The following is a 72,089-nucleotide window of genomic DNA, read 5'->3' on the forward strand; positions in this document are numbered from 1 at the left end:
CGGTAAGCTTCGTCAAACGCATCGCAATCTTCGAGAAACCTTGAACAAATCATCAATAATATCTTGCCAGTCCTAAGAAACTTATCACCTCTGTTGGTGTTTTTGGCCTTTCCCAATTCATAACAGCTTCAATCTTCGCTAGATCCACTTTGATCCCTTCATGACTTACCACGTGTCCTAAGAATTGAACTTCTTGTAACCAAAATTCACACTTCGAAAACTTTGCATATAACTTCTTCCTTCTCAAAATTTCTAAAGTTGTCCTTAGATGCTCCGCGTGATCTTCCGTTGACTTTGAGTAAATCAAGATATCATCAATAAACACAATGGCAAACTTGTCCAGATTTTCCTCGAAAATTCTGTTCATCAAGTCCATAAATGCTGCGAGGGCATTGGTCAATCCAAAAGACATCACTAAGAATTCATAATGACCGTACCTTGTTCTGAAAGCTGTTTTTGGTATATCTTCAGGTTTGATCTTTAATTGGTGATATCCGGATCTCAAATCAATCTTAGAGAAGTACTTAGCTCCTTTCAGCTGATCAAACAAATCGTCAATTCAAGGTAATGGATACTTGTTCTTGATCGTAAGCTTATTAAGTTCCCGATAATCGATGCATAACCTCATGCTTCCGTCTTTCTTCTTAACAAATAGTACCGGTGCACCCCATGGGGATACACTGGGTCTAATCACTCCTTTCTCAAACAATTCTTGCAATTGCTTTTCCAATTCCTTCATTTTCACATGCGCCACTCGGTATGGGGCCTTAGACACTGGTTCCGTTCCAGGTGCCAAGTTGATTGCAAATTCAATTTCTCTATCTGGAGGAAGTCCTGGTAGTTCGTCTGGAAATACGTCTGGAAATTCATTTACCACTGGAATGTCTTTCAGCCTTGCTGGCTCCTGACTTCTATCTATCATATATGCAATGAAATACTCGCATCCTTGTCATAGCAATTTCCTGGCTTGGATCAGCGTCAAGAACTTCTTCACTTGTCTTTGGCCTCTAAACATCACCACTTTCTCGTCTGGCGTCTTCAATATTACTTTCTTATTACGACAGTCTATCTGAGCATCGTGCTTAGATAGCCAATCTATTCCTAAAATAACGTCAAACTCTCCTAACTTAAATGGTATCAAGTCAGCATCAAACTTATGGCCAAAAATTTCAATCTCACAGTTCTTACAAACTTGGTTAACAGATACATGCTCCTGATTTGCTAATTCTACCGTCATAATCTCACTTAACAATTTAACCGGACAATTCAACTTATCAATAAAACCTTGAGAAATAAATGATCGAGTTGCTCCCGAATCTACTAGCACTTTAGCACATAAGGACTTCACAATAAGCGTACCTGCCACAACATCAGTATCCATAATAGCATCCTTCACAGACATATCATAAACTCTAGATCTGGGAGGTTCATTCACAGTTAGAGTAGCTCCCATGATACGCAATGTGTTGTTGAATGGAATTGGTGCCTTGCAATCCCTTGCAATATGTTCTGGCTTCCCGCACTTGAAACAAGTAAATCCAATTGCCAGAACCTTTCCTGCCTGATTCTTGGTAGGCTGGTCCTTGTTGACTGGCTCTCTGGCTGGCTGATTAAGGTACTTCTTTGAATAATGCCCCTTCTGGTTGCATCTGTAGCAGACCACATTCAACTTGTTTCAAACTCCGCCATGTTTCTTCCCACAGACTTAACAGTCTGGTATAGCTGGTATCTGCTGGGTTGGCTGGTTCCCAATGGTTGGGCGGTTACCTTGGCCTCTATTGCATGTATTATATCTATTAAAAAAATTTTCGGGCTGGAACTTGCCCTTCCTCTGATTAAAATTTCGAAACTTCCCTGCTTGGGACTGTCCTTCACTTCCCTTCAACTTCCTCTTCTTACTTTCATTCTCCTTTTGAGATATTTCACTCTCCATCTCCGTAGTCATAGCCTTCTGCACAACTCCTGCATACGTATCCAACTCAAATATGGCCACCTTCCCTCGGATCCATGGCTCGACCCCTTGCTGAAACCTTTTAGCTTTCTTCCTATCAGTGTCCAAATATGATGGCACAAACCTGGACAACTCCTCAAACCTACTCTCATAATCCGCCACTGACATATTCCCCTGCTGTAGCTCCAAAAACTTTAACTCCATTTGATCCTGAACAAACTAAGGGAAATATTTTTCTAAAAATAACTCCTTGAATCTATCCCACGTAACATCATATGTACCTTCCAACATCTTAACAGTTTCCCACAAGTAGGTGGCTTCATTCTTCATGTAGTAACTTGCAAACTCATTCTTCTGCTCCTCTCTCACTTTAACTAAGACAAACACCTTTTCAATTTCCTTCAACCAGATTCTTACCTCAATAGGATCTACAGAACCCTTAAACTCTGGTGGATTCACCGCCTGAAAGGTCTTAAAGGTTACTTGAGGGTTGGTCTGCCTCTGCTGTTTTTGAGTTAGGTGAACTATTTGTTGAGCCAAGATCTAAAGAATCTGGGCTATAGTTGGGTCTATGGGACCTGGGTTAGCATTCTGGTCATTGCTATCTTGGGTGTTATTGTTGTTGTTGGTTTCTTCATTCTGGTTGGTGGAACGGGTATTTCTTCTGGGAGACATTTTCTGTAAAGAATCAAATAATTTATTTATCCTTTAAAACATAATCCTTTTTGTGAAAAGATTTCGTAAAACATAAATATCACTTTTTGAAAACATTTTCAATAGTTGACTAAGTAAATTGCATGCTTCTTTACAGAATGTAAACAGTTTAAGGGAAATAGGGTACATGTTATCACAAAAGTTTCATAACTGGTGCAGTAAGATAAAACAGGTATGGTAAAGTAAATGACAATGCTGGAAAGGAAGGGTACTGATATATATCAAAGTTTGGTGGTACAAGCGCAAAACATTTTATTAAAGGCAAAGGTACAACATGCATATTCCTTATTCAGCAGGTCTAGTTTATTCGCACTTCTACGAAAAGTCCGATAATACACACTATACACTATTATACATATATCACTTGTCACATCATTCCTGTCGTTTAGCGTTATGGAAACTCTGGTCCACCAAGTCTTTCAAAATTCTCCAATGCTTCTCTAGCCCTCTATCCATAAGAGCATCTGGGGCTGCATACTCACAAGTAACTCCATGAAGTCTAGCCTCAAGTATTTTACGAGTCACCTGAATCTCATTCCGAAGCGCCTTTACTTTCCTGTCAACATCTATAGTTCTTATGATATGCTATAATTCCTGAATCTGGGCCCACAAGGCCTCTCGCTCTAATAGAAAAGCCTCATACTTATAGTAGGGAACAGGGTGTGGAGTAAACTGAAAAGATGCACCCGCCACTGAAAGTGTGGTAGAGTCAGAATCAGCAGGTGGGGGTCCTCGAAATGGTGGTCTCACGCTAGGAAGTGGAATAGCTTGCAATGGTGCAACTGTCACAACTGGTCCTATAGCTGACACTGGTGGAAGAGCAGGGCGTGGATCAGCTGACGGTCCTCCAACAGACGGCTCCGAGTGATCAGATGATATCAAAATAAAGGAATCTACCATCGCCGCTTTCTAAATATTACGCTTCTAGATAAGAATCTCGAATCTCACCATGAATCATACTAAAGCCTACTATTTAGCCGCACTCAACCTCTCAACGTTCTATTTCTCTATTTCCTAATACTAATCTTAACCCTCTACTCATTCCCGACAATCTAGGCTTGTGACAGTGACTTTAAACCTTAGCTCTGATGTCAAACCTGTAACGCCCTCCAAACCTGGGTCAGAAGTTTGGGGCCCACAACACACACACACATACGATATTTAAACCTATTTATGAATATAATAATATATGCAATGACCCTACTTACCATAATTAAGGATCGCAACAGTTTAAAGTATGTCCACAAGCCACAATCTTATTTATTACAAACGTACCAAATCCCAAATTTATTTATCTTACATCTGAAGTCAAACTTTATTACAAACTTTTTAGCACACACCAAGTCACATAACTTCCGCTAGTTTAATAATTTCAACTAGAAAACCTAGCTGGCACACTCGACTGGGGATCCTCGCCATTACTAGTTTCCTTCTTAACTGGAAAAGAACATCAACAGATTCGCAAGAGTGAGCTAACTAGCTCAGCAAGTCATAATGACAATACTGATGTTAAATAATGATCAATTGAAGTGATATAGGGAATCAAGTTTCCTGATAAGCAATGATTATAATTGGATATTCGCTTTTATTTTAAAAACCAAGGTTAGGCTGCTGATCAGTCACGCACTAACCCCGAGCAAGGCTCCCAGCTTTGTTCTATATACTGGATCCAAGGCACACATTGGCCTAATACGACCACGAATCTGGTCCATATTTAAAAACAATCCAATTCTATAATAATAACATGATAAACAATGTAATTCAATAAACTGAATCATAAATAACATTTATCTTGAAGCATAAGATGATTCACAACACCAGGAAGGTATAACAAGGTAAACAAGAAGATTGACTTTCAATCCAGGCAAAGAATCAGAGTGCAGAAGACCAAGGGTGCAAAGGTTACAAGGAATGGTCTTCTGTTATACAACGCATAAAGGTTCGTCTGATAAGCAATCTCATATCAAGGATTAGTATGTGGTACATATGTATTTGTGGAGTAGTATCGGATATGTGTGGTTCGTATCCAAGAATTCAATAATCAATGGTTTACAAGAAATCAGGCTCACGGCTCTAAATCAATAAGAATCAGGGTTTATGGTTAAGTACTTCAAAGTACTTGCAATATAGGATAGGAATTACTGGGAATAATTGCAACATAATGAAAAAAGTTCAAAAGTGTTCACAAGTATATTACAAGAAAGTTCAGGGACACTTGCCTTATCAATTCTCTTTCACTTTACTAACACTCGTCAATTGGTTCCCACTCACTGACCACTTTCTTTCCTTTTCTACATCTCGCTTCCTCTGTTAGACATCACATATACTCATCAACACTACTTCTCAACTCATTCTATTCGATACAAGCTTCTATCTACCCTTCGTTTCACCCAAATCCGACGTACGGATTAAAAGCTACAGCAGAAACAGTCAAACAATGCACAAACAATCATTCTATACAGCAATCAGGTCGCATATAACACATAGCACGTAAGATATTCAATCCAAATAATTTTTCAAAGAAGATTCGGGGTCAAAATAATTTTCTAGGTATTAAATACGAATTTTTGAACATTTTTTAAAATTGGACTCCGAATCATTGTATAATTAAATAATAGGGTTCGAACACTCGAATCTGACTTTAAAATAATTTTTTAATAATTATCGAGCCTTGAAAATAATTTAATATAATATTTTAAAGCTCGAAACTATTTTTCAAAATTTTTAAATCAATTTTAAATAATTAAATCTAACTAAATAATGAATTAAAATTAATTAATAACTAATTAAATTAATTAATCAATTAATATTTAAATTAATTGACTAATTAAATAATAAAATTAATTAATTAAATAATTAAGATTTGTTTTAGAATAAAAATAATTGTCAGAATTGAAAATATTGATTTTTGGATTTTTAAATAAATAAAAACATTTTCTGAAAATAATTTGTAAAAAGAGAATATAACTTTTGTAAATTATGAAAACAGGAGTTTGATTTTGCAAGAATACAGAAACCTTGAGGGCTAAACTGCAAAAACAACATTTCAGAAATATTTTTGCAATCAAATGAATCAAAACCGGGTCAAACCCCCGGTCAAAATTGACCCGAATGGGTCACCCAATTCTAAAGAACATGGCAGCCGGAAAATAATCCGGCGATGCTAATTCAGGTAAATACGGAACCGTTTGATTCGATTCCATGTTCCATTCGATCCCTCAACACAGCAGCAACTCAGGGATGAGTTTAGTTCGGGTTTACAACCCCTGGACAGTGTTTTCCGGCGAAAACAAACAAAATTCCGGCGAGATCGATTAAAAACTGGCGAGCTCAATTACGGGTTATCCAGGAATCGTTTGTTGCATAAATATACATGAATCAATTCCAAATTAAGCAAAGAACATAATCCAATCATCTAAATCGACTAATAACCCTTAATGAAGAAACGCCTAATTTTCTACCAAGAACATTCAAGAACATAAACCCTAGTTTTTCAATCAGAGAATCAAACATCATTTTAAGCATGTTATTGAACTCGGTTTTTGACATATAATATACCAAAATAACCAGGAAGAAAAGATCTACACGATTATGCCATCAAATCATATCAAAAACATCAAGAACAAGAAGTCATAATTTAATCCATAATTAATTCGAATTAAAATAATTAAATCAGAAAAATACCTTGATTTCTGGGCAAAAACAGATGGTGGATTCAGAAAGAGGTATTCGAGAGCTTCGTTTTGATATATTGCACGCCCGAATTGGAGTTCGATAACGCCTTCGTTTGTATGATTGATTTTCAAGAATACGGTATTGTAATAGGGTGTTCTCTGGTTTTCAGGGATTTTCACTGTCTGATTATGATTTTACGCGTGAAAATGAAATAAGAAAGGGCTATTTATATTTACGAAATATTAGTACGTTCTGGATCGTGTTGGATCGATAAATACTTTCGTTTTGGATAAACACTATCCTGTTTTGGATAAGCACTATCTTGTTTTGGATAAGCACTATCCTGTTTTGGATAAGCATTATCCTATTTCGGATAATTATCAAAACCGGGCTTTTATGAAACAATTTGTACGAAGATAATGTTATCGAAAAGGTTAGCGTATCGAAAATATTGCAGCGGGTCGCGCATGGGTCAAACCGTAATCCGGACCGAAAAAGTCAAAACATGGATAATGTCCGGAATTACCAGATTAGGTTAGGAAGGAGTTTTCGGAAGAGTTTCAGGTTGTAAATGCGTAAAAGCGGTTGAGGTTGGACGATTCCCGACTTTATAAAATAATTTTGTAATTTCATAAAATAATTCATAAATTCATAAATCAATATAAAATCATATAATACTCCAAAAATTACTAGAAAAATACCTTAATTATCTATATTTTATTCTGGACATAATAAAATTAACATACCTAGGCTTTACCACATATAAACATCCACGTAACCACACCAGTCATCAAATAATTCACCAAAAATCACATAAAATCACATAAAAATTATTTATTGATAAAAAATAATTACACGTCATGTCCCGGATATTACAGGAAGTATAGGCAATCAAGTTACCATGTTGCATCAGTACACATCCCAGTCCTCTGTAAGAAGCGTCGCTGTAAATAACAAAGTTTCCTTGATCGTCTGGTAAAACCAATATATAGGTGCGGTTACCAATCGATTCTTCAATTCCTAAAAGTTGGCCTCGCATTTTTCATTCCATGTGAACTTTTCGTTCTTTCGAGTCAACTTTGTTAATGGCGTAGCTATCTTCACAAAATCTTTAACGAATCTTCGATAATAACCAGCGAATCCCATGAAACTCCTGATTTCCGTAGGTATCTTCGGTCTTTCCCAATTCAAAATAGATTCAATCTTTGCAGGATCAACTTTAATTCCTTCACTGCTGATTACATGGCCTAGAAATTGTAACTTTATTAGCCAAACTCGCATTTAGAAAATTTCACGTAAAGTCAATCATTTTTCAAGATTTCTAAAAAAATTCTCAAGTGCTTTGCATGTTCTGCTTCAGTCTTCGAGTAGATCAAGATGTCATTGATAAACACAATCAAAAACTTATCCAAGTTTTTCTTAAAAACTCTGTTCATTAGATCCATGAATGCAGCTGGTGCATTAGTCAACCCGAACGTCATTACTAGGAACTCATAATGACCATACCTGGTACGAAATGCAGTTTTAGGAATATGATCAGCCTTAATCTTCAGTTCATGATAACCTGATCTTAAGTCGATCTTTGAGAACTATGCTACTCCTTTCAGTTGATCAAATAAATCATCAATCCTCGGTAAAGGATATCTATTCGTAATGGTCAATTTGTTCAGCTCACGATAGTCGATACACAATCTCATACTACCGACCTTTTTCTTAACAAATAGTACCGGTGCACCCCATGGTGATACACTAAGTCTTATAATCCCTCTATTCAAAAGATCTTGTAACTGTGTATCCAACTCCTTCATTTCAACTGGTGACATTCGATATGGTGCTTTTGAAACTGGTTCTGTACCTGGCGCTAGATCGATAGTAAACTCAATTTCACGATCCGGAGGTAACCCTGGAAGTTCATCGGGAAATACTTCTAGAAATTCACATATAACCGAAATATCTTCAATTCCCGGACCTTCTTTGTTAACATCTAACATATTAGTTAGATAAGCTTTACATCCTTGACGTAGCAGTCGCTTAGTCTGCATCATCGTGAGGAATTTTTTCTTCGGTTTCTCTCCCCTAAATATTACCCTTGCGTCGTCTGCGGTTCGTAGATTCACCTTCTTATTCGCACAGTCAATTTGGGCATTATGACCGATAAACCAATCCATTCCTAATACAACATCAAATTCTCTAAACTTGAAAGATATCAAGTCAGCATAAAAATGATGTCCTGTTATTTTGATGTCACACTTTGGACAAACTTAAACAACGGGAACTTGATCATCGTTAGCTAACTTTATAATTAGTGTTTCATCCAACCATTGAACTTCACATCATAACTTATCAACAAATTCTTCAGAAATAAAAGATCTTGCAGCTCCAATATCAATTAGTACTTTCGCATTTACAGAGTTTACAGAAAGCATACCTGCAACTATGCTTGGATTCTGCACTTCCTCCTTCATTGTCATGTTAAAAGTTCGTGCCTTGGGCTGATTTTGTTGTGGTGGTGGTGGTTCCATAATCCTTGGAAAATTTGCAGTTACAGATGGCCCTTTACAATCCATGTAACATCTTTCTTCCCTATTGGGCATTCGTTGGAATAATGCCCCTTCTCTTGCATCTGAAACATGTAACATTCGGCTTATTACAGACCCTCGTATATTTTCGGCCACATATCTTACAATCCGGGAATGGTAGTCTTGCTGCCCTTTGCTGATTGGTAACTTGGAAATGATTACATGTTCCTCAATTTCCTTGGTCTGATCTTTTAAAGTTCATAGTTGTTCGGCCCTGAAATCCCGGCTTCCTTCTAAAACGATTCTGAAAATTTCCTTGTCCCCTTTGTAACACCCCCAAATCCGGGGTCGGGAATCCGGGTCGGCACGGTCTTTCTTTCCATAATATCACTTAACTTAATTAATAATAAATAACCTCATGTTGTGACCCCACACTAACACACACCACAACACGTTATAGTCTCAGAGATGAAATTGAAATAAGTACAAGCCCTTAACTCCACAAATTAAAAGTTATTACAACCCAAAATGATTACTTAATAAGTTTACAGTTAATTGTCATTATCTGCCACAAGTTATAATTATACATAATTGATTCCCAAAAGTAGAATGTCTGATCTACAGATAGATCTACCTCTGCAGCTATAGCAGCTATGATATCAACGGGAAGATGCGGGACGCTTCCCACGCTCTTGCGCTGGGTCTGCTTGAGTCTGGCCATCCTTTCTAACTGTTGTTATGTGATGAAGAAATGAAGCAAGAGTGAGCATTACAGCTCGCAAGATAATATATAGTTTAATTAATAATGCAAGTATCTAAATAGATAACTTACTGGAAACCTTTATCAAGTGTAAGATAATTACTTACTGGATATAAGCTAAAAGGGAGATGAAGTTACCAAATACTTCACTATACTTATATCATTTTAGAAAACTACTTGAACTACCACTGCTCAAAGTATAATAAGTTTTCGAAGTTCGTCACATAGATGAGACTACTAGATAAGACTTGAATAGATTCAGTCTTTGAAATATCAGTTGAAAGAATGAAGTTACAAGATACTTCATTAGTCCCAATATATATAGACATATATATATACATCTCATACACTCTTTTGCTATTAAAAGTATAAGCAGAGTTGTCATTCCCAAGAATTTTGGAAAGAAGATACTTTGGCATAAACCTGATATCTTGCTGATCAGGCAAAGATACCAATAAGTAACCTTTTCTACTAGTAGATGGACAAATTCCCCACTGATCATCACCCTGGCCGCATTAAGACCTATGTTGGACTGCCACTCAGCCACTTACGCATTGATTGACTCTCACTGAGCCACTTACACTTTCATGAACGCCCACTGAGCCCATGTTGCTTATGCTGACTCAAATAGATGGACTTACTTCCCGAACGTTGGGTAAGTAATCAAAATGTTTTCTCAAAACAGCAACCTCGTTGCGAATATAAAATACACCACAGAGTCGGATCCCTTAGGTTTTGAGCGAGTATTTAAATCCACTTCGAAAGGAAGATCTTAAATCTAAAAATGAGTTTTGGGATCCACTCTAACTTTTAAAATCATTTTGAAGACTCGAAAACATTTCAAAGAATGTTTAGAGTAATGATGATTTAATAAAATAAATCAATCCCGATATATTAGAAAATATCTGAATATTATTATTTAAATAATATTCCCATAAGGATAATCTTTATAAAAATATTTGAAGTAGAAGTTTTAAAACTCATACTTGAAATGAATAATAAATAACAAAAGATATACTTATACAAAAGTACGATCTTTATTGAATAATCGAAAATAAGTTTGATTATTATTCAAAACTATCGAATATACCTTATCCGATTAGTAGTTATAGAAAACTATATATAAATATATATATATATATATATACTATACTCGGGAACATCGACTCCCGGTTTAGAAAAATGTTCACCTTTGGGTCCCCTATACTAAGGGTATACGCAACTACTGCTTATCTCTAGCATAGGTATTATGCAGTTTATAAGCATTTGAATTGACAATAGAATATCAAGATTACGAAACAGGCATGCATATATATCATATCAACATGCTCCAATATATCGCAAGATTTGCTAATAACAATCATGTACTTATCACAAGATAATGCATATACACATATACATCACAACAACAATTATACGGGTAGAAAACTTGCCTGAGCGACTGAGGGTGGTAAAAGGCCTGGGGCGAGTCTGGTAACCTATAAACAACATATAAGTTGGAATTAAACCACGGTCGCTTAAGAAACTAGTCTTTAACCAATTAGACCTTAACGTTCGCTTTTGCGCTTAACGATTCACATAAGTTGCTCGAGTACCCTCGGTTCCACCATTTTTTAAAATTAGACGTTACGAATTTTAAGGCGACTCTTTCGCGAATACTCTACCAACTGACCTATTGACCTTACATAATTGTTTCATACTCCAAGTAGTCATATAAGGACCTTAACCAAGGTTTCAAAATAAGGCGAGGGGAAATGGTTCGTTCGCGAAACGCCGTTACTTAAAACGGTCGTTTCTCCTAAACCGTACATCGGATTTAAGCGAACCACATATCAAAACGAAGCTTACAACATAATCTAGCTAAAAATGGTAAAGTCACAGATTCAACAGTTAGCTCTCTGTCCCGAATACTAAGAACAAGCAGTTGTATGAAATTGGGCATTACGGCGGCTATGTTTACGCGATTACCAAGTTTTATACCACTCCAAACAACCACAATTCCATTCACAACCAATAATACAACCAACCCTCATCCAAACCTTACTACATCAGTCCCCAAATCTCAAGATTTTCCAATTCATTCAACTCCAAACATGAACTACTAACTATACTTAAGTTTCATTAACTATAAACAAGATTCCGACATCCAAATCACTACAAATCCAATTCAAACTCTAAACACACAAGCATCATGCTTCACATTTACTATAAAAATCAAAACCAAACCTAATACTCAAAGTAAAGTTAGGGTTTGGAGGTGTTATACCTTCCTTGGAGTGATTAGAGTAGCTAGGAAGCCTTAAGAAGCCTTGAGATAGCTTAGGAATGCTTGGATCTTAAAGGAAAATCAAAGAAAACAAAGTTAGTAACTTGAAAACACTATTCATCATCTTCTTCCTTGATTTATTAGAAGAGATTCATGAAGAATTGGAGGCTTAAACTTCTAGGATAGCCATAACTAATCATAAGGGACCTTGGATAATTACCTTGTAATTTAACAAAGCTTGGATCTTGATTTTTGGAAATTTTCTTCTTGAAAAATGAAGAAGGCTGAGAGCTTCTTCTTCTTGGGAGGGTTTTACTTTGATAAATGAGTTTATGGTGGAAAATGGAAGTGAATGGGATATTTGTGTGATAAATAGATTGATTAAAGTGAGTGGAGTGTGACTAAGCATGACATCACCTTGGCGACTTCATCATTTGCCACTTGTCATCACTTGGTGGTGGAAGCATCTTCTTATACTAATCCTTGCTTAAATGCTTGATTATCATCCTTAATCCTTGCACTAATCTCTCTTGCACTACTTGTCGTTTAATTATTTTACGACTTGTTTATCGTTCGTTCTTGCTAATCGTTTGAGGGATCATATCCGGGATCTTATTACTTGGGTTCCCGTAACCTTTCTCAATATATTATATTCCTTTTATGATACTTTCTTATAATCCTTGAATTTAAATTCGTTTAATCATGTTACCTTATACTCAATTCTTTCGGTATCTGGTGGATTTCGGGAAAAATCAAAGCGTTCGAATTTGGATTCTGACGATCTTTACATACACTTATATATCATATGGAGTACTAATAAGATCTTAGAATACCAATAAAATAACTCCTACATAGTGTGGCATGAAAATTTTTCTTAATCAGCAAAATCACTATTCATAAGGGTTACAAAAAGTCCAAAATTTTTGGGGTTATTACACCCTTTCTTTTTGGCACATCTCACTTTCACCTTCAATTATCATAGCTTTCTGAACGACTGTCGTATATGTTGTTAATTCAAAAACTGCTACTCCGCTCCGAATCCAATACTTAAACCCCTGTTGAAATCTCTTTGCTCGCTTTTCTTCCGTGTCTACCTGCTCCGACACAAACTCGACAACTCGGTAAACTTCGCCTCATACTCTTCCATTGACAGGTTTCCTTACTTCAACTCCAAAAACTTTAATTCCATCTGGTCCTTCATATAGCGTGAGAAATACTTTTTCAAAAATAACTCAGTAAACCTATCCCATGCCATAATCTCAGTACCTTTTAGAGCCCACTTTGACTCCCACCAATAATTAGCTTCTCCTTTAAGAAAGTAACTTGCAAATTCAGTCCTTTGATCTGCCTCAACTTTCACTAATGCAAACACTTTCTCAATTTCCTTTAACCATGCCCTGGATTTAGTGGGATCTGTGGAACCTTCGAACTCTGGTGGTTTTATTTCCTGAAACTGTTTGAAGGTAACATTGGGTACAACTTGTGGTGGTATTTGTGGTGGATTTTGAGGTTGTTGTTGATGCAACATCTGTTGTTGTTGAAATCTTTGTTGTTGTTGTTGTTGTATTTGTTGGTGCATCATGGCCATTTGTTGTTGCATCAAATTTAGCATCTGGTTCATGGTGTGATTAATCTATTCTTCAGGGTCATTGTTTGATGTTTCAGACCTGGTCTTTCGTTTGGGTGCCACTTTTCTGGTAATAAGACAAGAAATTTATTTAATAATCCACTAAACAGTTGATAATCAATAAATAAAGAAATAATTTAACTACTGGAACAAGGAATTTAAATAAATCAAACGTTTTTCCAATAGTCTTGTTCCCCCACAATATCATTATCAAATATTTTGCTTGTCCTTTCACAAGTTAAACACAATTTAAAAATATGGAAATGGACTATAGGTTAAATAAAGAAATGTAAATAATACAGAAACTGGAGTTTAAATAAATAAAATAAAAGAGGCTGCAAAAAGAATTTATTCTATATATATCCAGCACACCAGCATCAGGTGTGAGTGCTTGATACAAAACACTACCAACTACTAGCTGTCAACTACAAACCAAAACCGTGAGATATACACACTTAATCTCATTACTACAATCTACGCCTGCCTCTATGAACATATCATACATATCATACATTCAGTATCTATCAGTCTAGCCATGTCCTCAATAGCCTGACGGTGCTAGATCGACCTCCTGAAGAAGTGACGGTAGTATCACATCAATAAGTCTGACTGCACGTTGGTACTCTGAATAAGTATGGACTCCCTCATGCTCTAACTCCTCCAACTCCCGAGAGGCTTCTCTGTAAATTTGCTTATTCCTCTCTTATAAGAAGTGGCCTTGCTGTAATGTTATCAACGGTCCTGTCTCCCGACGATCTATCATCCCCAATATCTCTCTGCACTAGGCTATCCAAAAGTCATGGCCCTCACTCATGCTAGCATACTTTCTGTATGGGATGGTATGTGGCTCTCCAATATATCAAAATAATTAATCAATTTAAATAAATTAAAATTAATTAATTAAAATTTTGGATTTTAGAAAATATTTGAAAATTAATCAGAACTATTTATTAAATTAATTAATTACTTAATCTAAATTAATTAATCAATTTATTTAATTAAAAAAACTGATTTTATATTTATTTTTAAAATAAAAATCCAAAAACATAATCCAGAAAAGGGAATTGGGGTTTTTAAGATCAAAATCAGGTCACAAACCGGGTTGTAAACGGGTCAGGTGACCGGGTCGGGTCTCCAAGAACACGCCGAGAATTCTCCAGAATCCAGCGGTGTTCCAGAGTCAGGCGACTTCAAATCATGCCAAAGAGGTGCCGTTTGACGTCTCGTTTGCTGGGTTTCGATTCTATTCCACACAAACAACACAATCGTTTCATCCATATCAACATATAACCCTGGAGTACTCTTCTCTGGTGAAAACCCGAAAAAATTCCGATGATCTTGATTGAACTCCGGTGAACTCGGTTTTAGGTTAAATCTTGTCCATTTGGACTCCTTTTGCAGGGTTTTGATTGTAAACAACATCCATAACATAAATCAAGCAACAGACCATCACAATCATCCCGGGAATCCAATTTTCGGCCAAAACTAATCAATTTACGGCCAATTATTATTCTTATTCATTTGTACATGAAATCATGATTTTAATATATCAAAACAAAGCTTATAACTTGTATAATCAAACCCCTATCATCAAACAAATCTCAAATCATTGTATAATCATAAAGTATAATTCAAAAATATGTATAAACCCTATAAATCGAATTATCAATTACAACTACTATTTGATGAAATTGATGATGCAAATCAATTATAAATTATCAAATAAATCTATACTGATATGGACTTAAAATTAGCCTAAAAGTATAATTAATGTTGAATTGATTAGACCTGATACGGTCCAATAATAAAGCCCAATTAATAAGGCCCAAAGCCCTGATTATTTATTAATTTCGTAATCAATTAATAAGGGATAAGTCAGCTGATAAGACGAGTCCCAGAGGAGAAATAAATCCTTGTAGATTAGTCTCCAAGGAACCTGGTGAGATAGGGAATCAGCTTCCTACCTCTTAGGACTCCAAGGTCTATTCTAATTCAGAGACTTGCCCACCAAGTCTTCTAACCCAAGTTCAATTCAAGGACTCTCAACATCTATATAAAGGGATTCACCTCATCCATCAGAACTACGTTTTTTGACTTGATCCTTGGCACACAGCAAGGTACGTAGGCATCTTGTAAGGCAGATCGAGTCACGAAACACAAGAGCAGTCAAATCGAGCTTCGAAGCTTACGTTCCTTAGTGATAAATACATAAATTATTATACTTTAGTTTTTGATCCATAACATATACAAACAATCAATTTCATAAAATAACCCTAGAATAAAAAATTTCTAATTTTAGTTAAGAAGCCTATAAACTAAAATCGAAAATCCGTGAATCTATGCATGAAATTGATCACATAAACAGGTAGAACAGATTGAGAGCTTCAATTTGAGTACTTACATGATAGTATTTGGATCTCAGGATCACTAGAAATCACAGTTTGATTCTCCAAGTTGATCAAGAACCCTAACCCCCAATTTTCAGAGAAAATCTGATTTTTTCAGATTTTTTTTATAATTTTATTTAATGAATTAATAAAATAAGCCTATTTATAATTACAAAAAAAATAACCCTAATTATAATTTAGGCATTAATTATATCTTCTAATAAAATTAGTTAGCCCTTAATTAATAATTTATGGGGAATAATTTTTAAATTTTTAATTTCAAATCATAATAAAATATATGCCAAAATTTCTCAAAAAATGTGAATAATCCAAAAATGCGAAGATATGAAATATTTGAAAGTCCCATAATTTAGAAGCCCGGAAAAATCATTTTTCACGAAATGAGACATTTTCTAAATTAATTGGATGTTCGGAAAATCAATATGGTATACGCAATATGAGGCAAAATAAGGTTAATTACTCCATATGAAATAAAAAGTTATTAAAACGAAATATGGATAGTATATCTTTTAATATAAATCCCTTTAACACAAAATAAAATACCCGAAAAATACCCAGAACCACATGGAACACATACACCACATAACAGCTAACACTTTATGATTAATACTTATTTATGATATAATAAAACGTATAATACTCACTTAATGTTTTACAAAACAGTCATAATTTCTCGGTCATTACAAATCACTTTTAGGATTGAGAGAAGGGGGTGACATGAGTGAGAGGTTAGGTTGCTCCCAGACAAAAGAAGAGGAAGAGCGTTTATCAAAGCACACTACTTTTTCAAGTGTGGCAAAAGTGAGTGAGTGGAGTCCCGCCTTAGTAGGTGAAGATGAGGGTGTGAGTGGTGTGAGCCAAGGGAGCCCCTGATGCAAGAAAAGAGATATCAAGAGAGAAAAGCGGGTATAGGAGAAATAAGGGTGGCAATCATTGCTAGTGAGTCAATGAATGTCAGTGATGCTGAAGAGAAAAGACTATATCAGCCTTTACAGCCTATCAAACTTTGGTTGTTCAGGGCAATGAAGAGGCTGAAAGGAATTTAAATCTAGTGCACACAATTGCACCTATGCAAAGAGCTAAAGATGCAATTTCAACCTTGCCTCCTACAGCTGATGTTGACTCATATTTTGGAGCTGATAATGATGATGATTTTGATGAAGAAGCTGGCTTGAACATAGGGGGAGAAGCAGGTCCTAGTTCTACTACCGGAATTCCGGACTGGATGTTTAGCAAGGAGTGCAGCTTTCATCACTTCACCTCTACACTTTTCAAATTGATCAATCAAACTCAAACAGCTCTAGCAGCCACTCCAAGCACATTTAGAGTCCCTCCAACTTCACAGAATTTAAAATCTCAAGCAAGATCTAGAACTGGATGGTCTCAAACTATCAATTGATGGGGTGAAGAAGGATGTGTACACAAGATTGGATGAGAAGCTTCCTGAAACTACAATGAGAGAAATCCAGCTAAAGCTAAGGAAAGTGAAATATCTAGAAAAGTTGAGCCCTTGAGTGCAAGAATGTCCAATATTGAAGACTCAGTGGCCAAGATACTTCATAATCAAGAAACTCAAACTCAATTGCTTTAACAACTGGTGGATGCAAAGACTTCAACTCCTGCACTTCAACTTGATGATAACAAAAAGGGGGAGAAGGATGTGCATGTTCAAGTATCTAAAGTGATAGTTCCAACTATTACAATGCCAAAACCACTAGAAAAAGGGGAGCTGGACAACATAGATCTCATTAATCTAGCTGCAACTGAGTTGGAGCTCAAGGAAAAAAAGAAGAAAATTGATGAAAGAATTGCTCAAATTTTTGGCTCAAATGTCAACCTATCAAAATATATGAAGCACATCACATAGTTGAGGCCACTAACTCTAGGAAAAATGAAGGTGGGGAATGGTGCAAAGGGAGAAACTTTAATATCAAATGAACTCAAGCCCATTATGATGCTCAATCCAAAATCATCAATATTCAGGTTTACAACCAAACACTCAATGTTGTTGGATTATCCACCTCCCAGGCCAGATGAAGAGAAACTTCTTGGCAAAACAATTTCCAGCTACAAGACAACCATGGATGCCACTTTGAGAGACATAATAGCAAGAATCTACAGATATGGAGAAATGATATGTGTGATGAGTGGACATCCAAGGTTTGAAGAAGCTAAATAGGAATAAGCCAAGAGGGTAAGGCCAAGTAAAAAGCAGGATGTTAAGGATGCTAAAAAGAAAATTAAAAAGACTGTTACTGCACTGAACAGAAAATGGCTGAGAAGAAAGAATAAAAACCTGTATGGGAAACAGAAAAAAGGGTCAAAGTGAAAGCAAAGAGGCCAAGAAGTGCTACAGAAATGGAAAGTGAACCATCTCAATATATGCCTACAAGTCAACCAACTATAACCACTATGGAAGCAGCTGAAATCAAGGTCAATCCTGAGGTCAACTTTCATGGTGAACCTATAGTGCCAAAGGATGAGCCTATAGATTGGGATATTTTACCAATTCCTGATCTAAACATACCCTTTCCTACTAAGAAGAGAACTCAAAGAAAGAAGAACAAGCCAACTTTTTTATCAACCAAAGCCATATCAAAACCCAAACCTACTATCAACAAAGATGATCAAGTCTAAATTTGTGACATCAAGGAATTCTCAGACATTGAACTATTTTTGGAAGAACTGGATGAAGTAGGAGGAGTTGATGTTAATTACAAGCTTCTAGAAAGGTTGGTGTTCAGATAGAAAAGGGGTAATGAGATAACATGGCCTTTCTACATGATTCTCAATAAAAGCTACAATGTCTTGGTCAAAGTATTTTCTGCAATGAAGAAGCACCATGGATTCTCAAAAATTGCCAAGTACTCAAAAATATCAGTTAAATCAGACAAAGATGGAGAGATCCTAGTGCACTACCAAGAGTTTTAACTATTCCAAATACTGGGAATACAGTGCACATGGAGCCCTACTGAATTATGGAGTTTAGGGATGAAAAGTAAGTTAGAAGATTTTTTAGACTTAAAGACCAGCTTAAAATTTCAAGCAATGAAACTCTCAAGAAAATGCAGGAGATGTTGGATATCAATGAAGAAGATGAAGTTGAACTCTATAGACAACTCCAACTTCAGATAGAGGAAAACAATGAGAAATTAGCGACGAAAACAAGGGAATCGAGGAAAAAGAAATTACCTGCTCAGTCTAGAGGATCATCTTGAAATGGCATGTAAACTTCTATAAACTTTCTTTGTACAGTTCTATTTTAATGCAACACTTTGAGATTTATCTACCTTTTAATGTATTAGTTTCTATAGGGTGTTTTGTTATCATCAAGTCAACATGAATTTATGCCTATAATTCTAATAGAAATAAATTGGGGGAGATTGTTCGGAATATATTGTAGCCTTGATGATAATTTACCAAAACACCTAAAAAAATTATTTAGTGCCTTTTGCAGCCATCAACGGATAATCACAGTTATCTATCCGTTGAAGGAGTAGCTTATATCAATAAGTATGTAGCCCATTATGTATACTATAATAGCTAAGGAGTTTGGGAGTTTTAGTAATTTTTAAGTCATGTTGACTAATAGCAATATTTACAAAATAGGTGGGTTAATTGTAAATGTAAAATGCCTTGTAATTTTGTATAAGTGAAAGAGTATCAACTGCTATGGAAATATCTTCAACTGCTAAACTACAAGGTTCAAAGAACGACTCTACAAATTTCAAGGGATAACTCATTATGCTCTCAATGGATAAGACAGCCAAGCTACCAACGGATATCAGTTAAACCTATCAACGGATGTTATCAAGAAAGCTTCAACAGATGACACCAATATAGTGTCAATGGATAACAACTTAGAAGTTTTAACGGATAATCAACAAGATATCAGTTGATAGGGATTTGACAGAAGCTGACAGAGTCACATGGGTTGATAGTGCATAAAAGGAATGTGGCAGCCTGATTGCAAGTGTTATAAGAAAATGACGCATTTCCATTTTCATGCAAGACAAACTCGTTCAAAGATGTTGTATCTAACTTGGATTGCATTGGACAGAGAAATGAAGAAATATGTGAATGGACCTAGCTGATAGGAAATTTGTTTTATCTTATTATACAGTAACTTGGTGATATATAAACCAAGTGTAGCAAGTAATTTAGAACTAAGAAATCAACTAGAATAACAAGTACAAAGCAAGTTGTATCTCTAGAAATACTCTCAAATTCTAAGTTGTAACATTTACTTGTAAGCAGCTGTATGCATTCTTACATCACAAAGATTTTCTCAATATATATATCTCTGGTGGAAATACAAATCCACCAAAAAGTTTTTAAACTTGTGTTTATTTACTTTGTGTTTGTTGCATACTTTTCAAGTCTTATTTGCACTCCTGCATATTGAAAACACAGTTGTATATTTAAGTAAGAATCTTTTCAGAAAAGCAAAAAGAAGCCAGAATTCCATTCAACCCCCTTCTGTAATTCTGTTGTTATATTGTTAGGGAATAACAGCATTGTACAGGCGGTAAGCTCCGTGAGGGGCCTTGTACTCATCGTACATAGCATCTACCTTCGCCTTCAGCAACTCAGATCTATTATTGGTTGTGGGGAACGAAGCAACGGACCCGAATAATCTTCGCCCTGTCCGTTTGGGCTGAGAATTAGATGTCCCCGCCAGAGTATTCGTTCGGTCCATGTTCCTGTATTCAAAAATAAGGAGACAAGTTAGTCCATGTACTCGAACGAATAAACAAAAGAAAGTAAAACAAAGATACGGATCGAGTACATGTCCAGAACCAAACGAATGACTCTCAAAAGTGTCCAGTGTCGGCTCTCGAAGGATGTTCTTAGGCAAGATCCTTCAGAAGAAATTTCTTGCCCCAGACTACCTTGCATGCCATCTTTAAACCCACCGAACATAAAATGGGACACCAAGGGTCGGCTCCCGAAGAATGTTCTTCAGCAAGGATACCCCGGAGTTCTCGCTCAAGAACACCTCGCATGCCCTCTTTAAACACAGTTGGTGCCCCCCAAGAAAAAAAAGGGAAAAGAAAAGGCAACCTAGAAAGAGGGCACCAGACAAGCACCAAAAAGACCCAAAAAGAAGAACAACAAGCTTTAAGGAACGGAAATAAAGCATGCAAAACTCAAAGAAACAACATTTTAAGTCGAGTAGGAGAAAACTAAATACTTACTGATATCGAGATATTGTTGGAGAGGAATGGGATGGTCTGGGAAAGTAGAGTTAACGATGCCCGTCTCGACTAAATCCAAAAAGCCTTAAAGAAATGCTTTAACTGATGCTTGAGGGTGTTTTTTCAGAACTTAGGTAAAAAATTAAGGGAAAGAAACTAATCAGGCTTATATAGGCTCCCCAAAAAGGTTTGGGTGCCAAAAACGGTTGGGTGTCAAAAGGTCGGGTATAAGTGGTTTTTGAAAATCAAAGGCCACGATTGAAAAGGTTGAGATTCAAAGGCCACGATGAAATCACGAATCTCGATAGTGGAACATCTATCCTCCTTAATAACTTCACACTCCCCCACGATGTTGCCACGTGGACGGACGAACCCGTGGGAAGACAAAGAAAAGCACCCTAGAGTTTTCATCCCGAAAATGGTCGAGATTTGTGTTTATCGACCGACCGATAGATCGGACAAAAAACAAGGACATGTTAGCTATGGGCCCAATAAGGCTCATCGAAACAGGCCCATTAAGTTTTAAAACTTTTGGGCCGAAGTCTCGCTACAGCTCTTAAGGCCGAATCCCAACACTTCACTCTACCGTTGGAGATCAACAGAGGATCAAAACGTCTCCCCCTTTCTCGCCTCAACGGTCGTCCACACTACTAGCATAACGGACAATCATTTATTGCAGGTTTTGGGTATAAATACCTTTGGGAATGTAAGAAACAGACAATTCTACACATACTCTCTCAACCATCTCTATTTTCTTATATTACTAAAACCCATTCTACATCCAGATTACTTATTCTCACACTGGAGGTGAATCGGGGGACAATCCCTCGCATTGTCTTCCTTTTCAGGTCATAGCCGAAGGATCTATTAATTAAGCTTCATCTATCACTTAATTTTCTTATCTTCATCTTTTTTGAAGAAAATGAAGATAATTCAGTTATAAAAAGTCATACGACATCTTCAAAAATAATTGAGTCGAACAAATATAAAATAGATCAAATTATCGATCTTTATGCATAGACAATTAAACGATATATTGAAGATGTTATGTTTATAATTATCCGCTTTGTTAGAACCCGTTTGAGCTATCTTAATTGTAATTCCATGCGGGCCTTCATCAAATCAAACCAACTCCGACAATAAATTAGAGCAAACAAAATTGAAATTCTGGAAATTCAAATAAAACTCTTAGATCCAAAAAAACAAAATCACAATAACGCTTTGTTCTCGAGTTTTTTAAAAGAAGAAAAGAAAAAGGGGATTAAATATTGTATAAAAGAAAAGAAAAAATTTGGTACACAATTTTCTTTCTTATGTTCTTAAGTTTTTGAATAAAAGAAGCGAAAATAAAGATTTGTTAAAAGATTCAATATAATTATTATTATAATTATTCTTTCTCTCTCAATCATCTCAATTTTGTATAAAAATATTTGAAGTGAAATTAATTTATATTTAACCTCCATTTCTATTATTTTTTTTTCTCTTTGAAGATTTCCGAAACACGTTAGATAAAATATATGAGCACAAATCTTTTCCATCTTTCTTCAGATTTAAACTCGTGAACGCAGTGTAAGAAATAATCGACTTATCAAATCCAATAAACTCCGCTTGAATCAAAGAAGAAACAGTCGCCCTACTCGGCTTGTTGATAAAGGAAGTGGAGGCGATGAGAGCTGCAGAGGGCCTATAGGATTTTTTATTATTCTCATCTTTATTACACCAAATAAGATCGACAACGACAATACACCATCTTTTATCTCAAGCGTTAGTTAATATTGATATTATGTTTTTTATATGTGTCTAATCGCACATACATCTTCTTATATACCTTTAACATTTTTCAGTTACTGTGTTTTTTTATTGCTCTCTTTGCAAATTTATACAATTTCTTTTGTGTATTTTTTTATTTTAGTGAACCCGCAACCGCTATTTTTCGATTGTACACTGGGTACGGGCTCACGCAATATCCTGTATATCACGTGTACCAAGATAAATCGTACTTAAGTGACAAACACTAGTTCATGAGACATAATCATAAATTCTCCTCCCGTGGCATTCGAATCTGTGACTAAAAAGATAATTATGTCCTTTTTAACCAACCAAGCAAACTCTTGCGGGGTGTATTTTACTCTCCTTCCTCTAAACAATCAAATAAGATGAGAAAATAATTAAAAAAGAGGGTTTTTTTTTATAAAATACATCTTTTTGAAGATTTTTTTTTACGAAATATGACTTTTTTGAGTTTTAATCTGCAAATAAGATTTTTCAATTTAACAAAAAAACTTGTTTTTTGGTTGCAAATCATAATGTAACAATTATATCGAAAAATAATAAAGTCACAAATAAAATTACAAAAATTAGTATTTTAAACAATTTTCGTGAAACATACCTAACTCTATGAGTGTTCTAAAAATTTAAAATTCAACCGATTAATCCCTCCAAAATATCCGACTGATTCGATTTTTGAAATCTGATTAATCCTTACATATTTGACTTTATTGGAGTTTATATAATTATTTATTAAAATTAATATATTATATTAATTTAAATATGAATAATTATAGAAATTATGATATACTAAATATATATTTGTTAATAGATAACTAATATAATCATAATAATATATTAAATATAATTTAATATTATAATATATCTAATTTTAACTCTAATTAAATTATTTATTAATTTTCAATTTTCAATTAATTCTAAATTAATAACTCGACCGATATTTCGCGATTCCTGATTTTTACGGCCATTACGTAACTGGTGTGGGTACTAGCAATATTTACACGAGATCCCCTCTCCATCCGTGTAACAAACACAAACATATAAGAGTAATAAAATAAGCGTGTACACATATTTAGTGATTCACCAACTTTGTCCAAGTTGGCGTCCCGTGACTTCATCTTTCATTGTCGTGCGCTTCTTTGACACCCTCACTCTCTCAACCTCGTTGTCTCCGCCCCCTCCTTTTTTTAGCTCTTTTTCTAACCCACAAAAACACACACATTTATAAAACCCCATTTCATATTATTTACACCCCCTGTCTTTGTTTCTTCACAATCAAAAACCCCCCCATGGCTCTCAAATTCAATCAACCCACCTTCAATTGCCCAAAGATTTCATCTTTTGGCCCAAATCAATCAGCCCATTTCAGATCTCCAACATTTCTCAAGGCTTCTACTCTTGGCATCCCCCCTTTGTAAGTTCTTGATCTTTTTTATTATTTTTATTTTTTAGCTTATGGGTTGTTTTTTTAATTTTGTTATTTAGTTTTTGGTTGATCTGGGTTCTTGAATGGTGATTAATGTGAATGCATGGTGATGATTTTAGTGATTTTGGGGTTTTTTTTTATAGTTTTGATTTGGGTTTATGCATTTCCTATCAGTTGTTAGTTCTATTGTATGGATTACTGTGTGTATTGTTTGTATGTGTAACTTTGCATTTTTTACTGAGGTGTTTCGATATGAATTGGTGCATGCATAGATGTTTATCGGTTTGATTGAATATTAATTCGTGTGTTTTAGCTGGTGGATTAAACTTTAGTCTTGATTTTCGGCAAGGTTTGTTTATTTTCCAGTTGATTTGTTATCAAGTGTCTGGTATACCTGCTAAATTCTGCACGATATCGCATTTACTGATTTATCTTGTTAATCTCGTGATCAGATTTGATTTTTCCATCTTTTTGTACTAAATAATATGTATGCTCTATATATCGTTTGGATATATGTTTAAAGTAATTACAATGTTAAAATAATTTTCTAACACCAAATACTTGTTGATATATTTCTGTGGGCGTTATGGTGAATTCGTCAATGGAATAGGTGTTCCTTTGTTTCCGGCGCCCCTTGTTTTGCGCAAACAGAGTGAAGAACTTTCATCATAGCTTTGATGTTTTTAGTTTGTTTACGGATAGTGCTTCATCTTTATGACAGTATTATCGTTTAGCATCCTTAGATGGAATATGTAGATAAATTTTATATGACTTCCAAGTACTGTTTGCTTATGTGTAATATTATATTCATAATTTTATGTGAAAGCTTTTAATTAATAAACTATATAAATAGATGCAAATGATCTCAATATCCTAAAGTTGTCAAATTTTCAGTACTTGTAATTACTTTTCATATCTAAAGCTTTGCAATATGGAGAGGTGGAGTTTGTAGCCTGTTCCGCGCTTTCAAGTCATTCATCCCAAAACAGTATTTTCCATTATTTTGGCTTTTATTTTCTAAATTATTTTACTAACATAAACTTCTAAAGCTTATTTTTTATTCGTAATGGTTTTGTACTAAAGAAAAGAATCATGCGGCCATCTCACACCAGATGCCTGAACTTTTGATAAACCGGCATAAGTTTTATGAATTTTCCAAAAGAGTTATGTAGATACATGTACTCGATTCGATCTACTTCTTTATCACATTGACCGGATTGCATGTATCCTTCTTCTCCTTTTTTACAAGTTTATTCTTTTTTTGTGTTTATATGTCCTTATAATTAGTTCTGTCATCTGTGCAAGAGATATGTAACTGAATAATAGTAAAACTCACATTGTTATTGTCACATATTTGCCTGCGTCACCTGTTGGACTTACTTTATGCATGCTTCTTAGTACTTGAGTCTATTGTTTATGTAGGGAGGTTGAAAATAAAAAGAAGCCTTTCACTCCACCAAGAGAGATACATGTTCAAGTTACCCACTCTATGCCACCAGAGAAGATTGAGATCTTTAAATCTTTACATAAATGGGCGGATGAGGAACTCCTGGTGCACTTAAAGCCTGTTGAGAAATGTTGGCAGCCCAATGATTTTCTGCCAGACCCAGCCTCAGAAGGTTTCATGGAGCAAGTTAAAGAGCTAAGGGAGAGATCAAAGGAAATTCCTGATGAATATTATGTTGTGTTAGTGGGTGATATGATAACAGAAGAAGCTCTTCCAACCTATCAGACAATGCTTAACACTCTTGATGGTGTTCGAGATGAAACTGGTGCAAGCCTTAGTCCCTGGGCTATCTGGACCAGGGCATGGACTGCTGAAGAAAATAGGCATGGAGACCTTCTTAACAAGTATCTTTACCTTTCAGGCCGGGTTGATATGAGGCAAATTGAGAAGACAATTCAGTACCTGATTGGATCAGGAATGGTGAGACCTTTGATTTAATTTTTATTTTGTTAGTGTCAGCAGCAATATTTGGTTAAAATCCCCAATGATTTTTCTGGGAAGCGCTTATGTTTTAATTTAACATGTTTGTACGTTCATTTATTCTAACCGATGCAGGGTCATGCATTAAAACTTTGTCCATAATTCTCAATTATGCTTCCTTCACTGATTAAACTATGCCTTAGCTGCAACTTAATGGCAAATTAACTTCTCCCGGATAGACTCTTAGCACATTAAATTTTGATGATTAAACATGAAACTGAACATAAATATAATTTTAAATTGAATGTTTCACTTTGTTGCTACTCCCTATCTCTTGTAATTATCTTATTAAAGAATTACTTGCATTTTAAATTTTTTCAAGTACTTGTGATAGTTTGGCACCTAGTGAGCCTTGTTTCCTTGTATAAAGATGCTGAAGGGGTGGTGGTCGGATGAGTTTATGTTATTGTGAGGTCACTATATATACTTATACGTTAGGTTTCCGTTGTTTCAAATATTACATCGAGACAGACAGATGGTTGTTAGTCATGGAAAGGTAGATTGATCTCTTTTTATTCAGGGGGAATCATATATATAAACTATTAGGGTCTGTTAAGTTTATTTAAAATGTTTTTTATGGTGCACCTTTTTCGTGATTACTTTTTTAAACTTGTATAACCTTTATTTTACTTTGAATTTCTAGGATCCTCGAACAGAAAACAGCCCTTACCTTGGTTTCATTTACACATCATTTCAAGAGAGGGCAACCTTCATTTCCCATGGTAACACAGCTAGGCATGCCAAGGAATACGGGGATCTGAAGTTGGCACAAGTGTGCGGTATCATTGCAGCAGATGAGAAGCGCCATGAAACTGCCTACACAAAGATTGTGGAGAAGCTGTTAGAGATTGACCCTAGTGACACTGTTCTGGCTCTTGCTGACATGATGAGGAAGAAAATTTCAATGCCTGCTCACCTGATGTATGATGGGCAAGATGATGACCTATTCGAGAACTTTTCGTCTGTCGCTCAACGGCTTGGAGTTTACACTGCCAAGGACTATGCTGATATTCTTGAATTCTTGGTGGGAAGATGGAGTATTGAGAAATTGACGGGCCTTTCAAGTGAGGGGAATAAAGCGCAAGATTATGTATGTGGACTAGCTCCGAGAATAAGAAGATTGGAGGAGAGAGCAGCAGGTCGTGCCAAGAAGAAGGGAACTACTCCTTTCAGCTGGATTTTCGGGAAAGAAGTTCAGCTCTAATTGCCGCACAGAATGTATGTCAAATGTTTTATAATTATTCTACTTGGTGAAATGGAGGGCTAATGCTGCACCATGAATCTGAGCTCACTTTGATTTTTCTTTTTTCAGGATCTAGATTGCAGTTCCAACTGAAGCTTTGATATTGTACTACTATAGATAGCTGCTTGAGATTTGCTGGTAAAAAGATGGCAGCTGCAGTTTGTTGCTGTTTTATTGTGGTCTGTACACTTTAAATAAACGTGTTTTCTCTATAGAAGGGTACCTTGCAAAACTCCATATTAGTAGAATTTTGAACTTAGAAACAGCGTATAGCCTATCATGTGATTATGTTTTGAGCTGTGGTGTTTTTGTTTTATGTTCAATATTTCTTTCTAAACTTGAACCTTCACCCCAGGGTGGGGTGTCTACCAGGGAGTGGTTGACATTCTATGTTCAGATTTATTTACTGCATAAGTATTTATAAATGGTCAATAACTGTTCTCCACCACCTTTGTTTCTGTGTTGGGTTGGAAAGAATGGAATGGGGAATAATGAGATGAGATGAGATGAGTCTGAATGAAATTCAAAGGAAAGGAAGGATGCAAGAGGGAAGGGAGAACAAGTGCAAATTTTGTGCAAGTGGAGTTTGCAAGGATAGCGAGTACGATTGAGGATGGAGGCATGGCATTCTTGGGCAAATTGGTAGTTTTGATCTTCCGATTCCAAGAATTGAACTTATAAACATTTACCCAACATTTACATTGCGACTAATTTACTGCCCACCAAGGTTACTCACCTGATCGATCGATAATGGGTGCAACATCAGGCAGCACCAATATATGACTTGAAGCTTGATTCATCATTATTCGCATAATTCATACATTAACGTTCTGTATTAGTAGTAGAGCATTTCCTGTTCTCCGCCTCCGACCACTTTTAAAGGTGTCGATCTCTAAACTGAAAAAATCAGTATTTATGGCTTGCTTGTTATTTTTTTTTTTTGATGAAGATGAGAATGGAAATCATTTAAAGTCCTAGGTATATTATTCGTCTTCCAAAGGCTCAGATTTTAATTGGTAAGCACTTATCTATTTTTCGTCCCAGATACCTGGTTCAATTCACTTTGTAAGACATAAAAGCGTAATTATTCAAAAAAAAAACTAACTTTCTTTTTGGTGAATAATATACACCTGTATAAGAATTAGTTGGTTCCGTATTTCATGGAACTGGATGCAAACATGTATGATGAGAACCGGATGCAAACATGTACTGTATCTTACAGCCTTAAATGATGAGAACTATAGTTAAGGTTTCATCAAACTTGAAGTGCTTTATACAGACCAGTATTGATAACACTCAGATATAAAAACAGTCCTTTACAACATCAAATAGTAAATAACTAACTATTCATGAACCTGAGCAACACCCATCAAGATTCATGTATTAAAAAGACAATTAATTCTTACTAATTACATATATACAAATGCACATATCATCCCATATTACAGCACTACCTCCACAGTTACTCTAGTGGTATAAGACCGCTATACTGATTAAGTGTCCAATTAGCTCCAACAAAAACAACCAAAATACAAGGATTATAATGCTTAGAGTTGGACAAAGAATGGATTAGAACTATCATGTAATTTCAGTTAAACATCCGCAATACAGAGACATGCTTCTTCAGTGCAACTGAGCACAACTTGCCATGCAAAAGTCTACTTTAGTGAGCTCTGCTCGGGGTAATATATTAATGTTGTCATAAGGACTCAACTGTTCTACATGAATGTAGTCCTTCGTTTTCAAAACCTGATAAATAATCACGTGAGACATAAAGAGATGGTTAAAGTAACGTCCCAGTGAAACATGAAGAATGAGAAAAACATGACTAGTGAATTGAACGAGAAAGACACGACTTCGGTGAATTCATGATGAACAAAAATTCACATAAATAAGATTATTAAGTGACAAACATTTTGATCATCATGCATTACCTAATTCCGGTTGTTCAAAACTAGAAGTCTATAACGCAAGTAGAATTTAAAAACAAAACCGAAAACCGTCAAATGGGGTGATAAACTGATAATAGTGGCATGTCAGTTAATCTGATCCAGGACCTGTTTACTCTCTGAAATGTCAAGGAACTGTCTGCAAGGAGTTCAAAATTTTTAGTGAAAGGTTTCAGGTCTTCTCTTTAGTTCTTTCAAAAGAAAATATACGAAATTCAGACAGAACCGTTCAATTGGACAGATAGTGTGAGTGACCAGTTCAGACCACTGTTTAGGAAGGATAACTAAAAAAATATACAAACAGGCCAGCGACAATTTGTTTTGAGGGTATAAATGAAAGAAAGAAGTGAATCAATAACTACCAATGCACAATAAAATGGTGAAATATATACATGAGAAAAAAAACTATCCAAAGCAGTCTAGCAAGTTAATGCATTTTCTACGTCAAGTTAGAAGATTCCAGAACATACCAGTGTTTCAAAAAACATTCTTGACGCCTCCTTGCGACTTTTACCGACCAGTAGGTTATCAATAGGAAGAACATTCCTTTTGCATTCCGCTTCTTTGTCAAACAAGGTCTGGAGGTACTTGGCAACAGCTCTGCGAGAAACAGGATTTAGAAATTTGAGCTAAAGCAGATTAACAAATTAAATAAAGAAAGACCCTAACTCCAGATAGACCAAAGTTTAATCATGATAGTGGGGTAAATGAGATGTAAGGATGAATGTATATATCTCAAGTAATTGAAAGGGGTCTGGGATATAAAACTCTACATCAGGTTTGTAAAGCAACTGATTGGCCCGCGGGGCTTAACAAAATGTGAGCAATCACGGAACTTCTTTAATTTAAAGAGCGGAAATTGTACTACAGAAGAAGTGCAAGAATAAATAAAAAGAGCTTTTAAGTACCAACATGGTAGTTGCATACACTTTCAGAAAAAAACTTTTGACAATAATTTAATCGTGATTAGAAATGGAGTTTAAGTTATAACAATCTGATTGGTGACCTTATAAAAAAGGTATCACTACTCAAAAGGCATCTCGAAAAAAAAGCCTCAACTACAGGTACAAGATAATTTTTCAAATTTCTTGCAATTTTTGTTAGTGAAAACATCAATACAACTTATTGCTTTCCTTGCAAAAATACCAGGGGACTGATGAATGCAAAGGTTAACTACTCTACCTTGTGCGTGATGACCATCCAGTGTTATCAACAAGGAGTGCTCCAGCATTAGGTACCTCTTCATCATCTGCTTCAGCTCCCTCATCATCATCATAAATCAAAAACTCTGAAGCCAAAAAGAAAAAATACCAACCCAGTATCACAAACAAGTTCAAGAAGAGCAAGGCATGAAACCAAATGTTGCAGCAATTATATTTTTCCTACAGATGTTCACTGATTCTTGGTAGGATATTATTTATTTATAAAGTTGCGACAAAATTAGATGGCTAAATTAGTCATGTGCCTACTGCTACTGGGCCATGAGTTCATCACAAACTGGCACACCTAGAAAGCATATAGCTCCCCTTGGGTTTATAGACCTTACAAGTTGTAGAGACATTATACTTCACCAGTGCAGTGACAGATCACTCCAAAATTTAACTACGTATATGCATAAAAACACATCGCATGCGGTACACATTCAACCAAAAGTTACAATGAAGAAAATCAACGAAAAGTTACAATGAAGAGAACACAGACCTGTATCATTACCAGCTGTTGAATACTCAAAATTCTGCACAATGTAATAAAATATGTGAATTAAAGAAAGAATGCATTCTAGCCAAGATTTTGTACAAGGAAAATGCCATGCATGAGGCCTGCCTCCAGAAAATAGTCAGAAAGAATTAAGGGCATTAATGAAGCAAACCTCATGCCACAGCACACATATATATACACTAACAAGCTACTTTAAGAAAATAGTCACAACCACTATAAAAAAAATCATTAGGTTTTCATCTTATTTTACTCAAAACTTCTTGTGTGGTAAAGGAATTTAAACATTTACCAGTTTCTGTGAATATATTACTCAACATTGGCAAAGGCTGCTATTTGTACTTTAGGAACATATATCGAAGGATTGTATAGTGAATATTCGTTGCTGTCAAAGAAGTACTGAGAAATTAAACAGGCACACAAACAAAAACATACTTACATATATGCGAAAAGGAGAAATCTATATTTCACAGAGAAACTTTCTAGAAGTTCAGTTTGGTATATTTCTATTTAAATATAACAATAGTATCTATAAAGCAACATCTTATAGAATAATGAGAATGTAAAATCCTGTTGGTCAAACTTTATAAAGGCGTCCAGAATATGATAGAAGTTGGTTGTAAATTTCTTTATCAGTTTTGGGCTTCTAAAGGAGGGCACCTTTGTACTTTTCTCAAGGTCCATTTGCATATTATCCTGTGCTAAATCTTACACCTCCCATTCTTTTTTTTGAACTTTTTTAAATGACATGAAAACAATGTCGTTCAATTACTTTAATGATGAATTGGAGAATATTCTCAAGTGAGCTTAAAAATCAAAATGCCATACAGATACAGTTATATATTTATATATTACATTATTAAGTGAAACCCAGAGTATGAATACAAGATTATTTTCATAAATCCATCTAACTGTATTTTATTGGTTCGAGTGTACTCGTGTCGACCTTTCAAATATGCAAAAAAGATATGCTTACCTGCATTTTTTAGAGTATTCAGCTGGCTCTAGGAAGTTTGCCTCCTGTACAAGTTATACGCATATGAATATGTGTGCAAGTTTTTGCACATACTATTCCAACACAACAATCTCCAGAAAATTATATTAAAACAGTCTACTTCCACAGATGATCCATCTTTCCTCTTTTGGATAATCACATAACTTGAGGGAACATTGATGATGGATATGAAATAGTTATTGTTACATGCATCTAAAACTGGATCACAGATATTTTTACTTCAAAAAGTAGAACATGTTCCAGAATAGTTGTTAGTTTAAAAGATAATTAAGATGCATATCATATTGGTACAGGAAAGGTAATGCTAGTACTTTTCAGTTTTCACTCATGATTCTAGGAATATATTCACAGATCCTTCTTTTCTAACAGACCAAGATAACGATATTCAACCTTATCCAGATTAGACTTTCCTATCAGAAAGCTTTGTTTCTGGTCTATGTTTCAGTAGACGTATAAAATAGAAGATCCCATTTATTCCTGTAATACATCGTGTACGACTCTCTCCACCTAATGTGAACTTCTTATTCTTTTCAAGGTGAAATTTTTTATTCTGGACAAAGTGAAGATTGAAGTCCGGATAGGACAACATTTAAGAACAACGCCAGAACATAGTAAACCTGCAATCTCTACTAGACTGTTGATAAAAAATGTCATTAAGTGATGGACTTACATTGTGATCAACTTGATCAATATCAGCTTCTTTTGTGTTGACATTATATGTAGAACTTCTCAGATCCACATCGACCATAACTAAATCTGGGTTTATAATATTTTCAACGTCACAGAGATCCCTTTCCAAGTTCTCAGCATTATACTCAGCTTCTGCATATAGGAACATATCTTCTAATTGCGTTTGATCATTTTGTATTCTTTCATCCATAACATGCCCGTCACTGGAAGTATGGGTGCTGCATTCACCCATATCTAAAGGCAAGAGGGTAGCTGGTAAACTCTCAGTATGTGCAACACCATCTTTCGGAATATCTGTTTCACAAGCACAAGTTTCCATTTCATTCAATGGAATCTTCTGAGTCTTTTGAAGATCATGTACAACTGGTACGTCAACCTCGAGATCCTTTTTGTCAGCATCTACATTAGCATCAGTCTCAACAGAGACCACACTTTTATCTTGATCTGTCTTCTCAACTGGTGGCTTCACCTGCAAAGAAGCATCTACCTCATTGGTAATGTCAGCAAAGTGGACGACACTGGCTGTCTGGTTACCCACATCATTTCCAATAACATCAACCGTGGACAAAGAATTAAGTAAAACAGTTTCACTAAGATTTTCTGCATCAACATTCATTTGAATTGTCTCTGAACAAAATTCTTGTAACTCTCTGGCTTCCGCTACATCGACAGTCAGATCCAAGCTTACTACATTCCCATCACCCAGCCGATTCTCCAGTGGCACAGGTGTCTGAGCAGTTTGAGCTTTATTGTTGTCTTTAACTCCCATAATGTTGCTGCTCCCACCCATTTCAGCTACTCTGGAATCGAACTCATCATAGAGATCTATATTATTTGCTGCTTCAATGGAAGTAAGAGCCTTGTCCTTCAGAGAAACCGTGGTTCGGTTTATTCCAAATTCAGAAGCATCGTTAGTACTTGCATCATCCAAGGAGATCTTGGCTTCTTTGAGATCATATGTTTCATTGTGCATTGAGGCCATCTCCAGCGACACACCTAATACATATCATATCATTACATTAATCTATGTTCTTAGTGGTGTAATATAAACACCAGCAGCACCATGCATTTATGAGCATAAATATTTAAACAGGGTGATTTTTATAGTTCTCAAACAGTTTGGACCAGAAGCATGTGGGGACTAGTGTCTAGTGCACATCAACTAGTAGGCGACCAACTGACATGTTCCGTATATTTAACTTATTAATAGTTTACTGGTGTCATTGTACCTGATACTCACTAAAAATGAAAGGACTGGACATGCTAAAGTTTAGACATATAGCTCACCTGAGAATATAGTTTCTCTGAACATATCATCCTCCAAGAACTGTTTCTGAATCATCAATATTTCAGGCCTAGTACAAGGAGCTTTCTTTCGTAATCGGCGTATATCTTCTGTGTTTGTCAACTGTCGTCTTATCATACTTTGAGACATAGTAAGTTACATTAGTAATTCATATAATGGTGTAATGCATATATTAGTGTAATGTAATTATTATATAAGGTCAGTCAAAAGTGTAATAATAAAAAATTGGCTACATGACGACAACACAATAGAATGTGTTCAGGCCTGGGAAAGAAACAGTCTCACCCAGCATTCAACAGAAAATATAGGCAACTAATTAAGCATTTATGAACCACATGGTCAAGATATGTAAAAAAAGTGGCAAATCACATATATATCTGTACATATGTGCCAGTGTGTGTCTGTCGTCTTCAACTGTTCCTTCAAAGATGATAAATTCAAATTGCCATGACATAAATATTTGTCTACTTGTAAGATTTAACCCCCTTTAAGAGTACATACTGTTGTCTTCAGAGAAAAATGTAACTACTCATGACGGGCAAAGTAAAATCAGAAAAAGAAACTTACTCGCCGTGCAAAACCATCATGTCGTCCATCAGCACCTTACGTTTAGAAGCACTGGCTCGAGGAGCAGCCTTGTGACGTTTGAGATATGGAAGGCCTTGCTGTGGAGTTTCCTTTACTTTTAAAGTGAAAGATTTTCTTCCAACTACAAAAACAGAAAGCTATGGCTTGTTAAAAAAAACTAAAGCGAAAGCGAAAGGCAACCTTCCAATAACCAAATAAATGTTTGGTCCCCTGACATTTAAAAAAACAAGGCACACTATAATCGCAATTCTAAGAAGTAATGCTTCACATTGACAGTGCAATCAATAAGCTTTCACTTCACCTAAGATTGAAGACAATAAATCATCATCACTAGGAACAGATTTTGGAGCTGTTTCATGACGGTTTATGGCTGAAGAGTCGACTGAATTGAAGCTCTGCATTGTTAATGAACTTTCAGAAAAACTTCGTTTCTTCCCTGTAATAGTTACATTTGTATCATTACTCCAGTCATTCTGTGCAGATACTTGGGCAGGAGAAGCCCCCAGTGACACATTATTCCGCGGATCCACCTCCGGTACGGACAGCAGTTTCTCAGGGGCAGGAAAGCCGGAACAAATGGAACTATTTATACGTTCAACTTGGCTGTCTAATGCATTTGCATTCTCCGCTCTATCATTTAGTTTGCTACATGGAACCAGTGATCCTACGTGGTTTCCTTCTGCAACTTGTTTTGACCTGTCATCTTCACAGCATTCTTCACCTGGAATTTAGGATTTAAGAATTGTAATGAATGAAAATACCTAACTTATACCCAACTTCTCATATGCATAGGCTAGTTAGACTGTTGAACTAACCTTGTACACCAGTGGGTAGTTTAACAGATAAAGGATCCTCTCCCCTTTCTAAAGCTACAAGACATGATTCAGCAGGAGCAACAGATGACTCAATTTGGTTCGCCTCTTCAGTACACGCCACATTTTCATGAACAGAAATACCTGGTTCAAGCATATCTCTTGATTTTTCAGTCTTTTCTTGGGTTTCTGATTTCTCATGCTCAGATGTACCATTGGATTCTGCATTTGATTTTAACGCGTCGACTTGGGGACAAGATTGCACAATATCTCCCGCATTTTCCACATTAACAGAGAGCTCTGCCTTGTAAGATGTTCCTTTATTCATTAAAATACATTCGTAGACTGACTCGCAAGTGTTACTTAAACTAGGAGTACCAAAATTATGTTCCCCTGGCCTGACTTCTTGGAACTCTTGACAATCTTCACATGTTTTATCATCAAAGTTAATGTGAGGTTTGTAGTTACAGACGATTCCATTCTGCACACTTTCAACCTCATCTGGAATACTAGGCTCCGGGCAAGTATTAACTGATGAGTTATTCTCCACAGGTATTGCTCCAACATGATCGCCTAAAGCAGAGGATAACACAGATGCTATATCAGGATCCACTCCACTGCACGACAAACCATTCATTACATTATTGTGCGCAGGATATAGATCAGAATTACTAAAAGCATTTTCCAAATTCTTCCTCGCTGCAAATTCTGTCAAATTATGATTTTCGATTTCCAGAACATCATCACATGCAGAAGTCTCCTGAATGTCTGACAAATTTGGCTCTACAAGTAATCCAGGAGTGCGTGGAGCCTGATCATATTTGTGATAAGAATTACTGATATTACCATCATTTTCTTCAATATGCTTCTGCAGAAATTTGTACGAGGTAATAAATAACATGCTGAAAGTAAAATAACTGAACCACTCATTACTGGTCTTAACTTTTGAAAGATATGCAACTTACATTGGTAGAAGTTATCATGATTTTGGATTTGTCAGTCATCTCATCATTTCCCTCGTGATTGTTAGATTGTTGGACAGATGACTGAGGATCAGTGCTGAAAGTAGAGAATTATTTTCAGAATTCCAGAATTGTTGGATATATAAAAAATCAAACTAGGACAATGGAATCAATAACAGCTTCTGCCATAAGGCATCTCAACATCGTCAGTGATATATGGTCTAGTTAAGTATAGACAACACAGAAGTTCTCATCACGTAGACCAATGGTTGCGGACATGGTGTGCCATTTAACACTTTTCCACTGTGTGACTAGATCAGTACAGGCAGTTTTAGAGAGGGAAATACTCAATTTAGAATAAAGCAACCCCAAGTAGTGACTAGCAACCATAGGGTACATGAATTCTGCTGCATTATATTTCAAACACCAAGATTCAACAAGTGTGTTATAAATCAGCATTTCTTGAATTGGTTTCATAATTCCCAGTAGCACAAATATCATACACTAGAAGCTTCTAGCTAGACGAACTCCTAAATGCGCTGCTAACAATACACAAGGTGAACATTTACATTGAACAAAATTATTGCTACATGGTTTTTAAGCAAGCTACATATCTAGTTTCAGTTTCACCTTTACTCATGCTTTTTACTTTTCAAAGTGCAACCATAAAACTAAAGAAATAATTGTTAAGCAAGCTACTAACTGCTAAGCTTATTCAATAATATAAATCACGAGAACAGAAACTACAAATATATAATAGGCTTGCCAAAATTCGGGACCCTGGCTTTACATGTTTGTTCACATGAAATCTAGATGTTTGAAAACGTTCATTTTAACCATTAAACAAAAACTATTAAACCCTCGCCGTTCCTATTCAAGCGCCATGGACCGAGTAAAAGCTATACACAGATTTCAATTAAATGACTACTATGCCGATATGATATTAAAATGTCTAAACATTCAGGTAAAATATGCAACATATTCAGTGTAAATTTATTATTTACAATTGTGTCCAGGAGATTAAAAGTTCACCACAAACTTGTGCATATTAAACTGAAATTGTGATCAAATATTGATGTCAGAACTTTATACCATGAATTGAAATCGAGATCATATCCAGCAGTAACCTTGCTCAGAAATAATTCCTGTTCAGACAAACCAAAAATAACATAACTCTATTATGATTATATGAGTAGGCCTGCAGATACATACATATATATATATATGTGTGTGTGAATATGTGCCTCACGTTTATGTCAGTATGTAACGGGCCAGTGATCACTATACAACTATGGCCATGTAGAACATTTCCAAATCACTTCACGGATCAAGTACAGACAGTACAGCCAATAACAATATTTATCAATTGCTGGATTCTAGAAAGGAAAATATTTATATATGTTTAAATTTTGGAAAACTTTTGGTATAGAATTGTGAAGAATGATGACATTCAGCAGCACTATCCTGGAAATTTGATAGCATATATGACCATAGGGGATCCGTGTCACATAGTATCACAAAAGTCAATTAAAAAACACGTGTTTCTATGCACTGCAATTTATCAAACAAAATGCATTACAAATTTAAAGAAAAGGCATCTTGAGAAGCTCAATAAGATTGCACAAGGATCACAGTGGGGCATGTTCCTCTGTTATGGTTTTTTTTTAACACAACAAAACTTCCAAAGAATATTGTCAGTAATGTCATTAGCAGTATATTACCTCATCAAGGTCTAATCCAGAAGTGTCGCCATCACCAAATCTTTCTAATGGAAGACAAAAAAACAACAAATCAGCAAGGCATGCATAACCTTTGCAAACAGAATGCCACCGATTACATTCTCCTGCTATAATTAAGACTTACCATCCAGCCCAAATTGTGATGTAGAATAAACAACACCTTCCATTGTATCTTGAAGTGTAATCTGATCCCTCGAACTAATGTGATGATCAACATAATTCCTGCACAATGTGATACTAGTCGAATGAATACAAACAATTGGAAACTTAATTAATGTGAAATTTAAATTAAAATGTAAAAATACTATGAACTTCATATTGAACATAACAGATACAAATTTAACAACATAGGAAGAACATTCAGACTGAAAAAAGTGAAAATTTCTCTTTATCATATTTACTGATTGAACCTATTGACCATAAAGCGACTACCAAAAGAATGCCCTGCTAAATCGATGACACATTTGATATAGATACGGCACAAAATATTCCTATCATGTTTTGTTAAATTGCGATAATATTGTACAAGAAATTACAATTATATTAGGAGAACTTTTATCTTGCTTCCATAGGTTAAGTTCATAATTCAAGAACCTGCTAACTTTACACAGATAAAAATGTTGTAAGCTAATGTTAGGGTAATTGTTGCACAGTAAGAAGAATCATTCAGAAAGAACAAAGAGAAAATTCGAAATCAAGTCAACTATAAGTACCCCTGAAAATCATTATCAGGCAGCTCAAAATCATCAAGATCGAATGTTTCTGGCAAAGTAATAGAATGATATGGTGCAGTAGATTCCTCGGGTGGCAAATCCACAGAAGTCGATCTAAATGCCTGTTTTATCTTTAGCAGTGCTTCACTGCAATCATCAAATAGATAATTCACCTTTCTTGAATATATCCTCACCACACCCACCAGAAGATGGCTCGACAGTCGGAGAGCAATAGGTACATCAGGAGAAAGAATTGAGTCTGTTAAAAACAAGAACATATATAATATTGCAGATAGACCATATTGCGCATTTCAGAACAAAATTAGTAAAATCACAGGTGTATGTGTGTATATTATACTTCACAGGTATAATAATATCTCATTTTGCTATTCTTTCATTTTCATAAAATAGTATAGTTTCAAGCTGACTTAACCTCAGCAACAAGGAAAGTGTTTTGTCAATACATGTAGAAACATGTCGTTTAAATAGCAACACTGAGAACTTATTACGCACTAATATAAAATTTCACCACTTAATAGAGCGAAACCATAAAAATGCACAACATTATTAAGGGACTACTTACCACATAAAAACGGTATAGCAATTTAGCAACAAGTGATGACATGCCTTCTTTATTACACGGCTAACATTAGCATCTAAGTATAAGCATTATTAGGTGCTAACTGCTAACATTATATCTTATATTAGTAGAGATAGCACAGTTGGTTCATTTAAGCTTCTAGATTCATATATTAGCATGTCAAACTGTCTTTCAGGGTTTCATTATGACTAATTTAAGGAGCTGACATTTGCCATGTCTCCTACTCATATGCATAAAAATATATTTACTTCCTTATTTGAATGGAAAATATTATTTTTCTAGATCGTTCTTCCAAGATTCAAGAATCAGCACAAAAACAGAGGTCAGAGCTCTATATTCTTTAAAAATAAATGCATGAATGTTGAAATTCCTCATTAAGTTCTATACCTAAATCTTTTAATCTTTTTTTTATTCCATTCCTATAACCATTTGAATAGTTGAGTTATAGGATTTTGTCTTGCCGCTCCACTCAACCACAGAAAAAGTTGATTTATTTTTTATTAAACCACCAGAGCTTCTACCTTTTAAACATATGTGAAGTAATAAAACAGTAATTCCCTACAATCAATCACGCATACTCTAAACAGGAAATCACTTCAAATCATCAAAGAACTCATCAAAACCCATTCCTTAACTACAGAGATCAACTTCTTACTCAAGTTCCCTAGAGTTACTCAACATTTAAAAAAAAAACACACACGCAGAAAACAAAACACGAGACTCACCTACAGAAACACCAATATCGGTATCAGCCACCTGATTCTTTCGAAGTTTCCGCTCCAAATGCGCAGCAATCCAAATAGTCCCTAAAGGACCCTTCTTGGCCAATATAAATTGGGAATAAAACATCTTCTAAAATCTCTCCTAAAGAACCATAATTTCCACAATTCTCAAACAAAAACACCCCAAATTACTAAAAATTAAACAACAGTCAACCCATTTCTAAAAATCAAAACTTTACAACACCCATCAACTTAAAAACCTAAATTTAAAAAAACCAAGATCAAGAACCCTAAAATTACCACAATTGAGCACCAAAAAAGTCAAATTAACTTGAAAAAATACCCTAATTTTTTAACAAATCTTAAAATTGAGCTTACCAAAAAGCTAAATTTTCCAACTCGAGATCAAACTAAGTGAGATGAGCTGACAAGAAGTAGCGTATATAAATGTGTATATGTATATGTACGTATACATATGTGTTTTGAAATAGAAAGATGGAGGAAAGGGGGAAAAGCAGGGTGAATTAAAATTTTGATTTTTAAAGTTTACATTTTTAAGGCAAGCGCCGCTTTTGTTAACTGAGCAGGCAGGGCTGAGCAACAGAACAAAAAATCCGAATTCGAAAATCGCTAAAAATTGTTAAAATATGAACCATAAAATTAAAGACCGAACCTGAAACCGATTATCCGAGTTCGATTGTAGATGAAAACCGAACCGAGAAAATCCGATCTGAACCGATAATTAAAAGTAAATAAATAAAATATATTTAATATATATTCTAAAAATTAATAAATACAAATAATTTTTAAGGATTGGGCTAAATGGAAATTGGGCTTCAGAACACGGGCTTCATCTCAAATATGAAAGATTAAGATTCAGTCAGTCACTCGTTTTCTCTTCTTAGTCTCTTTTACTTTTACGACCTCCACACCAGTCCTCAACCTAAATCTTTATCACCGATTTGTTGAGATTCAGTTTCAGACTGCCAAGACCTAACTGCTATAAGTTTCAGACTAAGAAGATTCAATTTCAATTGGATTTGTTGAGCTCTGATGGAACCATCCGAGATATATCTAACTCGGCCGCAAGAAGAAGTACCCCGGGCTAGGGTCGTTCAAGGGTCTGCTCAGGCTCAACATCAACACCAAACAAATGATGTGGTGTTACGTGCTGATTCTCAATGATCAGAAGAAACTCAGGATCTGACTGTGTTTTGGATGTCATCGGTATTTGATGCGTCGTCAGGATTTGATGCATTATCAGTATTTACATGTCATCAACATCTGAAGGTAGTCTGTTATGAAGATTGATTATGTTCCTTATTTTGAGGGATGGATATCTGTTACGTTCTGAGTGATAGGACTTTATATATTCAGTTAAAGATATGTATCATTTTCTATTAGTAATTGATAATGCATATCTTAGATTGATTTGTAGCAGTTGTGTATTATATAAACACAGTTTAGGTCATCACATAGTGAAAAAAACTCGAGCATTGTACGACCTAGCAGCTCTCAAGAACATCAGTATTTCTTGAGAGAGTTTGGAACAGTTTTTATCAGAAATATAAAGAACTGTTATATTTTTATACTTGTTCGAAACATTTATACAATTGTATCCAACCCCCCTTAAACAATTGTATTACTACTGGGAAACAATTGGTATCAGAGATAACTGATAAATTGACAATCCGAAGCGATCTAAACATGTCTATGAACAAGTATGAAAGTATTAAAATCCCCTATCTGAAAAAGACTGAATATCCTACATGGAAGGTGAAGATGTTCATGAACCTGGAAGCTACAGATCCAGACTACCTCGACGTAACCAAGACCTTACAAGCCAACAAAACTGGTGCCTGCAACTCTTACTGTTGCTAAACACCTTCAGTTGACGGAAAAGAGTGAGTGGACACCAGAAGAGAAAGTTGTTATGCTGAATGATGCAAAGGTAAGAAACATTTTGCATAACAGTCTTGACTCTATGATGTCAAACAGGGTTATAGCCTACAAGACTGCCAAGGAAATCTGGGATGCTCTTAAAACTCAATGTCAAGGAACCATGGCCATCAAGAAGAACATAAAGGTTGTTCTGATTCAAGAATATGAACAGTTTGAGGCTAAGTCTGATGAAAGTCTCACCAATATCTATGACAGGTTTCTCACCCCGCTTAACAATCTATTCTTGGTGGGAAAGGTGTACGATCGGGAGGATTCGAACACCAAGTTTCTGAGAGCCTTGAATGAGGAATGGGAGACTCAGCCTTCAATCATACGACATCAGTATGATTTGGAAATGGTCACTCTGGATGAAATCTATGGCATGCTGAATGAGGAATGGGAGACTCAGACTTCAATCATACGACATCAGAATCAGATACTGATGATTCATCATCAAATCCTGATGATGATACTGATTCTGAAATTGATGAGAACGTGACAGATTTTGATGGCATGCAAATGACTGCATTAGTTAAGGGCTTCAAGAGAATGCAATTCAGGAAGTCTCAGAAGAAAAGAAGCTTCAGGAAGAAGTTCACTGGAGGAGAAAGGAAGTCGTCTGGAAGAAAAGAAGGAAAGGACTCTAAAGCTGGAAAAGTCGACAGGTCAAAAATCAAGTGCTACAACTGTGATGAACCTGGTCACTTTGCTACAGAGTGCAAAAAGAAAAAGCATGACAAAGGGAAGAACAAAGCCTTGATTACATCAAGAAAGGATTGGATGGACTCCACTGATTCTGAAAATGAAGAAACATGTTATGCACTGATGGCTAGTTTTGATGCTCCTGCTTCCTCTAATTCTAAGGTATCAACTTCCTTCTTCTCTCCTGATACTGAAGATATATCTGAATTGAAATCTATTCTTAAGCCTCTCCATGAAAATTTTAAAAATAAGATTATAGAGAATAATAGACTGTTAACTGAAAATAAAGTTTTAAAATCTAGGAATGATCAGTTGGAGTCTGACTTAGTAAATCAGATTGAAATTCAAAAAGAATGTGAGAAAGCTAAACATATAGCAAAGATATTGGAAGCTAAGTACAGTATGTTAGAAAATGAATTAGAAAATGAGAGGAAAACCCTTAAAGCCTGGACTGTTTCAGGAAAAAAGGTTCATGAGATGATCTCTAAGAAAAACTGGAAAAAATGTCTTGGTTATGTAGATGGAGTTAAGGATGTTGACACTGAAAATAAAACTACCCTTAAGACTCATGTTAAGTTTATCTCTTCAGAAGTTGATGAACCCAAATCTACCTTTGAGAAGGGTTCACCTCAGCATCCCAAGAAAAATTATTAAGTGATAAAACTCAAAGAAAGGAAAATGAGGAAACCATTAAGACTGTTACAAAAGAAAAGAATATAGGACTTCTGTCTAACAGACAATTAAAAAAGAAATTATATGAGGTTACTGACAAACCTCAAGTAAAAAGTCCTAAAAGAAGCAGGAATGGTAAGCAAGGTATTTCTAAGGATTCTAACTATAAGTTTGTTCCTAATGCTCCTAGAAAAACTTGTTATAATTGTGGTAATACTAATCATCTTGCTATTGATTGCAGGACGAGTAAGAAAATGAAAACTGATATTCCTGATTCTGATATTAGGAGTAGATCAGTATTTTACAAACCACAAAATCCTTGTTTTCATTGTGGTAGTAGTTGGCATTCAATTTACACTTGTAGTTCCTATCATAAGCTGTATCACAACTATTATGAACCTTTGCCTAAATTCAATAAAACTGCTTATGTGCTTAATTCTTCCAGTTCTACTAAATCTACCTCTGATAAGATAAATCCTGATAAAGGAAAAACTGTCAGAAGTAAGCCTGAATCACAAAGACTTAAGTTGTCTAAAATGAGGGCCCAACAAGTGTGGGTCCTTAAAAATCCTTCTAATTAATCACTCCTCTGACTGCAGGGTAACAGGAAAAATACTCTTGTCTTGGATAGTGGATGTTCAGGACACATGACTGGAAATAAATCCATGTTGTTAGAATTTGAGAGGAAGGCTGACCCAGATGTATCTTATGGGGATAGAAATATATGACACACTCTGGGATATGGCAACTTGATAATTGGAAAGGTAGTAATAGAGAATGTAGCTATGGTGGAAGGACTGAAGCACAATCTTCTAAGCATCAGTCAAATCACTAACAGAGGTTGTCATGTGGTGTTCTATGACTCTCACTGTGAAGTTGTTCATAACAAGTCAAAGAAAATTGTCTTGATGGGATACAAATGGCAACATGTATGAAGCAAGACTGCATGAAAGTCTTGAGCAAGAAGCTACTTGCCTTATTTAAAAGGCATCAGTAGATGAGAGCTGGAATTGGCATAAGAAGCTCTCACATCTCAACTTCAACTCAATCAATAAACTTGCCAAGAAGGAGCTAGTAAAAGGATTACCAGATATGCTATACTCATCTGATGGTCTTTATGATGCCTGTCAGAAGTCCAAGCAAAGAAGAGTATCTTTCAAAAGTAAAACAGAATTCTCTATCACCGAACCATATCATATGTTACACTTGGATCTCTTTGGACCAGTAAACATAATGTCTATTAACAAGAAAAGGTACACATTTGTAATTGTTGATGATTTCACTAGATACACCTGGGTTTATTTTCTACACAGGAAGGATGAAAACTTCATAAATTCTTCTGGATCATATAAGGCAAATTGAGAATGGATCTAACTTCAAAGTGAAAATACTGAGAAGTGATAATGGCGTTGAGTTCAAGAACTCAAAGATGGAGGAAGTCTGCAAGTACAAAGGCATACAACAACAATTCTCAGCTCCTGGCATACCCCAACAAAATGGTGTTGTCGAGAGAAAGAACAGAACCCTGATTGAAGCTGGCAAAACTCTGCTAGAAGAAGCCAAATTACCCACTTACTTCTGGGATGAAGCAATAAACATAGCCTGTTATACTCAGAATATCACATTGATAAACAGACATGGTGTCACTCCTTATCAGATGCCGAAAGAAAAGATGCCCAGTCTCAAACATCTTCATGTATTTGGATGTAAGTGCTTTGTTCTGAGAACTCATACTGATCATCTAGGAAAATTTGAATCAAAAGATGATGAAGGAATCTTTGTTGGTTACTCACCATCAAGAGCATACAGGGTTTTCAATCTAAGAATAAATACTGTAGTTATCTCCATCAATGTATCTTTTGATGATAATAAGATTCCCGGTTTTGAAGAAGACTCTCATGAAGGTCTAATCTTTGCAAATGAAAATGCACCGTTGGAATCTACATCAAACTCTGATGGACTGTCAATTACTGATGGTCCAAATCCTTATACTCCTTCAGATCCTAAAGATGATCATTTTACTAATGAACCTGCACCTGTTGAGGGGGAGCAATAACAAGGTTCAACTGATAGTACTAACACTGAAGAATCAACTCAAGGTTCTTCTCGATCTGGTCATTCAGAATCTAACGCTGACTCAATATCAGGTGAACATGAGTCTAGTCTTAATACTTCATCAGGAGATAACAACACTATTTCAGGGGGAGCCTTAGATACATGTGATGAGGCATATAATTCAGGGGGAACATCTAGCTCAAGAAGGATGTTTCCTAGTTCCAGAAAATGGACTAAAGATCATACTCCTGATCTGATAATTGGAAATCTTGATGAAGGTGTAAAGACAAGGATTGCAACTCAAAATGAATGTCTATATCATAATCTACGTTCAAAAAAAGAGCCAAAAAAATGGATGATGCACTTAAGGATGCAGATTGGGTCATAGCTATGCAAGAAGAGTTGAACGAGTTCGAAAGAAATGAAGTGTGGAAGCTGGTGCCTAGACCTAAAAATAGGTCAATTGTAGGCACAAAGTGGGTCTTCGAAAATAAGACTGATTCTGATGGAACCATTGTCAGAAACAAGGTAAGATTGGTGGCTAAAGGATATTCCCAATAGGAAGGCATTGACTATGATGAAACATTTGCTCCTGTTTCTAGGCTAGAAGCAATCAGAATTTTCTTGGCATATGTTGCACACAAGAAGTTTAAAGTCTTTCAGATGGATGTCAAGAGTGCATTTCTCAATGGAGAACTTGAAGAAGAAGTCTATGTTGAACAGCCACCAGGTATTGTGGATCCTAAACATCCTGACTATGTATATAGACTTGACAAAGCACTCTATGGACTAAAGCAAGCACCTAGAGCATGGTATGATACCCTTGCTCAGTTTCTGCTTGAAAGTGGATTCAAAAGAGGTACAATAGATTAAACTTTATTTTATCTGAATCAAGGTAAAGATCTGCTTTTAGTTCAAATTTATGTGGATGATATCATTTTTGGATCAACTAATCAAAAACTGTGTGATAAGTTCTCAAAGTTGATGCAATCAAGATATCAAATAAGTATGATGGGAGAGATGAGTTATTTCTTGGGGTTGCAAATTAAGCAGACTGATAATGGCATCTACATTAATCAGTCAAAGTACACAAAGAATCTGTTAAAAAGGTTTGATATGCAAGAAAGTGCAACTACAACTACTCATATGGAAACTGCTACAAAGCTTGATCCTCGTGAAGGTACAACAGTTGATGTCACGAATTACAGAGGTATGATTGGTTCTCTTTTGTACCTAATGGCTAGTAGGCCAGACATTATATTTGCAACCTGTTTGTGCGCAAGATTTCAGGCAAATCCTAGGGAGCCACATCTTATTGTAGTAAAGAGAATTTTCAGATACCTCAAGGGTACTGTATCACTTGGTCTATGGTATGCAAGGGAAGTTGATTTTGGATTATGTGGATATTCGGATGCTGACTTTGCTGGCTGTAAGATAGACAGGAAGAGTACATCTGGGAGCTGCCAGTTTTTGGGAGGAAGATTAGTCTCATGGTTCAGTAAGAAGCATAAATCCATTTCTACTTCAACTGCTGAAGCTGAATATATTACAACTGGGAGTTGCTGTGCTCGGTTGTTATGGATGAGGAATCAGCTCATGAACTATGGGTTATCATTCTCTAAAATTCCTATTTATTGTGATAATCAAAGTGCTATTGCTATGACAGGAAACCCAGTGCAACACTCTCTTACTAAACATATCAGTATTAGATATCACTTTATAAGAGAGCATGTTATGGAAGGGACAATTGAGCTTCATTTTGTTCCCACTGATCAACAGTTGGCTGATATTTTCACGAAGCCATTATCTGAGGCAACATTTACAAAGCTTATCAATGAACTTGGTATGGTTAGTTGGGACATATAATTTTCTTTTAATTTATATTTGATCAAATCCTGATGAATTTGAATCGCCAAATCATGACATTGTCAAATCCTGACATGTAAGAGGTTCCAATACTGACGACAGGTCAGCATGTTTTAATTTAGAATATTATTAAAAAATGATTTATAAATTGTTTAGTGCTAAAAATTGAATTTTCTATTTAATTATTGTTTAATAGTGGATTATCTTTTGAACAAATCCACGCAGTAATTTATTGAAAGAGCTGTGCGTATATTGTTGCTAATTCTGAATTTTACTCCACTTTTAAATCCTATTCTTCAGTAATTACCATCTGTCAGAAGTCCAACTCACTAAGCTTCTTTCTTCGTGTGTGTTACATACAACTCAGTTGTGCAAACTTATATATGCACAAGAACTTCTGTGACACAAATCATCATACACACAGCCTCACTATCTACATCTCACGTATATTCTTCCTCAAACATCACGCCCTCTTATGAGATTTGACCTGTCTTCAGTCAAACCACTATCATTCATAGAAACACCTTTGGCACCAATAATTACTTGGATCTGCTTACACATCAGCAGTTTCCATAATCTTTTCATGATATACAGGATTTCTTACTTTAATGTCCAATTGGGTATGCTCTCACAAATCCTACTAAAGTGTTATATAAGGTTATAATGCAGTTATGGAACATAGCTCTAATTAATGAAATAAACACTGCTTTCTCATTTGAATATAAGGGACGCAGGTATGAGGTTGATGCTGTTGTCCTAGTTCAAGCATTGAGATTGCCCGCTTGTGATGGTGCTCCTGATAACTATGCAATTGAGCAGCTGTTTGATATGCTCAGAACCTTGAGCTATAAAGGTGAAATCACAATCATTGGCAAATTGACAAGGACAAAATTGAAGAGAAATTGGAATTTCTTCTTTGACTGCATCAGCAGATGAACAAATTTTGATGCTCTTCCATCCACTTCTCTGAAAATTGGGTACTCTTTCCTTTACTCTGGTAATTTTGATTATGGTAATACTATTCTTCAATTCATAATTGCTAGGAGAGCAGATACATCAGGAGTTATAGGGTATACTAGATTTCTTCAATTGATTTTCAATTTTCTATGCCCTAATGCTGAATTTGATAATGATGAATTGCTTCCCGTGTTTCAAATTTTTGAGAAAGCTATCACTGATCACATTAAAAGGGATGAAAAGAATAATTTTTCGAGACCTCCTTTCCTGCCTAGGGAGGTCAGGCAATTTCTGTTGAGAAATAGACCTACTCCTTCACAAGTGTCTGCAAATCCTGATGATGGCACCTCTGTAGCATTTCCTAATGCTGTGGAACAAGACACTACTCATCTTGTTTCTAACCCAAGCATTCCTTCTCCTACTCCTCTGGTGTCTCCCAAAATGCATCAGTTGTACCAAATAAAAGGCTGGTTAAGAAATCTGTTAAATCTAAACAGAGCTCAACATGCCATACTGAGTGAGAGTGAGAAGAAAGAAGAATGTTTTCCAGTCCGGAAAAGAAGGTTGATCATGCAAGATGATTCTAACTCTGATGATCAGATGCCCATTGGGTCTAGGTTGAAGGTCAAAGAATCAACAGTTGCAATTCCTGATGACTCTGCTGACATCACTGGTATTAAAGAGCCAACTACTGTTGCTAGTGCTCTAATAAAAAAGATTCCAGTGATCAAAGAAACTAAAGTGCCCCACACAGCTGACAATAACAGTTTGAAAAGAAAAGGTGGAAAAGTAGTTGGGTACATCAGAAAGAAAAAAAAGGCTCAGTTCTTTGCTATGGATGTCAATCCACAAGAACCTAAGTCTCAAAGGGATTTAGCAACTGAGAGACATCCAGTCACACAAGAACCATCTTCTCAAAGGGAATATGCGGACCAAGAGGTTGCACAAATAATTGTTGATTTTGCTCAAAGTGATCTTCTTGCTGATTCTGAGAAACTCCTGAAGGAAAAGAAAACTCATCAGGATGAACTGTCAAAGGGGGATGCAATTATTAATGATCTTATATTTGAGGAGAGTACACAAGAACCTTCACCAAAACTTGCTGAAGCAGCTCATATTCCTCCGACCCCACAAGAACCATCAGTTCAAAGTACTGATGCTAGCCTATTTCATTCTCTTGACAAGTCAAATCCCGATGCTTCAACAAATCCTGTTAATGCTCAACTTTCCACTGCAACAAATAATACTGATGATTCCTTGTTGCTGACTAGCTTGTTAAAGCATTCCGATGTGTTGGTTGTTCCTCTACTATCATCACTTCCACTTGAGGACTCACCTTCATATATTGACTACTCTCTTTCACTGATCCTCATGTTTGTATGATTATAAATAGTCTCTTGTTTGAGGTTACCTCTATTTATATGACAAGCCTACTACTTCTCTCAGCCATCTCTTATTTCTTTGAAAAATGTGTGACTGTGCTTTTTTGTGAGACTGTGTGAAAATACTATGAGAGAAAAATAAATTTTTTAGTGGCGGTCTCCTGTACTGGCAAAAGGAGAGGTAGCTTTGAGAAAAGAATTTTTAAGTATTTCTTTACTTATAAACTTTCTTCTGTGAGAAAAATATTACTCTTAAAAGTAATATATTGTGTGAGAAGTGATGTGATCACTTGAAAAGAAAAGAGAGATTTAGGTGTTACCTTGTTTATGTTTCAGGATCTCATCAGGATCAAACACCTATTGCTAGGGATCCTCATAAAGGCAAAGCGATTCTGCCTAGCTCTGCAAATTCTTTTGAGGGTCTGTCTAGTTCTGATTCTGATGAAGATAGTGATCATGATGATTCTGACACAGCTCAGCTTAAGACTGTTATTGTTGTATCTAAGAAGTCCAATATTGGTTCTTCCTCACATTTAAATGCATATCCTTCTTATTACAATGCTGATGCTGAGCATTTTCGAAAGACTGAATGGGATTTTACATGGAGAGATGCACATACTTCTATTTCATCTGTTATTGGTCTGCAACATGTTCATAGGGCCTATGATGAAATTCAAAATCCTGATCTGAAATTGCATCTTAAGGCCTCTACCATCTCTGTCAAAGGGCTTCATTCTGAACTTGCTGATATGAAGAAATCTCATGCTACGGTCAAGGATAAGATTGATGCATTCATGATCAATACACCTACTTTTTCTGAACTCACAAGTATGAGAACTGTCATTAAAGGTGTAGTTCAATCTCAACAAAGCATGAATTATCGCCTTTCCTCTTTCGAAAATAAAGTATCTTCTATTGCTGCTACACTGGATGCTATATTTTCTCTTCTTTCAAATACTGATACCAAAAAAGGGGAGAAGATAGTTGCTACAAAATGTACACCTGATTCTATTCAGTTGAAAGATAAAGATACTGATGGTGATGGTGATAAAAATCCGGTTGCAAATGTTCCTATTGTTCCTACTGCTCAACAACCTCAACATTCCAAAAGATATGATTCTTCAGGAAAAGACAAGTCTATTGGTGCTCATAAAGCTAAGCACAAGACTAATGATGATGCTCCTGAAACTGGTGATGTTACAATCTCTAACTTAGCAGATGCTAAAGGGTTGTTCTTTCCTTATAGACACAAGGAAACAGGTGAAGAGATTGTTCTGTACTACAAAGATAAAAGGTTTGAGCAAAAGAATGCTATGAGTGCTCTTGGATTGATAACTGAAGAATTTCCTGATCTAACAACTGAACAAGCAGTTATGCAACAAAAGGAGATAATGGCTCAAATTGAAGCAGAAGCCAACACTTCTAAAGGAAGAGGAAAAAGAGGTGGAAGATCTACAAGAGCTAGAGGAAGAGGAGGAAGTGGAAGGATTTCTAAACCAAGTCAAATGGTTACAATTGATTCTGCATTTCTGAATGTCCTATCCAGAGAAGGTTTTGTTCCTGTACAAGGACATGAATTAGCAGAAGAAGTTCAAAATGCTGAAGAGATGATTGTTCAAAGAAAGAAGAAATTAACCGCTGATATTGCTCAACTTGATATAACTAATGCAAATGTATCTCTTGAAGCAGACACAAATCCTGAGGAAAAAGCAGATCCTAATGTTGTTAACCTAATAGCTGATTTTGACACTGATGAAAAGGTGGTCAAAGTGTTGGATGCGTCAATTCTTACTACATTATCTCATAATTCAGAGGTCGATAAACAAGAAAGAATTGACAGAAGGAAAGTTGATCAAGCATGCAATGACTATGTGCAGATAATTATAAATTCGAGGGGAGAGCTATGGCATAAAACAAAAGGATAGATTTATGATTTATCTACAGGCTATGCTCCTCTCAGCAAGAAGGATAAAAGATGGAAAGATATTCATTCAATTATCCTAAAGGGTTCAAGCATATTGAATTTGTGTCAGTAGGACTAAGGGATCCTATTTCAGAACAGGAATATGTTGACAAGTCTGTCAAGAAACCTTCTTGGGTGGAACATAATGAAAAGCTAAAGCTTATTAAAACTCGAACTAGAGGAGGTAGGTCTGATTTACTAGACACAAATATTCTGACTGACAATCTTGGTGAAAGAGTTACTCCTTCACATCTGGAGAAAGTTAAATCTGTAAAGATTGTATATAGAAAGATAAATCTTGATGATGTCAGAGAGGAGATTCTGTACTTTTTGAGGGATGGTAAAGTAAAAAGTTTTACCTTGCAACAACTCTTGATGAAGACCATGACAAGGTTGAAATATATTCACTATCTTCTTAGAGTTGAGGACAGTGTCACCAGAAATTGGTCTTCTATGATACTTGAAGTTATCAAAAGAAGAGTGTAATAACCCCAATTTTTGGATTTTTTTTTTGAAACCCTTATGAATAGTGATTTTGCAGATTATGCTGAATAAGAAAACTTTTCATGCCACACTATGTAGGGGTTCTGTTATTGATATTCTGAGATTTTATTAGTACTCGATATGGTATATAAGTGTATGTAAAGATCGTCAGAATCAAATTCCGAACACTTTAATTTTTCCCGGAAATCCACCAGATACAGAAAGAAGTGAGTATAAGGTAACAGGATAAATAGGATTTAAATTCAAGGATTTTAAGAGGGGATCATAAAAAGGAATATAAAATATTGAGGAAGGTTTAGGGGAACCCAAGTGAGAAGATCCCGGATATGATCCCTCAAACGATAAACGAGAACGAAAGTTAAGCGAACCGTATAACAGATAAGCGGTCATTAGCCAAGTAATTAGGGGTTAATCAAGAGGTTAGTGGATGATGATGTCATCACACCAACAAGAAGAAGACAAGTGTAACAAGATGACCTAAGCTTGATGACCTAAGCATGACAAGTGGGAAGGATTGGTTGGTTGATTGTGAGCCACACATTTTTCACCATGGTAAAAATTTAATTTATTTCCAAGACAAAAGGAAGCAACCAACCAACAAATATCATAACACAAATACAAATTGAAAGTTGACTTTCCCATTTCAAGAAGAAAGCTCTCGGCTAAAACAAACCCAGCAACTTCAAACTGCCATATCTCCTTCAATACTCACTCAAATATTGTGTTCTATAGCTCGTTGGAAAGGTATTGAGATGGCCTACAACTCTTGTTCACAAGTATCGTCGAAATAAGCATGGTAAGACCCTCATTTTTACAGTTCTTTCAATCGAACTTTTAGAAACTTTAAAGCCTAACTTTGTGTTCTTGATTTCTTTTGGAAAGATCAAGCTTGTAGGAGGCTCCATAAGGCTTCCTAGTAACTTTTCACCCTCCAAGAAAGGTACAAATATTCACACCCTTTAGTAATAAGTTTGAATGTTGAAGTTTGGAGATGGTTTGGATGGATGAGTAGTAATTTGAATGATAAGCATGATTCGAGCTTAATTGTTAAGTAGTTTAGTTGAATTTGGAGATGTTATAATATATGATTGGATTGAGATCCTTGAGCTTATTATGACTGAAATCAGTAGCATTGATGTTTATCTTGAGTTGTTGTTGATTGGTAGTTGGATTGATATGATTTGGAATGGTAAAAAATTTGGGAAATCGCGTAAACATAGTCGTCGTAATGTCCGATATACTTTAGACTGTTTTTGCTCTTAATATCAGGACCCGAGAACTCCCTGTTAGGTTTTGACCATTACCATGATTAGATAGCTCATGTTACGAGCTTCGTTTTGATATGTAGTTTGTTTGATTCCGATGTACGGTTTAGGAGAAACGACCGTTTTAAGTAACGGCGTTTCGCGACCGAACAATTACCCCTCGCCTTACTTTGAAACCTTGATTAAGGCCCTTAAATGACTAATTGGAATATGAAACAATTATGTAAAGTGGATTAGGCAGTTGGTAAGGTACTCGCGAAAGAATCGCCTTAAAACCCTTAGTGGTTAATTTATTAAAAATGGTGGAGCCGAGGGTACTCGGCGACTTAAGTGAATCATTAAGCGCGAAAGCGAATGTTAGGGCTCTAAATGGTTAAAGTCTAGTTTATTAAGCGACCGTGGTTTAATTCCGGATAATGTTGTTGTTTACAGGTTACCAGACTCATCCCAGGACTTTTACCACCCCAGTCGCTCAGGCAAGTTTTCTACCCGTTATACTGTTGTTGTGATGTATATATGTATATGCATTATCTTGTGATAAGTGCATGATTGTTATTAGCAAATCTTGCGATATATTGGAGCATGTTGATATGGTATATATGCATGCTTGTTTCGTAATCTTGATATCTAATTGTTGATTCAAATGCTTATAGTTGCATAATACCTATGCTAGAGATAAGCAGTAATTGCGTATACCCTTAGTATAGGGGACCCAAAGGTGAACATTTTTCTAAACCGGGAGTCGATGTTCCCGAGTATATATATATATATATATATTGATATAGTTTTCAAAACTATTAATCGAATAAGGTTTATTCGATAACTTTATTTTATTTAATGAATATTATTCTGAATATTCATTCGATGACTTATGACTCTGTTTATTCTATTTAATGAATATTATTTGAATATTCATTCGAGGACTTATGACTCCGATTATTTACTAATTAATATTTTTTATTTTATTAAAGAATAATGTTTCGATAATCAAACTTATTTTCGATTATTCAAATAAAGATAGTACTTTCATATAAGTATATCTTTGGTTATTTAATATCCATTTCAAGTATGAGTTTTAAAACTTCTACTTCGATTATTTTTATTAGGATTATCTTTATGAGAATATTATTTAAATAATAATATTCAGATATTTCTATTATATCGGGACTGATTTATTTTAATAAATCAGTAGTACTCCAAACATTCTTAAAAATGTTTTCGAGTCTTCAAAATGATTTTTAAAAGTTAGGGCGGATCCCAAAACTCATTTTTATATTTAAGATCCTCCTTTCGAAGGGGATTTAAATACTCGCTCAAAATATGAGGGATCCGACTCTGTGGTGTATTTTTTATTCGTAACGAGGTTGCTGTTTTGAGAAAACAATTTGATTACTTGCCCAACATCCGGGAAGTAAGTCCATCTAATTGAGTCGACATAAGCGACAGGCCGGGGTACGGTCTATCAAAGTGTAAGTGGCTGGGTGGCAGTCCATCAACGTGTAAGAGGCCGGGTGGCGGTCCAGCACAAGGTCCTTATGTGGCCAGGGTGATGACCGGTGGGGGATTCATCCATCTACTAGTAGAAAATGTTACTTATTGGTATCTTTGCCTGATCAACAAGATATCAGGTTTATGCCAAAATTCTTTTCTTTCCAAAATTCATTGGATATTGCAACTCTGTTTATAATTTTCATAACAGAGGTTTTCAAGGAGTGTATGAAATGTATATATATATAGGTGTATATATATATATATCGGGACTTAATGAAGTATCTCGTAACTTCATTATTTATAATGATATTTCAAGGATTGAATCTATTCAAGTCTTATCTTGTAGTCTCATCTGGGTGATGAACTTTTGAAACTGATTACAACTTGAACGATGGTAGTTCAAGTACTATTCGGATATAAGTATATTGGAGTATCTTGTAACTTCATCTTTTAAACTTATATCTAGTAAATGATTATCTTATGCATGTCAAAGATTTTCAGAAAAACGTTGAGACAAGGTTAGATATATGAGATCACCTTGCAACGATAGTTTTATACAGTTATAAACTGGAACTCTGTGTATATTATGCATGGAAGAGGACTTCCAAGATTTTGAAAAGTATATATGTATATATACTTAATATTTTGCGACTTCATCGCATTAAGATATCAAACTTGGTCCATTTCTTTTGACCAAGACTTTCATGAGTACTATGAGAATGCTCATATATTGTTAATTATTATATATATTATTTCGGTGGGCTTGTTGCTCACCCTTGCTTTCTTCTTTCATCACACAATAATAGATAGATAAGATGAACAGGATCAAGCTCCCAATTCACGAGCAGATAGGAAACGTTCCGCAGTTTCCTGTAGGCGTTGATGTCGTGTAGCTGAGGTAGGATCTACCAATAGACTAGGCTTTCAACTTTCGATGTACCAGACTTATGTATATTTATGAATTGTAATAATGGCAAAGAATATGTAAATTATTCAGAAACCCTTTTTAAGGTATAATGGCTTATAATTTTGGAATAAAATGACTTGTGTTATTTTTGGATGTTCATCTCTGAGACTATAACTTGTGGTGTGTGTGTTTATTGTGGGGTCACAGTACGCAGTAGTTGCTTGTTTATTAATATTGGGTGTCATTAGTGGAAATGGAACTCGTGACAACCCGGATCCCCGGCCCCGGATTTGGGGGTGTTACAAAGAGTCATGACCAAGGATGACAAATACAATGGTGATTATGTCCCTATGTACAGAACTTATACTGGTCAAGAAATGAAGATGAAAAAGGGAGTTGCGGTTCTAAAAGTTTTTCTCAACAATCCTCGATTATTTTTCAGTCTTGATCATGAAGATGTTAGTTTAAGCTTTATGCTGATTGGTGATCTTGAAATAACTAAAAGCTCGATTTCTAAACTAAGATCATCCATCTATCAGCTTGGAGAAGATACTGAAGAGAAGAGAGAGTTGAAGAAAAAGCTTGGTAAAGTCCTTCAAGACAAGGAGGAAGAAAGGTTGAACAACTTTGTGGAAACAACTGTCAGTTAACTTAGGATACTGAAGTAAGCTTTACTCCTTGTACATTTTGTAATTAGTTTTGGCATCATTGATAATGGAATTTGTGCTTCATTTCATTAAGCATAAATTGGGGGAGATTGTTACGTGCTGATTCTCAATGATCAGAAGAAGCTCAGGATCTGACTGCGTTTTGGATGTCATCAGTATTTGATGTGTCTTCAGGATTTGATGCATTATCAGTATTTACATGTCATCAGCATCTGAAGGTAGTCTGTTATGAATATTGATTCTGTTACCTTATTTTGAGGGATGAATATCTGTTACGTTCTGAGTGATAGAACTTTATGTATTCAGTTAAAGATATGTATCATTTTCAGTTAGTAATTGATAATGCATATCTTAGATTGATTTATAGCAGCTGTGTATTATATAAACACAGTTTAGGTCATCACATAGTGAAAAAAACTCAAGCATTGTACGACCTAGCAGCTCTCAAGAACATAAGTATTTCTTGAGAGAGTTTGTAATAGTTATTATCAGATATATAAAGAACTGTTATATTTTTATACTTGTTCGAAATATCTATACAATTATATCCAACCCCCCTTAAACAATTGTATTACTACTGGGCAACATGTGGTATGTATTCCAAACTATAAATCATATTATTCTCTGTACCTGCTAGTTCTCTAAATTTTAAATATATATTTCTTTTTTGTAAATACATGTGAGCTTAGAAGATGAAGAAGTAAAATGTGATGATAAAAAAGATGAAACTTGTGAAGGTAAAAAGATTTCAGTTGTATGGGATTATTTTGATAGAATTAAAGGCCTTCCGGTTGGTAAAGAGAAAGCTAAGTGTCGATTATATCGTGTAATAATTGGATGTTATTCATGAAATGGGATATCGGCAATGTTTAGTCATTTGAACACTGCTGCTAGCTTCTTCTATCAAGAATCCATTTAAAATTTTTGTTAGTTTTTCTTTAATCATGGATTAACGTTAGATTGTTTTAATCTGTTATGACTTTGTATTCTTATTTACAAACAAACATACTTTCTACTTTGTATTTTATTTGTCACTTTGTACTTCGTATTTAATTTTCAATTTTATTGGAGGTGGTTTTATAACCGAAACCGATCCGGTAAAATCCGAACCAAGGTTTTTAAAACCGAAACTGAACCAATGACTTTGGTTACGGTTTTAAATTTTAAAAACCGAGGGTATTCAGTTTCGGTTTTATCTAACTCCCCCCCCAGATCCGACCCGCGCTCCCCCTAGGAGCAGGTGTAATATTATCTGTGGGGATCATCAGTATTTCACCGTTGGATTAGATGTAAGGTATGGTTGTGATATCATGGTTCAATTTTTGTTTAACTAGTAATTAGAAACTTGTCTTTGGGTAGTTTTTTATGCTGGTATAATGGGTACGTTTGGGGTTTACTTACGGTTGAAAAGTGTCATACAAGTGATATGAAAATCGTAACTTATAAGTTATTTAGCTATTTGAATAATTTTACTTATAAGTTGTAAATTATTACTTAAAGTGATTTTGGCATTTAGATAATTTTACTTATAAATTGGTTATAATTTGGTGATGTGTTTGGTAAATGATAACTTATAAGTTATAAAATTTTTTAAAAAAATCAAAATTTTAATATATAAAATTCAAACGTAAATATAAATTTCAAAAGACAAAATTTAAAAACAAAAATATTGAAATACAAATTACTAAAAACAAAAAATTGGAGTAAAAATTACAATATTTATGTAATATGAGAAGCAATTTCATCACATTTTGTAATTCATATATTATCATGGTCACCCTCTGTTTAGGTATCTGCATCCCTATTATTATTTGTCATGGTAGAATTTTCAGGAATGTAACTTTCACTTTCAGCAGCTTGAAACACAATATCTTCAACTTTTGACTTCCGAATATAATTGTGAACCATCATTGTAGCCAAAACGATGTCGGTTTGCGTATTTATCGAATATGCTGGCATATGTGCTAAAATAGCAAATCTATCTTTCCCAAACTCCAAATTTTCGTTCAATAACCATTCGACACGAAGAATGAAGATGGTTAAATCTTTCTTTTACATTTCCAGGTGCATGTGCGGTACGCCTACGAAAGTCTTGAATGTGATATCTTTTGCTTGAACCTTTGTACGGAGCCAAATTTTCTTTTTTTGTGTGGATAGCCTGCATCTATAAAATAATATTTATTTTCAGTTGGAGGTGGAAAATTAAGTTTTGCTCTAGATTTAGCCTCTGTTAAAATGTGACTGTCGTGCGCGCCGCATTTCCATCCTGCCAAGGCAAAAGTAAAACACATGTTAAAATCATACAACACGAGAATATTTTGTGTTGCATATCCTTTACAGTCAAAATAAGGTGTACGCTTTGATTCATGTATCCGATATTTAATATGTGTACCATCAATAGCTCTAATAGCATTCTGCATTTAAAATTAAAAATATTTAAAATTAATAATTTTATATAAATAAATAATAATTTACATGTACTTACCAACTTACTTTAAAATGTGGATTATACTGACAGTGTTGAGGTTTATGATATCCAGCTCCAGTATTATAATTTAATGCATGAATTATAACATATTTCACCATTCTACATATTGCTTACAAAATAGAATGCAAATATCGATTAATTATCTCACCTGAGTGATTAAACATTTCTTGCATCAAACGTTTTCATATCGAATGAGCAACTATCATTAGAAATATACCAACTTCCTCATATACAGTCATTCCACGCGTCGGTACCAATCCATACCTGTGGTGCACTCCAAACCCGGGTCAAAAGTTTGGGGTCCACACACATACACCTTATTTATAACCTGCTTAAACAATAATAAAGATAAATATAATATGCAGTGACCCTACTTACCAACTACCACGGATCGCAACAGGTTAAAGTATGCACACAAGCCACACACACACACTTATATTACAAACGCCCAAATCCCAACTATTTAAACTTACAACTGAATATTAAACATTATTACAAACTACACAAACTTAAACTATTCCAAAAGCCGTTAGCTAGCTTATTCCGATCAACTTGGAATCCTAGCTCTCGCACTGGATTGGGGATCCTAGCTACCAACCGGTTCCTTCTTAACTGGAAAAGAGTATAAACAAAATCGCACAAATGAGCTAACTAGCTCAGCAAGTCACATTGACAATTCTGAGAATAAATAATGATCAAGTGAAATGAGTTAAGTTATCAAGTGAACAATGAATAATGATTTAGAATTGGATATTAGATTTTCATTTTAAAAACCAAGGTTAGGCTGCTGATTAGTCACGCACTAACCCCGAGCAAGGCACACAGCTCTGCTCTAATTACTGGATCCAAAACACACATTGGCCTAACTTGACCACCAATCTGGTCTGACCACGAATCTGGTCCATAATTTTATAAAACAATCCAATTCTATCACAATAACTGAATAAACAATGTAAAGCAATAAATAGAATCATAAACAACATTGGATTTCCAATCATAAGATGGTTTCAATCTTCACAAGGAAATAATATATCAATTACAAAGAATGGCTATCAGGTGGTGAAAGAATTGGATAACAAAAGAATCAAAGCTTCAGAGTTACAAGGATTTGGTCTTTCAATGTATAAGGTACAATGGTTTGAGTATGTAAGTAATCCTGGTTCAGTATTCAGTATTTAGTTTGTATGTATTTATGGAGTAATATCGTATATCTGTGGTTCATATTTGGGTATTCAATAATCAATGGTTCAGAAAGAATAAGGTTTATGGCTCAAAGATCAATAACTGGAATCAAGGTTTAGGGTTCAATGTTTCAAAGCACTTACAATATAAAACAGAACTATCAACTATTCACAGTATATCTCGAGAAAGTTCAGAACGCTTGCCTTGTATTAGCTTGCTACACTCTAATAGCTTTCAATCACAACCTCTTACTCCTCAACTACTTGCTTCCCTTTCCTACGCCTTGCCTCTTCTGCTTACATAGCATAAGTATCTATCAATACTCAACTCTTATGATTCTACTCAATATAAGCTTTTCTACCCTTCGTTTTACCCAAATCCAATTTACAGATTGAAAGATACGATCAAAACAGTCATATAGCATACACATACGCATTTAACACGTTAATCAATGCACATATAACACATAATACATAAGATGTTTGATTGAAAATACTTTTCAAAGAAGGTTTAATGTTAAAAGGATTTTTCAGATACTTAACATGGATTTTTAAACATTTTTCGGAATTTAAACGGGCCGTTGAACCATTTTTGAAACAATAAACAAGGTTTGGTTGGCCGATTCTGGCCTCAAAATAATTTTATAATAATTATCGAGCCTTGAAAACAATTTAGAATAATATTATAAAGCTCGAAACTATTTTTCGGAATTTTTAAATAAAAAATAAACAATTAAATCTAATTAAATAATTAATTAAAATCAATTAATAATTAATTAAATCAATTAATCAATTAATTTTTGAATTAATTGGCCAATTAAATAATTAATTATTAACTAAAATTAGTTAACTAATTAATTCAAATTTATTTTTGAATTAAAAATAAATTTTGAAATTAAAATAATAATTTTTAAATTTTTTAATAATTAAAAACGAATTTCTGTAATTAAAATAAATATAAAATATGATTTTTAAATATTTTAAAACAGGAATCCAATTTCTGTAAACTCTGGAAAGTTCAAGGACCGAACTTCATCGTCCTCAAAAGTTCTAGGACTAAACTGCAATTTTGCAGTTTAGCCCGCCGGAAAACGACGAGTTCGCCGGAGAACTCGTCTCCGACATCCTCACACCACCACCACCTCCAAGTATCATCTACTACTCACCAGGAATACAACCCAACAATCAAATCATTCTAATAACCCCGGAGTTGGCCGGAAATTGGCCGAGAAACTCGCCGGCTCTGACGAGTTTCGTTTGCTTCGATTCGAGCAAACCGGGAATCGTCAGTTGATGTACTATACATGAATCGATTGCAAATTCAACAAGGAACACGATACAATCAACAAAAACATCTAATAACCCCTAGAACAGAAACCCCTAAATTTCAATTAAGAACATTCATACGGGTTCTAAACCCTAATTTCAAAATTCGAAAATTAAACTCAATTTTGAAGATGTTATTGTACACCAAATCAGTCATATAATATATCAAAATCATCAGGAAGAAAAGCTCTACAACATGCAATCATCAAATCATTCAAACAATCACTCGAACAAAAATTCATAATTTAAATCAAAATAATTCAAAAATAAATAAAAATTCAAAAAATAAACCTTGATTTCTGCAGTTTTGAAACTTGTAGAATCTGAAAGAACACCTCAAACCTTTCGTTTTGGTTACTCGAGCTTCTCCAATAGAAATCACTAACACCTTGAAATTGTATTTTAATTCTTGAAAGGTTGTATGAATATATGTATTTTCTCTGTAAAATTATATAATTACTGGCTGCAAATGATTTTTTGTACAAAATAAAATACGGTAAGGGCTATTTATATTTACAGAATATTGGAATCCCGTTGGATCATACCGTATATAAAATAATACGTTTATTTATAAAAACAGATCCAAAACAGTACCGGTTTCGGGATAATTATCCAAATCTGTACAATTTGTACTGCGGTCTTGGTCTCAGCGCCTAGTTACACGTATTATGAGGTGATAATTATAATAGTTTAATAAAAAGATCCCGTTTATCGAAAATACGAGTTTTATTGATTTACTGAAACAAATTTTGTATCGAAAATATTGCGCCGGGACCCCCACAGGACGAACCGTACACCGAATTGAAAAAGTCAAAACATGGAAAATGCTCGGAATATTGCAATTAGGTTAGAAAGGAGTTCTCGGAAGAGTTTTGGGTTGTAAAAACGTAAAAACGGGTGAAGTCGGTTGGTTCCCGATTATATAAAATTATTTAAAAATACTCGAAAAAAGAATTTATTAAATTCATAAATTTTCTATAAAATAATAGATCAACATAAAATTAAATAGAAAGATATGACAATTATCTATATTTTATTTTGGACATATAAAAATTAAAATACTCAATTTATATTATTTTTAATCACCAAAACACATATACCATTTAACAAATAATTCACAGAATACATATTGAACATGCATAATATTTATTTATTAACAAAAATAATTACACGATATATCCCAGATATTACAATACCTTTGAACTAAATCATGACACAATGATTTAAATGCAAACTTAGTCAAACGAAAATCTTGATAACACCGAGTTTTGTTACCATCTAATATTTCGTTTATTAATTTATTTCTTGTGCGAATTGATGTACGACTGGTTCTTTGTGTATAAACGTGTTATAGTATTAGACCAAAGTATATGAAGCATCAGTACATACAGCTTTCTATTCTTGTAAATTATCTTCATTTTTTTCCTCATTTTCTTTTGAAATTCCGTTCTATACATTACTAGTCGAAGAAATAGCGAAAACATTATACATATTAGTAGTCGATGAATTTGCGAAAGCATCATATGTGTTAAAAAAATCACCGAAAGTAGTAAATGTGTTGGAAGAATTATCAAAAACATTATTGGAAGACTAACCAAATTGATTACCAGAATTGGAATACTGGCCAAGTGGATCGTAGTATGATTGTCCACCTTGAAAATATGTAGCATCTTGACCATTGCTATCTTCAGAAGCCTGGCTAAATTCTTCAAAAGAATTAAAATCATGAAAAAAGTTTTGATTATGTGTGTTAAAAGGATTCATGCAATGTAGAGTGAAATTCGTGCTATGAATGTAGAGTGTACAAACTGGATGCACTTGAAGATGGTATATATACACAAATAATACTAGCTTCATGTGATTCATCTAATAATTCAGTACAGTAAAACATACATCTAGTACATAAAGATACAAATATCACGCTACTCCGTACACTATTATCCCATACACTACTATTGCACTATTCCATACACTACTATTTCATACACTAGTATTACACTATTCCATACAGTACTATTACACAATAAAAATACAAGTACATGATTTAAATTTGATGTCAGGATAACGACAGTGTATGAAAAAATTATCCAACCTATATAGAATAAAATTTAAAGTATTGTATGTAAATTTCATCATTGCAAGTGATTACAATTCACTGTCCCCCTTGTTTCTCAGCCCTTGTAAAATTGTTCATTAGCTCTTCATAATGAATCTCATCATTGCGCACCTTTAGAAAAAGGGTCCTATTTTCACTGTCAAGGAGATAGCGCCTGGCATAATAGTATAGGTCAGTACCAGTCTTGACCTGTTTCATGGCATCAAGGAGATCAACAGCCTCTAGTAAACTCAAATCTTCATTAGCTGCAGTTGTTTGGGTACTCCTACAAGACATTGCAGCTACCATGTCATCAAGCCACTCCCTCACATGCTGGGCTCCATATTTCTTTCGTTAAGAACCACTACTCTTGCCAGATTTCAACGAAGCTGATGGAAATAAATTAGGTGATGGTTCAATGATGTTGTCATCACTATCGCCAATGCCTTCTTTTCCATCATCATCGTCACCAAGCACCTCTGTGAAGTCTTCTCTCACTTAAAGATTCACTGTATAATATGTATTCGTAACTTTTGCTTGTTCACCGGTTGCAACAATGCCACCAAAGAGTGTGTCGTAATACTGCATGTAAAGAGAAAGATATTTGTTTCTATACTTCCTAAACTTTGGATTCTTCTGGTGCAGCAAAGTAAAAAGGTTAAATTTTATACCGCATACAGACCTAATTATTCAGGAAAAGAAAGTAATCTCAAGTAAATTTTATATGACATACATTCTCTAAATTTCAACACAATACAAAATATCCCATATGACTGTGTCAAATGAAAATATCATATATTTTCATATATATCCGTACTTAAATGCATACTTGTTTGAGTGAGTTCTTCTTCCCTTGGAAAGATATTCCTCAATTTTTAACGAATTTATAATCATTGAACTTGGGTAAATATCCAAAATAATAACTCACTACAAAATGACTACATGGTGGATCATCACAAAGTATAGGACAATCAGGAGCGGGGGTTTTTATTTTCGAATAAATGAATATCTTCTACGACTTCTAATAACAAAAAGATATTATAGATATACCATATTTGTCATCTAAGTATCCCATTGATAAATTAGTTACATTGTTCATTATTAACACATAACCAAATACAAGCTTTTGACAATGAAAAGGAAAGAACAAGTAGCATTTTCTTGAAACTAATAGTTTTTCCAAATACTTTCCTATTGCATGCTAAATTTAGTTAATTAGCTCACCAAAGAGCATCATAAAATTAAATTATCTGAAGATGATAAAAAGTGGCAAAGGTAAGAACCCCTTTAGTTATTTAAGCACAGCGGGATGCTAATAGCATAATTGTGCGTTTTCTATGTGAAACTTGTCCTTTATGACCAGAATATATGATTGTGCACCTAAAATATTGAGTATTCAATAAAAAGTTCAGTATTTATTTCTTGCAGGTGTGCAGTTCTGATCACAGTATTCAATAACAAGTATCTCGTACTTGTAATATCAGCACTGCTAAGATAGGTTCAAATTTAACAACTCAAAATACAGCATTCGTGGGCCTAACATTAGTACTACATAAAACACGATTTTCTGAGCTTAAAAATAGTTGACAGTTGTGCTAAGTTTGATACGATAAGTAAATAGGCGAGGGTAAATAAATATTGGCTTTGAGATGAGTGATAATATTTAATAGAATACATTAATAGTAGCATCATTCATCAACATTTGCAATACATCATCGGGCGATTTCCCAATAAAAAGGTCACGAATACAAGTTGAAATTCATATACATTTCAACTATAGTTAAATCGCAAATACTATATATTTCCGAGACAGTAGTATTCACTACCTCAATTCAATGGAACATATTGCTTTCATTAAACATATAATGAAGCTTAAAAACAATCAATCAAATATTTGACAAACGACATAATCTCAATCAAATAACAATGTTAAAAACAAACAGCAAATATATTGACAATTATTATGAGGATTTTACCAGTATTTTTGCTTCCCACCATGATGTAGATGATTCGATTGTCTTCTATTCTCGTTCCACCCCAAGCCACTCTCCCCAAATTTAATATTCCTGAATAAATGGTAATCAGCTTTCATTACATCCCAGTGATTCTTAAATTGTTTAATAATTTACTTTATAGCTGGTTTCTGCTTCTTGAATTCTTGGTGAACCGTATTCCACCCTTGTTTGTTCAAAGTTCCTCCTACCTTGTAACCCTTTATGACCTCAGAAGCACATATCTCACAGAATATGGCATATAACTCATCAGTCCACTTAGCGGATCCGAATGCAGAAGATGCTTCCGCCTTGATCTCGGCCATCGACAAATAATTGATTAAAATTATAGGTGAGCAATCGATAATATGGAGTTTCTGTAGAAGAGAGACAAAAAAATAGGAGTAAAATAATTTATTAAAGAGGCTGCTAGGGTTAGTGGAGAATGGGAGATGAGAGAAACGGAGTGAGCTTCCTGGATTATCTTTAAACATGGGCTGAAAATGGGATTGTACCATTAAACCCACTTTCAGAATTTCATCATTTTTGTGGCTGAATGGTCATTCTCATTTCTTTTCCAAATAGTACGCCCAAAATAATATTAGGCTTTCGGCCCATATATGACAGAAATATAGGGTGCCAAACAGGCACTATATAAGATATCAAACTAATGGCTTAATTCTGCCACTCTACAAACCTATAGCTCTTATCAAATGATAATCAATACAATCAAAGAAGCTATAAATGATGAGTGTAATCTAATGTGTAAGCCTTTAATGGTGAGTAATCAACTGGGCATGACCTCTACTTGTCAAATCAATGTTTTTATGTGCTGAGAACAATTTGCAAGAGTTTCGCACTTTTTACAGTTGGAGAGATACAATTCCAAAACGCATATGTTTGATTATATAGGCTAGTATCTTGGAGAGAGGGAAATGAGTATGTGGCTCAATATTAGCCAAAAAAATTAAAGTGACAGCTTACATTCTTCTACCACTTGCTCATATATCCCTTTTCTTTAGTCACTGGCATCTAGAGGCATTCCTGGTACTTAGTGAAGGGTTTCGAGCACATAAACGCAACGGAAACGATGTAAAACCATAATACAATCAAAATCCTACGCAGGATCCATGCGAAAATAGATATTTAATTTGTAGTAAGAATCTTTACCTTAAAGAAGCTTTAAGAGTTCATTAATGGAGGATTAATGGAGTTCCAAACCTTATTGAATCACCACGTATCCCGCTCTCACGATCTGCGCTCTACGGTATCCACACTAATGCTTTTCTTGAAGGATTGTTGTGTACTAGCACCCGAAAACTCTATCTCTATCTCTCTTCCTCTTTCTCCTTGAACAGCTAGGTTTTGTAAACCATGTATCCATCTATATAAATCAACCCTCAAAGAGTTTATATAGAGAGAAGAATGAGTTTTCTAATTATAATCTAATTATAATTAATACTAATCCAAAATCTCAATTTATTATTTAATTAAGTCACACTTAATTAATTAATAACTTATTTCAGAATTAGTTTAAGTAATTTCTCTATTTTATTTATTTAATTAATTAAGTCAAACTTAATTAATATCATAAATAAAATAAATTACTTATTTAATTTAAATTCATAATTTAAATTATTTCTCTTTCAAGCGTTCTTTGTATGTGACCCTGTAGGTTATTATTATTAAGTTGGCAATAATTTTAATATCTCATATTAAAATTATAAACAATCAGTCGCATCTAGTAATACATCATTGATACCCAAGTTATAATAATTAAAATGATAATTCGATTAAACATTTCGTGATAATGTACAATGTAATATAATACTTTTAACCAAATATTATAGATTAAACTAGAGGCATGTAATGTGTCATCCTCATCATAGTTTAATCCAAGTTTCATATCAAATCAACATTTGAGCTCGATCACGCATTTCATAGTCTAGCTCACACAAAAAGCCAATAATATCAATCCTAAAATAGGAGGGTTAAATCCCATCTAGATCATTCATATTTCTCATATGATTAATAATATACCCAATTTCCACTTTTATCATTACCCGGTCAAAGATAACTTTTAATGGAATTAAAGTATATTAATTCCCGTATATAAATATAATGACTTCAGGTCTAAGGACCAATACATTATTTTCACTATGAGAATAACTTATGACACTATAAATGTAACGCCTGGGAAATATTATGTACTTGTCTTTATCAATAAATAATTATTATGTGATTTTTATGTGAATTTCGGTGAATTATTTGATAATTGATATTAATATTTGGATGTTTATTTCTGATAAAAATGTAGATATTTTAATTTTTAATTATCCAGAATTAAATATAGATAATTTTGGTATTTTTTTGGTAATTTTTGGATTATCATATGATTTTATAAGGATTTATAGAATTTATAATGATTATTTTACATAATTATAAAATTAATTTTGGGAATCAGAAATCGTCCCACTTCAATTGTTTTTGCGTTTTTACAACCCGAAACTCTTCCGAAAACTCCTTTCTAGCCTAATCTGATAATTCTGAACACTTTCCGTGTTTTGACTTTTTCGATCCGGGGTACAGTTTGATCTGTACGAGTCCCGGTGTGAAATTTTCGATACGCAAATCATTTTATATATCGATAAAAATCCATATTCTCAAAAGGCGAGACATTATTATCTTAATTTCGTATAAAGTATTTTATAGGAAGCTCTATTTTGATAATTATTCAAATTTGGTATTAAAATCGTATCGTCTTTTTAGTTACTTAGCGGCTAAGTAACCTATTTTCGGATCCGATATGTAAATATAATTATCGAATTAACATATAAATAAAATATGGAATAGTTCTGTCAACTGTGTGTTGCTTTATTATTAATTGTGTGTAATTTGTTCAAAGCAAGGATTAATTTTATAATCAATTATTGAGCTGTATGAATTTAATTTGTATTAAAATGATTTTAATTAAATATTTTTATTTTTATGCTCATAAATGCTAAAATTGCTCCTAAAATTATTTGTGTTATTTTATAATTTTGTTTATTACTTTTAGGATTTTATAAAATTTAAAAATCAATATTTCATTGATTAATTATCTTTAAATAATTTTCTAATTTTATTTAATGGTGAAATAAATATTTAATTCCAGAATACTTCAAAAATTATGAAAATTTTATTTTATTAAGTTTGGAATATTTCGAGAATTTTAAAATTATTTCGGAGAATTTCTGGTGTTTATTTAACCACATGTGTATTCGTTAAATTGTAAAATACGGGTCTGATGCGTGTTATAACAATGATTTAAAAATCTTGCAAATTTGATTTTATTAATTCCTAATTATTTCGGGATTTTTAAAGGAATTATTTTCGTAAATTTTCAAATTATTTTACTCATTAAGTATTCGGTCCATTCTTAAATTACGGCACAGACGGGGATAATCGTGGGAGTAAAAATAAAGGAAACAAACAAAACGTAAAACAAATTTATAAACCAAAACCCCCCCACCCCATGTGGTCTCTCGCCTCTCCCCTGTCATGTATCTCTCGATCGAATTAATCTCTCTTGCAGTCTCAATCTCTCTCACTCTCTATCTCTCTCAATCATCTCTCCCTCTCTTCCCTCTCCCTCTTCCTTTTGCCCGTTTTCTTCCTGGTTTCGCCCTTTTTTTTCCGGTGGTAACTCCGCCGCCGCCGCCGCCGCTTTATTCTACGGTGGGTTTCGGTTCTGTTCTCCTCGTTGCTATATATATATATATATATATACTCACGTGTGTATATATTTATGTGTGTGCTGCATGTACTGTGTTGCCGCTGTGTTTGCCTGATTCCTGTGTTTCCGGCCGCCCACGCGTGGTTGCGCGTGTCGGTGGCGGGATGGTTTCCATTGTTTCCTGTTATTTGGTTCCTGTTAATTCGAATTGATTTGTGTTTATATGATTAATTGATTTTCTGCAGGGAAATAAAGGAATAAATATTCGTGAAATAAAAAAATATATTTCTTGCGGGAAATTATATAATTAAGCGGTGGAATTTACGTAGGATGCCCGATATAAAGGGAACCCGTAAATTTTATCACCGTCGACAATGAGCCTCGGCGAGCCGATGGTGGGCGATGATGATTTTTATCTGAGTCCTACGGTTATAAATGAAAATAAAATTAGTTGTAAAATAAATTTCGAAACGAAAATGAATAATAATAATTAATAAAGTAAATTCGTGTTGGTGGATGGGATTGATGAAGTGGATTGTGAATTGTATTGTATTGTATTGTGGTTGATTGTGATTGATTTCGGCGTCGGGATGTTCGACGGGTAGGCCGACAAATAAAGGAGACGCTGCCCGATTTCCGGGAAATTAATTCCGAAAAATACGGGAACGTACCCTATAATTATTGGAGACGTCGAATAACCATATATAGTTGTATTATATGAACTTAATTGCAATTGAGACAAAATAATTTACAAATAATCGATTGCCCTATTTTTCAAAACGACGAATATATGTATTTTCCGAAAATAAATATTGAACCGAGTTTTGAAGAGGTGAACCATAATTGCTATGTGTATTTCATATAAATACGAGTTCGGTTATGAAATCATATGGATAGAGTGGGATAGTGATTTGATGTTAAGCTTAAGCGATTATCTGAATTAGGGTATTTCAACCCTGTAGGTCCTAGACGGAAAACCCAAGTATCGACATCGGACTAGGAGTGATCTAGCGATTAGATGTTGAGATTGGCGAAGTTCCAACAGAAGGATCTGAATGTTGGGATCGTTTCCAGAATAGGATAGAAATTTGACGATAAAGCTGAATGATTAAAGTCGAACCAAAGTTAACCGATAATAGTGGTTAAAGCTTATTGAGGCAAGTATTCCTAACTTCATAAATACTGCAAATATTTATTCGCTCCTATTCTAAGTTCATAATAGTTAACTGTTTTATATTTCGCTGCAATTACTCTTATTATGCCAGTTCTTTTCATTATTGTTCCTATAATTTGATTGCTCTCTTGAGCAAATACCCATTCGTTCGGGTTATCTGCGAACCCTAATTTGGGATGTTTTGCAATCAAAATGATTTGATATCAAAATACTCCACGGGCTGGACGGTTACTATTAGGACCAGTGATAAGCTGGATCCTATGGGTCAGGGATGAACCAGACCCTTAGGCCATAGTTGCCTGGGTGCCCCATATGTTTGTTGGGTCTATGCAGTTGGGTATAGATCCGCATTATCTCCTGACTGATCAGCAGGTTATAGTGCATATGTTGGTTTCTAGTATCCAGTCTAATTTATTGTTGATCGCCATTAACGGCATTCTCTCTCAAAAATTTTATGATTATGGATTAATGCTATTCTTTCTTAGCATTAAGTTTCGGAAAATTACAGTGTTTATAAATGAATTCGAAGTTCAGATTGTTGCTGCAGCATTAGTTGCTCAGTGATAATTAGAATCTTGAATGAATTGAGATCTTCTTAACTATTCAACCCGTCCTTATCTGGCTGGTTTAACAGGCTAAGTCTATGGAAACTTAGTCAATAATGATGGATACTGAATAGTTAGGAATTTCTTGAACGTCGTTTTATGAATAGTTATTGCATTCGTTGCTCAAGTATGAAGTGTTACCTGAAACTATTTTGAAAACACGCAATACTGAAGCTCTTACAAAAATGTCATTATTTCCTATGTGATTTATAGCAATGCAACTCAAATTGATTTTAAGATAATGAAGTATATCCTTTAAATGATTTCGTGTTTCGCTCTTCAAAATATTTCAGAGATTTTTTCCGGAAGTTTTCTTTGATATTAATGTTTGAAACTCAAAATATATACTTATTGGGCATTTTTGGCTCACTCTTGCTTTGTAAATTCTTATTGCTGCCAGAAACAGATAAGGATAAAATGTGAATAGCTTTGATAGACAACAAAAGTTAGAGAAATTTTCGCTGCGAGAGGTTGAAGGTGTTAGAAGAATGTGACAAAAGCATTAGTTCAAAGGTATCTATACTTGTATTTTAGTTATTGTGAGTTGTAAAGGGTTAGATTCTTGTTTCATACCATAACCTGTAAACGATCCGGATTCAAGGGGTTATTTATTTATTTTTTTAATTTATGTAATGATTGTTTAAGTGACACCAAATCTTGACCCCCGGATTTGGGGTGTTACAGTTTGGTATCAGAGCTGCAGGTTATTGGTCACTGAAATAAGAATAGGTGAGAGTAAGATAGGAATGATAGGTCGTACAAGATA

The 72,089-nt window shown here is 34.8% G+C and overlaps 2 protein-coding genes across 4 annotated transcripts; one reads left to right on the top strand and one right to left on the bottom strand.

Annotated features, from left to right (window-relative positions):
• Window positions 1-24,011: 24,011 nt before the first annotated feature.
• On the top strand, window positions 24,012-27,858 carry LOC141682770 (stearoyl-[acyl-carrier-protein] 9-desaturase, chloroplastic-like). Its single transcript, XM_074487463.1, has 4 exons — window positions 24,012-24,320; window positions 25,755-26,259; window positions 26,963-27,537; window positions 27,632-27,858. The coding sequence occupies exons 1-3, from the start codon at window positions 24,196-24,198 to the stop codon at window positions 27,521-27,523; spliced, it is 1,191 nt and encodes a 396-aa protein (XP_074343564.1). The 5' UTR covers window positions 24,012-24,195; the 3' UTR covers window positions 27,524-27,537; window positions 27,632-27,858.
• Window positions 27,859-28,943: 1,085 nt separating this feature from the next.
• Window positions 28,944-40,914, bottom strand: LOC141682768 (sister chromatid cohesion 1 protein 4-like). 3 transcript variants are annotated; one of them, XM_074487461.1, is made up of 16 exons: window positions 40,754-40,910; window positions 40,379-40,517; window positions 39,053-39,311; window positions 38,464-38,561; window positions 38,322-38,365; window positions 37,693-37,745; window positions 36,604-36,697; window positions 35,642-36,506; window positions 35,128-35,547; window positions 34,806-34,947; window positions 34,220-34,356; window positions 32,913-33,928; window positions 31,213-31,246; window positions 30,694-30,799; window positions 29,982-30,111; window positions 28,944-29,311 (listed from the first exon to the last, which is right to left on the bottom strand). In XM_074487461.1, the coding sequence occupies exons 2-16, from the start codon at window positions 40,500-40,502 to the stop codon at window positions 29,186-29,188; spliced, it is 3,648 nt and encodes a 1,215-aa protein (XP_074343562.1). In that variant the 5' UTR covers window positions 40,503-40,517; window positions 40,754-40,910; the 3' UTR covers window positions 28,944-29,185. The 3 variants fall into 3 exon arrangements, 2 of the variants coding, with proteins under 2 accessions (XP_074343562.1, XP_074343563.1); XM_074487462.1 differs by having other exon boundaries at window positions 40,379-40,542; window positions 40,754-40,907; XR_012559939.1 differs by lacking the exon at window positions 28,944-29,311 and adding an exon at window positions 32,204-32,247 and having other exon boundaries at window positions 30,069-30,111; window positions 40,379-40,914.
• Between the last annotated feature and the right edge of the window lie 31,175 nt (window positions 40,915-72,089).

This window comes from Apium graveolens, chromosome 9, assembly GCF_009905375.1.
Source record: "Apium graveolens cultivar Ventura chromosome 9, ASM990537v1, whole genome shotgun sequence".
Lineage (NCBI taxonomy): Eukaryota > Viridiplantae > Streptophyta > Magnoliopsida > Apiales > Apiaceae > Apium > Apium graveolens.

Coding starts and splice junctions, on each gene's coding strand:
- LOC141682770 (XM_074487463.1), top strand. CDS start 24,196: ATGGCTCTCAAATTCAATCAACCCACCTTCAATTGCCCAAAGATTTCA. Junction 24,321..25,754: donor ACTCTTGGCATCCCCCCTTT/GTAAGTTCTTGA, acceptor TTGTTTATGTAG/GGAGGTTGAAAATAAAAAGA. Junction 26,260..26,962: donor ACCTGATTGGATCAGGAATG/GTGAGACCTTTG, acceptor TTGAATTTCTAG/GATCCTCGAACAGAAAACAG.
- LOC141682768 (XM_074487461.1), bottom strand. CDS start 40,502: ATGTTTTATTCCCAATTTATATTGGCCAAGAAGGGTCCTTTAGGGACT. Junction 38,562..39,052: donor CCTGATAATGATTTTCAGGG/GTACTTATAGTT, acceptor CACATTGTGCAG/GAATTATGTTGATCATCACA. Junction 33,929..34,219: donor CAGAGAAACTATATTCTCAG/GTGAGCTATATG, acceptor GATATGTATTAG/GTGTGTCGCTGGAGATGGCC.